Below are 72089 nucleotides of genomic sequence, written 5' to 3'. Positions count from 1 at the left end.
GGCAGGCAGAGCGGCACTCTCCGTCAAGTAGCAATCTCGGCAATGGAAGGAATTTCATGCCGCAAATCCCCTGCTTAAATTGGACTAGTGTGACAGCATCAAAATTTCTCCCAGGGTGATATCACAATGATTTCCATTTCTGCCAAGTGTTTGAAGCTCTCGCATTAATGCGTGCTCCAGTCTCGCTCTTTTCAAAGCCCCGTTCGGCGAGGTAAACACCGCCAGGGGCCCCGGGCCCGGAATTCCGGAGGACGAGATTAAGGGCGCGGCGGGGGAGAGGCGTTTCCGAACCAGAAGTTTGGCGCCATCTTATTATTATTAATGTTCGCGGCCCGACGCGAGGCGTTAAACAAAGCATTGTGGATGATTCATCAAAGGAGGAAATGTATGCGTCATTAAACAGAGGGGAATACGGCGCAACAATTTAGAATTCAATGGAAACCTCGGAGGTCGAGTAGGAGCGGATAAAAAGTTTGGGGAGCGACGGGGTGTTTTAGCATTCGATTTGCATAGTAAGTGACCTGACTGCTCTGATGAATAGGTAATACCACCCCTATGAGGCGAACAGGTTGCATTGTGGGACAGTAGCTGCGGGGCGTGTCATTCGGGAGAGCGAGTCCGCCTGACACTCCAATTTCATCCAAATCCTCCTACTTTTGGCCTGGGGATGTGGGTGACAACATTTTTACGCGCAGTGGATTTAATATTTTTTATGCATTTTTCTTTGTAAGAAACTCGCAAACATCTCTTACTTTGGCAGTTGCGTATACACTAGGGGCCGCATTTCCAGAATGCAATAAAGTGGCGAGTTGCAATAAAGTTGTGCCATGTTGACATTGTTCTTTGTACCTGCGCGCTGCCAGATTGGAAGCTGGACCTCTCCCAGCAATATCATCTCATTTCAGAGCCTGAAACAGAAAGAAGAACATGAGCGCAATGTTTAAAGTACCTGTATTTCAGTACAACGTTAGAACTATGCAACTATATATTTTTGAAGGGTTGGAAAAACTGAGTCAATTAGCTTTCCAAGTACTGTCGGACAAAAGACGTCTGATTCAAATGTTGCCAATTCAACAATATAATGAACTGTCAATCACACATCTTGGACAAAAAGCCTGGATTACTGTAGCCAGGTGTTACCATGAAAAAAATAACTGGTTAAAAAAATGAAAACGCATGAGAACATCAAATCATGTACATGAACTATCTATCGTGTTGTTATAATAACCAAACAGCAAGAATTAAACAGAGTGCCACTCAATGGTCTCTTCTGAATTAGTCTTTATAAGCCCAATTCAGTGAAACAAGAGCACAAAGTTAAGATGAAAGGAGTGAAACAAGCTGTACACATAATTTTCATCCCTGAATTTGTCTTCTCCATCAATATTCATGTATTACGTCTAGGGCAGTCAAGTGACTAATCTTGATGTCTGTGTCCAGTGCATATTCATTTTTATTGTATAAAAACATACACATGCATGCATATATTTTAGAGAAATATAAAATGTAAAAAACGTTTAAATATAATTTAAATTATGGGTAAATAAAGAATGCATCTTAATATTTCCTAAATACATTTATGTTATGTTTTTGTGTTTATAAATACAAAATTCCTATGCACAGTATAAAGGCAAGTATTATGTAAAATGTTATTCTGGATGTGATTAATCGTTTAAACAGCCCTAAAAACGTCTCATTGCCATGCAATGGAAACCATGTCAATAATTTAAGTTAAATTATTTGGTATTTGACTACATCTGTACGTCTTTCTGTCTCATTTACAAATCTTTAGTTGAAAACTTTATCACGCTGTGAAATATCTGCTTGATGCCACTAATCAACGGATTTATTTGTTTGTCCACAATCTGTTTCTTTGTTCTTAATTCTGCTAATTATTTACTTGTCTTGAAAAATAAATGGAGGCCATGTTTATTGACTTGAGAAATATTGCATTTAAAGACCACGTTCCTTCATTTTAATTATTCACATATATATATGTGAACATATCATTTATCAAACGGAATTGGTATTGAGAATCATGCAATAATACTGGTTTCAAATATATTTTTTATTGTGACTTTTTTTAACCCACACCTACATTTGTGCCTTTAAAGGATCTAACTGGGATTTTTTAACCCAGAAACGCAGATAGAAACTCTTCAATGGGTCAAGGACATAGAAGAAAACACCTTCAAGATGAAGGATAGAAAATCTAGACGAGATAATTAAAGCAGAAGCATTCAAATATTCGACACACATGATCGGCTGAGGTCGCAGAGGCCACAATTACACAAATCCTTGAAGACAAGAAAGGTGACATTGTTCTCTTTTGTTCTCTATACGTCGCTAAACCAATGAAAGAAACGCAGAGAACGCGGTCAAGAGATTTTTCGATCGGCAGGCGAATGATGTTAGTTGGAGCGAAGTTTGTAAAAATGGAGCTTGGTTTTCATGAGGCCATCTGTTAGAAAGTCTTGGAGATGTAATTATTCTGTCTTCGCTCAGACATCATGTGCAATCATGTACAATTAGATGGCCTTCTGCTCAAATTCCCTTGTGTGATAATGTGTGATGGTACCGAGCTTTCACACTTCAGTCCACTTCCCAAAAAAAACCCACAAACATTTAAATGGACCTTTAAGGGAAATAAGAGAAAATCTCATTGTGGTCCATTCTAGCTATGACCGCACTGTGCTTTTTGGGAATCCGGACCACCTCAATATAACGTTAATTATTCGTGACCTGCTCCATTTGGGTGGGTCATTTTGTCTTTGAATTCATTCTGAGTTTTATGGAACACAAAAGTCTCCATGTTCTTTATTGCATAAAACCTAATGGGATAAAAATAGAAAATTAATTCATTTATTCAGTCAAACACATTTCTTGGTTTTACCAAACACAAAATATATTTTGAAGACTGTGTGAAACCAAACAGTTCTGAGTCACCATTAGTCTACAGACCGTTGGCTGAACGTCTGATGCAGAAGGCACACTTTTCTGGAAAAGCTCCAGCACGTACGAAGTGGTCATCTGAATTTTTTTTTTCGGGAGACGCGCGTGTCCTGTTCTTTGAAAGGTTCTCCTGGAAACAACACAAAGCCGTCTAATTGAAGAAGTATGCTGTCGTGTTAACATCATTTGCAATAAGAAAATGCTTAAGTCTTCAAAGTGTGCAAAGATCACGTCCGGTTAACTTTTATAATGTTCCTGAATGTACACCGGTCTATTACTGCAGAGACATTTCCACGCCTCTAAACATGACACGGCGCAAAATGAAATTTGATTGGAAACGACCTAATGAACTTGACCTGTCAGTCTTATGGCCTCTTGGGCGGACCTTGGCCAAAGAAAGCGGCCAAAGTTCAGTATGAAGGTCACTATTAGGTCACCATTGACAACCATAGTAGTACTTTTTCCTACTATGAGCGTCTATTGTAAACCTGAACTCCAATCCAAATATATTTGTGTTTAGCGAAACAAGAAAATGAATAGTTTTGGAACAATGAGGGTGAATAAATGATGACAACCCTTTATTTTTAGGTGGACTGTCCCTTTAAATTGTGTTTTGCTAAAAAAGTAAATGAAAATGGACAAGTTACATACTGTTAATATAAAGTCATACATTTCCGTCACAATACCTTTATCTAAACAAAGCACAGAAAGGCGATCATTTGTGTGAAACTGATGGAAGACCTCATGGTTTCTTCACCTCTGTTCTTTACTTCATTCAGAACTCTAAGAAAAGTTTCGACACTAAAGTACATCGACGTACCATGTCTGGCCTGAGATGCTTTTACACTTTTCTAGGCAATAAACACACAAACAGCTGGCATACTTTCAGTCGTCTCTGCACATTAAGCTAGGACAGATGAAAGCATTTTAACTTCCTAAACAGCGCACACTTCAGTTTTGAGCTCAAGTAGAATTTCATCATCTTAGATTACAAATGAAACCACGACCGTGTTGAAGCAGACATTTGGGTTTGCATGAGCACAATATCAGCGTTTTCCCGGCAGTTTTGGAAAAATAGGCCAGCTTTATAAACACATGGCGGAGTCATCTATCCTGACACGAAAACCTCTCTTTCTGCTCCTTTGCTCCTAAAAGGTGCCCGAGGTCTCCGGAGAGACGGTCTTCGCAGACAACAGCTGCTTCTTCCCCATTCTTAATTTAGCTCGTTTATGCCCCGTCTGCATTAAACTGCGAAGGACCAACGAGGTTACCTCGCCGAAGATTTTCATTTCCAATTCAATAACGCTCTTCTGCTGCGTTAATTAAACAGTTAATATTGAATCCAGCAGAAATTAAACCAGAGTCCACAAGAACCCTTCGGCTCTAACGTGGGCGTCCCGAGAGAGATTATGGCAATATAATAAGGTGAAAAACAATTATTTCAGGTGCTTTTCATACGCGGGTTTGATACTCGTCAGGTGCGTTGTTGAGTTTTAGTGTCCCTGACTGCTGTAGTGATTGCGTGTGTCGTCTTGGTAATGCTATTAAGAGTATAACAACCTCATCTGATGTCAGGGATTGTTTGTTTAACTTAACTTAACGCATCTAACTTGTTTCTCATCTCATTCATTTCAATTAAAGAAGATGGAAGACTTAATTGTGCTAGTTAAAGGTGGTCCACGGGAATCAAGTTGATGAAGATATGAAGATGTTCGATGAAATACAGAAGCTGTTGAAAGGTCTTAAAGAGAAGAGAGATTGGCAGGTGCGGTCTCTAAACGCTTTTCTCCCAGCTGTAAATGCAAATACAACGTTCACATTTCAAAAAAGCTAATTACTTCATTAGGATGCTCAAATGACTCTGTTATTTAACACAGTGGTTCTCAACAGGGGGGGCCCAGCTGACTTCAAAGGGGAACTCAAGGTGATCAGTATATTTTAAAATTAGACACAATTACCATTGAAAAAAAGATATTAAACAAACATATTTCTAATTATTTTGCCATTTTTATAATAAATATACATTTATCCAGTTAAGTTTAAGCCCTAAAATATTTTATTGGGAAGAAATCCTGAGGTTTTGTGAGTAGAATGGGGGCCTTTGAATATTGTTAAATGCATTGGGGGGGGTGAGGAGTCAAAGAGGTTGAGAACCCCTGACTTAACATATACGGCTTGAAAAAACAACACTTTGAGATGTACTCTTAAAGGTAGGGCTGCAAGATTAATCATATTTTATCGTGATAACGATTAATACTTTCCACAATAAATTGAGCATCATCATTGTGATATTAAGATCCAAGATGGTGCCGAGTATGGCCGCTGTGTTGATAGCTCAGAGCAAAACTGGCAGCTTTTTGTTTGTTTTGTACGTAATTTTGATGTTTCTTTCTCTATTATTTATTATTTATTGTGTAAATGTATGTATATTCTGTAAAGTGTGTATATTGTTGTTTATGTATATTGTACATTTTCATATCTTGTTGCTTGTACTGCCATGGCCAAGAGTCTTGTACTTAAGAATTTCACCTGTTTCACTTCAGTACATGATGTGTGACAATAAAGAGATTTATTTCATCTGATCATGTTTTATCTCTTAAACTGCCACTTGTTGCTCTCACACTGTTCAAAAAACACTACATTTCTAATTTGTAATATATTACATATTTGTAATACAGATGTATTTTAATACCTTTTTTCAAAACCCACAGACAAACATAAAAGATTGGAATAAACAGTGTACCTTTGGGATATGTGGAGATGCTCGGGAGGGTGAATCTGACCTCTGGGCTTTCACGTCCCAGTCCTCCACAATCCATTCAACAATCAAAAAACCTAAATCAACTTTAGGCATAAAACAACATGGTCCGCTGTGAGATATTATGAGACAAACTGTGAAAGACTTATGGTTTCAGATATAAAAATACTATACAATTTTAATTTCACATAATTAATTCATTTTCACCTAGGTAAACAAACCATAACTGAAAAGAGAAAAAACACTTCCTCAAAGATAAATAATAATGCAAAATCTGAATTATTGATTTTCCATGAATGAGAGGTTTCATTTTGACGGTTTCATTCCGAATCAAATTCCAACTTCATTATTCTGACCATCACGACTCATAAGAGTTTAATAGAGAAATTAAACATTTACCAGCTATCACGGAGATGGACTCTTCAAACTCGCCTGCGCTCCGAATGACCGTCTGCAGGTTTTTGGAAAATGAGTTCTATATTAAACATATATTTACTTTCACATCCACAGCCTATTAAGTTGAATTAAATATAAACATGCCAAATGAATGATTGGAGCCACAGTGGCCGACACATCGGATCTACAGTGACGTCACCTAAGTGTTTTTAAGATTCGCATGGGTCGCCATAGGCTCGCCCAATCTAGATTGTTAACGGAGAGACGAAAAACAGTTGTCGGTAGTAAATCAAACATTCCCCTATCCAAACACCTCTCAAACGGGAGCCGGATGTGTGGTTTGGTGGACGGTCAGTGTGGAACAGAAAGGATAGAGGATATGCGAGACAGCAGCATTTTTAATTTCCTTTCTACATTACCCACTGACATATCTTGCGAATGAACTAATTTACTTTGTGCAAGTAACAGCACCGCAGACTAATCAAATTGGACAATGATATTGCATAATGTCGTAATCTTCCATCTCCCCCTCTGCTGTCGGAGGGCAGATAATGGCTTCCATCAGTCATGAATTCTGCTCATTTAATGAGAAAGGGAAAAGGGCCAATCGGACGGTTTGTTACCCTCTCCCACCAATCAAGACGAAGTGAAACGATGCCCATTATGATGTCATCGGGTCAGATCAAAGGCCTTTCAGGCTCAGACGGCAATCTGTTCAGGGAGAGGATGCTGCTGCAGTTGATTTTTCACAGGTTCACACAATATTTGTCTTTCTCTGGAACCTGAAAGGTTCTGAATGTTACGCTAATAGCACCCTGGGTCATTTCAACCCACGAGAATAAATGTTAAAAGCTCTCAGTCCTGAACAACATGACACAATCACATAACGAAAGAGACAAACTGGTTGACATTTAAAAAAACCGAGATCTCAGAAATGGCGAATGCTTCATCTGTCGAGCTTATATTTAAATAACTAAACGGTGTGCGACGGTAAAACCCAAAGTGTCCTGTGATTTATATTTCAGGGGGTATGGCAAACTTCTTCAAACTGTTCTTAAACTTTTACGATCGATCAATTAACTTGTACATTTTCTAAATAAAAGTGTGAAAATCACTCAGAATGTTATGGTTCAATGAGTGATTGCTAGGGTGTTGCTATACCGAGTCTGAGTTGTGATGGTGATTGCTTGGACATTGCAAGTTGTTGACCAGAATTTAAGATTTATCAGAACAGAAATTTATCGAATGATAAGAGAGGTGGACCTGCATGAGACTTTGAAGTAGATATGAAAATAAAATGTGAGAAACAGGTGAATATAACAGAAAAGATGAAACAACTTCATATTCATTTTTAAGCAATACAGCAGTCATATTTATACAAACATAATTGTTTATGCGATAACCTATCATTTTGATGACCGTTTTCATGCGTCTTGTCACTCATGCGTTCACACTGGACTGGAATAACCCCAATACATCCAGAAATACTGATTAAATGTAAATTCAGAAAGGTAAAATTAATTGTTGCATGTATTGATGTTGTTACATAAAACATACCATGAATTAACGAAATCTCCAATCACAGTTAGAGGCATTATGTGATCGGCTGACTTTTAATGAGCGTGTCCACTGTGTTTTAGATAAGAAAAACAAATGTTCCCTTTCTTCTTTTCTGCCACAGACACAACCTGAGGAAACAGAAAGAGGTCCACAGAGATGAGTGATTCAGTGCACCGCACAGAAATACTAAAGAAGGTGCAAAATTTATTCAAGACGCTCAGAATTCAACAACTTCTGAAAGTTTTGTATCAAGAACAGACACAAATGTGTCAGCTCATCTAAAACACTCCTTACACTTCTTTCTTAAAGACATTTGATTGGTTTCCATTTCATTAGCAGCTAAACCTGTTTTTACCGATTCCCAAAATATTACTTACATTCAACACTGTTGAGGATTTGTCATAAGCAAAAGGTCGGAATCATTGAAAGAAGAGCTATAAAACCCCTCCACTCCCTTTTGTCCTGGTTTCTTGATACCATCATCGAAAGACCATAGCAAAACCTGGCTCCAGGGGTGACTGGATTTAAGTTTGTGCTCTCACTAAGAGTTTTGATAACCCTTTTGTTTCTCCGTGGGATATTTACGACTCCTACGCTTCAAAGCAGAGGTGAGAAGTCTCTCTGTCTCACCTGGAACTTAACATCTGAGGCATACAAATATTGTAACACTTTATATTACTAATCATACACTGTAAAATATGTATAGTTAATAAGGACTATTATACGTATTTTCCTTTGAGCTAAACTAATTCCTTGACTGAAATTGATGTTTTAAATAACTCATTTCATGGATGTGATCTTTATAGATCGGGTGGAGAACATATTTGGTGAGCTAAACTCATCTTTATTATAACATGCAGCTAAAAACGCTACAACGGAACCATGAAGAAAACTTTCATTTGTGTAGAGCTCACTTCCCCGAAATGAGCTTTCTCCGCAGGGTGACTGGGCGAACCCTTAGAGATAAGGTGAGAAGCTCGGTCACTCGGGAGGAGCTCAGAGTAGAGCCGCTGCTCCTCCACATCGAGAGGGGTCAGCTGACGTGGATCGGACATCTTTTCCGGATGCCCCCTGGACGCCTTTCCGGGAAGGTGTTCCGGGCATGTCCCACCGGGAGGAGACCCCGGGGAAGACCTAGGACACGCTGGAGGGACTATGTCTCCCGGCTGGCCTGGGAACGCCTCTGTGTCCCCCCGGAAGAGCTGGAGGAAGTGTCTAGGGAGAGGGAAGTCTGGGCATCCCTGCTTAGACTGCTGCCCCCGCGACCCGGCCCAGGACGAAGCGAAAGAATATGGATGGATGGATGGATGGATGTTAGATTTAATCATTTCTGGTCACGTTTCTTGATAACTTGTACATTGGCTGTCATTATTCATGATATATTTCATGATCTATTTAAGCATTCATGCATTTGTCTGTTACTCTCCTCTACTGTATAAACAGACAGTGAACACAACTATGTGTCCTATTCTGAATCAAAGGTCAAACGATTGCTTGCATACAAACACGATCTGGTGGCGTCTACAGACAGTCTCTCCAGACCAACAGCCACAGGTTTCTTGTATTTGCTGGCTTTCCATTGATTTGTTTCAGTAATTGACTGTCTGAAGTCTTCTAACCTGAACACACACCATGATCAGTGTGTTAGGGGGTAATTACTAACACTCGCCCCCGAGCCCTTTGACTCGCCTACTTATGCAGCTTGTGTTTAGTCCACTCAGGTCTCCATGGATTTTTTTCTTATCCAGAAATGTTCCTTCTCCGCCTCGCTGGTGGCACGTTCGCTCCGACTTACATGACATAGGATGCGACGAGATTGGTCACAGCCAACCAGATGACTTCATACAGATGGACCACCTGTGTAAAATGCAGTAAAACTGAAAAGCTAACCTGAGGTTACACAGCTTTATGATTTCATCTGCATGTCATTTATGAGACGTGTTTGAAAAATCGAACATTTATGAGACGGTCTCTTGTTCAAAGCTTCATAAGCAAATACGCCGAAATCTTTCAGCTGTGTCAGACTTTGGATTACAAGAGCGATGAAGCTGCTTTGCTGAGTAAAGCATATTCCTCTATTTGCTATTCAGGTTGGCATCACAAATGCATTGTACTAGGACACGGCCCTGACCTTCTGCGCTCGAGTCGTGGAAATATATACAGCATCTAATCATGTTACGGCAAAAGCAGCACTGCTCTAGTATTCATGCTTCATCTTTATAGGAAAAAATCTCATAAAGGGTCCTTCACATGACTTGTGTTCTTCAATGCATTCAACTCTATAGAGAAAGCTAAAATGCCACGCCTGCTGCCGTGCTGGTAAAGTCTTGAGACATAAAGCTTAAAATAATCACAATTTTATACAAATTGCAGCTGATCTCTGATTAATGGATAGTTTGCATGATGGAGCACTGACATGTTGCACATGAATGGAACTTGAAGTGATAATTCACCCAAACATTTTAATTCTGTCATCATTTGCTCACCCTCATGTCATTTCTTGTAAATTAATTTGTTCTGGTGAACACAGAAAGATATTTGGAAGAATGTTAGCAATTTTCAATTCTGTGACATCATTGACTGCCATAGTAGAAAAACTTTAATGGTGATCAAGGTCGCCTGAGATCTGTTTGTGTTCCTAAATTCTTCAAAATATCTCCCTTTGTGTTCAACAAAACCACAAAATATATGTTTTTTCCTACTATGATCGTGGATGATGTCACAGAACTGAAAATTGCTCACATTCTTACAAATATCTTTCTTTGTGTTTAACAGAACAAAAACATTTATAAAGGCTTGAAACAACCTGAGGGCGAGTAAACGATTTTATTTTTGAGTGAACGATCCCTAAAGCTCCCTTTGAAGCTGCAATCCGTGTTTCAAATATAAAATTGCAGGTCCCTTTACATACTTTTCGGTCCAATGGCATCAAACTGACATTTTCAATAAAAGGGCAATGATTATAAATCATTATAACAAGCTTTCCGTTGAAAGAAAAGGAGACAGTATCGATAGTTTTGCTCGCTAACTTGTTTTGTTTTTATTTAACCAAAAATTATATGAAATTACCTAAAAAAATAAGTTTTTGCCCCGTGTTGGCTTAAGAACGAGAGCATTTTATTGGACAAAACTCATCCCCAAGATGACTCATCAATATATTTAGTCTACTTTATTTTACGACGAACAAATGCAAATGCATTCCAATCTACTAAAAATGAATTTCACTTCATAGACGTACATTTGCATATAGATGACCTCAAAGCCAACACACATGGACCGAAAGCAACAAAACTCTCATTGTGATGTCACGAGAGCACCTATGGCTGCATTTTTCAACTCATCATTCCATTTCCTGATGAAATGGCGGCCCTGGGAAGAACATAAATGATGATTTATACTTTAATCAAAGTAAAGCTTGGTAAATTTATGTGGAGAGTGCGTGACATATGGATAGCCACTGGCAGGAGTCCACGTTTCTGCAAATAACGGAATAAAATACAGCAAGTTATGAAAGTGTGTGCTCGCTCTCTGACCATCTGCTGTTCGTGTTGTAAGCTAGATACTAACAACATATACTACACTTGATTTTTACATCTGTGCAGTGCCCCATTAGGGTAGTGTTTTATATGTGGATGTTGGTAGATTCCAGTTGCCAAGGTGTACTGGTGGCTTGTTGATCCAAGACAAGAGGCCACCTTCAGGTCTTTTTCCCTATATTGCTGGTCTATATGATTCCTCCCCGTTTTATCTGCTAGCATGTATTGTAAAACAAAAGTTTTACAGAAAAATTACTTGACATAAAATCAGTGTACTACAGAATGAGTCAACGGTTTTGTTTTTCCCAGAACAGAAAGACAAAACTGCTAATGTGTACATAAGCCAAGTGAGTTTTTGTAATTTACGTGAGAAAAAAAGCATTATTTACTGAAAAACAGTTGTGTTTTCACCTATCAAACACTTTGATATATTGCTGGTAGTTATTGCATTCATATCTCAACAGGCTTGATTTCCTACTTTGGGGTCGAAATGGCAGTAATTCCTGGACTTCAGTTTAGCAATCGAGCGCATCGTTATCAAAATCCTGGCAGGGGAAATAGCAGGATTTCAGTCTTAGGTTTGCCTAAACGTGTCTTAATTATCTATTCAATTATTGATGAATAAAAGCAGTTGTGCTGCCAGAAGGATTCAGTTTAGTTGTGTTCAGTCCGTATGGAGACACTGCCACCTGGCGACAGGGTCTATCATGACTCCATTCTTTCCGTCTTCAATTAGAGATGTTTGTTGTTTTGGATTTTAAAGAAGACTAAGGGCCCTATCTTGCACCCAGCGCAATTGACTTTGTACACCGACGCATGTGTCATTCCTATTTTGCACCCGCGCAAAGCGCGCTTTTCCCTCCACAGAAGCACATCGCTAAACTAGTGAATGAACTTGCGCTCCCTTGGCGGTTCAGCGCAAAAAAGGAGGCGTGTTCCGGCGAAAACAATCCCTGGTGCTATTTTGCTGTTCCATTAAACAATAGCGCCACTGACCAGAAAAACCCTAGTCTAAAGTCAGTGGCGCGTTGCGCGTTGTTCATTATGCTATTTTAAGGGCGCATGCTTGACCATAATGTATAGCGTGCACAACGCGCATACACTTTGCTCATGTAATCTACACAGATGCAACAGTTATTTTTGCAAATCATAAATTGTTACACTAAAAAAATATTAACACATGAGATGACGGAAATCATTGTGGTGTGCCACGAAGATGTGAAAAAATATGCATAAATCTAGCTTACAAATTATTCAGGCTAATTGTAGTAATTAAGGATCAGACCTGTTTGCCCAATAGTGGCAATAAGACATATATGTATATAAGGACATCTGACAAATTGGTTTGTCCGTCAAGAACCAGGAAAAAAAAATCGACTGAAAAACTGAAAAAACTGAAAGACTGAAAAAAAAGACTGTGAAATCACCTTTACCATAATGTAAGTACATTAAAAACCTTAGTCTTCAATTTACCAGTTAAGTTGAGCGTGCTCATATTTTTGCGCCTGGTAAATACGCCATAATAATAGCAATCCATAATGGAACTTGCGCACCTGCTTTTAAAGGGAATGTTGGATGACGCTCTGATTGGTTTATTTCACGTTACGCCCAAACCACACCTATGAATAATGAAGCTACTTCAGACCAACCCATTTTAGATTTGCGCCGGGCGCAAGAGCCATTTATCCCGCCGGGAAAATAGCAACAGCGCCGAGACCCGCCCACAAAGTTACTTGCGCTTCGCGCTTTGACACTTGCGTTTCAGATCGTTAAAATAGGGCCCTAAATGTTGGATGATTCTCATAAACACACATGCATTAACATGCATCAGAGGAAACGTGGGGTATGCTGGTCCTGAGACCCCTGCATTCAATCAAGCACAAATTTCATAACATGATTACATAAGATTAAAATGCGTAATACCTGTGCAGTATAGCACGCACAGTGCATGTTTTCCGCTCTAAACAAATCATTTAATTTTGCATCATTTTTAAAATTGAGTACCTAGAGATGACGTATTTTAGTATGCACACTCCAAGAAGCGCGTTAGCAATTAAGTACTTCCGGTTCCATCGACCCAAAGTCTATGTGTTTTCTTTGTGTTTTTGGCAAATCACCTGAAGTAATCTGTGTTCAAAAAATACTCTTTAATAGTTTCACTTTTTATTCTTTGACGTAAAACACACCAATTATAACCCGCTTGTGATTTTTTAAAGCCTTATTCTCCCTTAAAAACGGCGGTTGCTATACCAAGTTGCTAAAAGTGACTTCTTCTTTTGGCGGGACGCTTGACGTCATTGCGCATGTACAGCTCAAATAATCCATCGTGGGCACAGATCTCTAACAACGTAAATGCGGATTCATTCACGGAGTAATTACTTACCAGGAAACACATTTTTGATCAAGTTTGAAAGAGTTGTCGGAGGCTCGGTAGCGGTGACGTTGATTATCGTATCGAGCGACCTTAAGTGTAGTCTGTTTAGCATCGTGTTAGCTTTTAACTTTTTGCCGAGTGAATTTCGGCTTCAAACGTAACAAATGTGGTGTTAATTAGTAAAGATTATCTTGATAGAAAAAACGTGTAAACATCATAAACCTTTGTCAATCACAGAGCTTATTTTTCAATCGATCAATGAGATGGATTAAAAGAGCTGTGGCTGCAAGGCTAGCGATCACGTTTTCTGTTGTATAGGAGAAATTTATCTTTGCGTGACTATATCACACAAATAATGGCTCTGAGCCGGACACTTCAAGTCACTTTAAATTCAATAAATTCTTTATGCTTTGATACAAATTAGTTTATAGCTACGATTTAAACAGCTTTGGTACAAATTACTAAATCATCAATAATTTATCAAGGTTCCATAACTATGACACACAATTTGAATCAGAGCTTACTTCTTGCGCCTCTTTCATTTCCCACAATCCACCGCGGGAGCTGCTGCAGTCAGACTTCGGATCCGTAGAGAAATGGCTTAAAACGGCTCATTTACGATTACAGCTGTGAAGTGTAAATGTAATATGGATATTTTTAAGAAAGCGTCTCTTTGATTGTTTACTTGCGTGCAGAGTATATTTGGCAAATAATGCTGTCTAATTCACAAAGTTATGTAAATCACTTGACTTGACTGATTACCCTTTATATAAAAATATGCATTATTTTGTAAATATGATCCTAGTAATATCATTCAGAGCATATTTAATTGTGATATTGCCTTGTTGTTGTCATTACAATATATTCAAGCATAATCGGAGCATAATGAAAGATCCCTGATCCCTGATAACTACGGTTATGGTTGTACTGAGCTGTGTCTCATTTGAAGCCTGCTACGTCATTGAGGATGTCTCGTTTCAATAAAGCAGGTAGAACCCGTGCAACTGTATTCAACAACTTTGGAAACATGTTGGTTTGTTTATTTCAAATACTATTTTGAATGGTTTTTTTATGAATCCAAAAACTGTTATTTTTGGATTTTTTGAAGATGACCAAAATGCTTCTTTTGTAATCAACCTGATTAGTTCTCCATCTAAATTTTATATACATAAATGTAAATTTTCTAATAGCAAACCTGTTTTTATAGTCTGTCTACAAGAGATAAAACTGTATTTAAAAAACAATTATGTTTTCTTCCAATATGAAAGCTGTGCTTATAAGCTTTTCAACTTATTTAATTTGTAATGTTTTTATTATTTGTGTAACTCCCTCTTCTTTTTTTTGTTTTGTTTTATTTTATTTTTTTTCTCTTGTCTTATGTTTCGAGCCATGGTAATGTTTTTATTTTCTCTCTTTTCATTAATCCAATGTTAAGTTTCGGTTGTAACATTGTTTTGTTATAACAAAATGTTCAATAAAGCATTAAAGAAAAAGGCGACATTAGGTGCTATAATCCCACAATTCTTTGCGTCGGCCAACGTCTGTTATTTGAATAAACGGTAGCGTACACATCCAATCAAAAATGTGGTGTTTAAAGTTAACAGTTAACAATTTGTGACACTTTTTTATCATCTTAGCAGTCATATGTATTAAATAGGTTTACACGTGTTTTTTACCTCTTAAAATCATGTAGAAATCATTTTAAAAAATATGACAGGTGTGCGAGTGCAACGCGTTGTCATAGCAACGCGGCACTTCCTGTTTCCTATCCTGCCTGTGTGTCCTACTAAAGACGTCTCGTTTAATTGTAAATTGAGGCTCCTCCGTACACCGCATCCTTCAGAGGACGCCGCCTTCCGAATCGAGACACAGCCCCGGTTTCGTGTTTGGGTGGCGACCGCACGTGGCCGCTGTCGAGCTTCGTGCGTGAGTCGTGACGTCACGGGGGCACGCACAGCCAGCGCGTGCGTATGCGTGGGAAATGTTTCCTGTGCGGGTCTGGTAGAGGAGCTAAACACGAAATCAAACCACCTTACCTCACGCTTTTAAAACAACCATCGGTTTTATTAAGTAACTGTGTTTCTGACCTAACCGCGTGAGAGAAAAAGACGCCTGGAATCAGCATCGAAAATAAAGAGGCCCAGGATTGATCAAATCCATCCATCCCAGCATGGACGGTACATGCAACTTTCATTTCAATTCCTTCGTTTAATGCACGCACGGGCGTAACGTCGATGTTATCGCGTGCATAGCGATGCATTGAAATCGGCCTGTTTTGAGTGGTGTTTGGACGATGTTGTGTAAAGGGAGTGATCTGATTTCATGTAGCTGTGAATTGCATTTGCTGCTAACGTTACTGATATGGAAATGATGTCCCACCTCTGTCCTCGTGTATGCATGTCATTACATCGGCTCACAGTGTTCGGGCTCAGTCCTAAACATCTGCTCTCCTTCTAATCTGTACCTGTTTTGTTTTATTCAAATATTTTACTATTGATTTTAGACTATTTAAACGCCATTGTTGGAGACGTGTTTGTTTTGGTGGATAAGTAAATGTGGTCTTCCTGTTGGACGTACAGTGTGAATCTGTCTTCGGTTTCAGGAGATGGAGAGGGTCAGAGCCGCTGGTGTCTGTCCCAGGTCAAAGGTGCCGTTGATGATGACGTAGCTGAAGGTAAGACATGTACCCTCTTTACCCCGGTGACACAAAGTATCCACGGTTCCAAACACAATTCTTGCTACAGTCAAATGTAAATTGTTCATTTCAGTTCATTTGGGACCATCCTCATAAGCTTTAAATCACTTAAGTTCTTTATATTTTGTTTATGGTGTTTTTCGCGGAAGGTATACCACCGTTGTACTTCAGTGTTGATCTTTTTGCCTAAAAACTTTGGTTTGTAATATATATAAGTATAAACTCGCAAAATGATGTCATCTTAAATGACTGGGGAAGTCAGATTTTTGAGAAAGCCTGTCAAAACTTGTTCTTTGTATCTGCTTGGACTTGATCGAACTTGAGTCTGTGAAGTTTCACAATTATGAGAGTAAATTCAAATCGTGTCTGCTGTTAACATAAAGGGTCTGTTCTTCAACCCCCGTATTAAGTCAGAACATGGCACTGCCCAGCACCACGCTGCTGCCCGCCACAATACCATGACAGAGAGAGACAGATAGACAGAGAGAGAGAGAGAGAGAGAGAGAGTCATGGAGAGAGAGACAGACAGAGAGAGACGGAGAGAGACAGACAGAGAGAGACAGACAGAGAGAGACAGACAGAGAGAGACAGACAGAGAGAGAGAGACACAGAGAGAGAGACAGAGAGAGAGACAGAGAGAGAGACAGAGAGAGAGAGACAGAGAGAGAGAGATTGTTGTTGTGAGCGAGCGTAAGGATGGGGGTTGTTGCATGGTACTGTGTGCGTGCAGATGCCCGAGATGCCTGTAATGCCAGGCTCTGCGTGTGCCCACCCACACACATGCACACAAGTCTCTTATTATCTCGAAAACATTCAGTGTAACAATATGGTCGCGTAGAAGATCTTTTTAATAATTCAGTCTGTCTCTGTGTGTGTGTGTGTCCAGCTGACATCATCTCTGCGGTGGAGTTCAATCATTCCGGCGAGCTGTTGGCCACTGGAGACCGGGGTGGGAGAATAGTCATCTTCCAGCAAGAACAAGAGGTTCGACAACAGCCTATAATCGGAACTTGTCAAGATTCCCTCCCCTCTGTCTTTTCAAACCCATATTTTTATTTCACGTAACGGTAACGGTAATGGACATTTTAGGACATTTGTTCCTGTAGCTCAGTGGTAAGAGTACGGCACCTAGGTCAGGGGTTCAATTCCAGGGTTACAAATATAGTCAGAAACAAATGTTTAGTACAATGCGATGTAAGTTACTTTGGATAAAAGCGTTAACTTTACATTTAAGGCCTGGGATGTCACATACTTTGATTCACACTGTTTATAACTAACACTAGAGTTTCTAGGTTTCCTTTAAATTTTATTATACAAACTGTGCGCGTCGATAATAAAATGTTTAACAGTTCACGTGACGTCGTGTGTCTTTCGGCAGAGCAAGAACCTTCCGCAGTGTCGCGCGGAGTATAACGTCTACAGCACATTCCAGAGTCACGAGCCGGAGTTTGACTATCTGAAGAGTTTGGAGATTGAAGAGAAGATCAATAAGATCCGCTGGCTTCCACAGAAGAATGCTGCGCACTTTTTGTTGTCGACGAATGGTAAGACGATGTACATGATGAGCATGTTTACATCAAAACTTACAAATATATTGTTTTGTTTCATACTATAAGTGTTTATATTAAAAATGTATCGGTGCGTTTCTTATGTTTGTTAATATGTTGACTCTTTAATAGTCAGGCCTACAACTTTTAAACATCCAATCGATACCTGAAGTCTGGACCTCCTCTAATGTATATAACTATAAGGAAGAAAACACCATTGCAACGTCCGTGTCATGACGACTTTAAAGCTCGGATTAGTGCGACTATGCCTGCATAATGTGATTGTAGTTTCACATAGAACAATACAGTTTTAAACAAAACATTTAGCGAAAAGAAAGTTGTTAGCCCTTAAAATTAACATATTTGCACCTATTATGGTTGTCGAACTTGAAATTCTCCTCTTTAATTTCTCACATGTAGATAAAACCATCAAGCTTTGGAAGATCAGCGAGAGAGACAAGAGACCTGAAGGTTATAACCTGAAAGAAGAAGATGGCCGTTACCGACATCCATCTTCCCTGACGACACTACGGGTGCGTGGAGTTTCATCCACATCGCTCTTTTAAATCGTTGGTTTCTCTGACGTGATTTGCTCCTCGTAGGTTCCGGTGTTTCAGCCTATGAATCTGATGGTGGAAGCGAGTCCGCGGCGGGTGTACGCCAACGCTCACACGTACCACATCAACTCCATCTCGGTCAACAGCGACAACGAGACGTATCTGTCTGCCGATGATCTCCGGATCAATCTGTGGCACCTGGACTTCACCGACCGAAGCTTCAGTATCCTATTCGTCCACCTGTTTGTGTGTTTATCAGAGTCAGCCCAATATCTGTTTTATCTCTTTTCATGCAGTATTGACACCAAAGTATATATGTACAACAAAAATGGCAAGAGCTTTTCAAGGTTTATAAGAGCATGTTATTTCGCTTGGATAAAATCATCTGCTTAATGAATCAATGTCAATGAATTTTTAAGTTTATCTCTTAACCACTGACCGCTCTCAGACATCGTGGATATCAAGCCATCTAACATGGAGGAGCTGACGGAAGTGATCACAGCTTCAGAGTTTCATCCGCTCCAGTGCAACACGTTTGTGTACGGCAGCAGTAAAGGCACAGTCCGGCTGTGCGACATGAGAGCGTCTGCCCTGTGCGACCAACACTCTAAATGTAAGTAGCATAGTGTCTCTTCTCATATCGCACATCTTCTTACACGTAAAAAATCCACAGTACACTAGAGCTGCACGATTGATCGTTAAAAGATTGTGATCTCGATTCGAACACCCACACGATCAGATTTATGAAAATCAACAGATTATTGTTTATCTGTTAACTTAGACCTCAGACTAAAATCATAACGCTTCAATATGTGCTGGTGCTGCCGCAGAAGCAGAGAAACCATTAGGCACGATTCACATTTCACGTCTTTTCCGCATGCATATTCGTTATTTTAAATGTAGACGCACTGCAGCTGCATCGAGATGAAATGGCTCAACTTTTAGAATGGCGCAAGCAGGTCATGTCACAAGAACCAACAGGCCAATATAGACAAACTCTATGAGAATGGAGACACAGATGAACACAGCATAACTAAAAAAAGCACCTTAAGTTTTTGGTTATTTCCCTTTGAAAAAGACAATAGGAGAATAACTTAAGTAAAACTTAAGGTATATTTAAGGACACACTTAAGGGAAAATTACACTTAAGATGCTTAATGCATCCGGGCCCAGGCGCTTTGGGAAAAAAGTGGAACGAAGTGGGGCTCTTGTTTTCTGCGTTGTTTTAGACGTGAAATGTCAGGCCTTATTATTATTAGGTAGTGATATCACAAACAGTCTTTTCAAGCACACACTTTCATTATTTCTGTGTCAAAGGATCAGAGAAGTACTGGGATTAAAGCGAAGAGGTGCCAACTCACATGCATGAGACGCGTTTACAAGCTCCTACTCTCCCAAATTAATCTCACACCAAATAACAGACCAACATATAAAGTAAATACAGCCTGACAACAAAACTGCCCTTATGAGTGTCTTTCAGGATTGTGTATAATTGTCCAGATTATGCTTCACATTTTAACTAGACAGGTTTGAAACGAAACTAAGGATCGCAGTTTGTAGGGCGGACAAATCCGAGTGCGCGCTTATGGCCGTCATTTGCGTAAAAACACGGCATCAGAGTGTGTTCCGCTTTTTACTGTATTAACGCTAATAGAGAAGCTGCGCTATTAGAGCTTTTCATCAAGTTGCCCAACATTTCGTCTTTTCAGGTTATTTTAAACTGTTTACAGGTGACAATACTGCGTTGTTATGTTTATCAGTAGTGTCTTTCTTTAAAGACCCCTTCAAGCGGTCTGTAGATATAAGGTGAATTTATAAATCTTTCTAAAGATTTATATATCATTTAATTGCAAGTGTCACCTTATTAATTTGTTTCACTGAAAAATATTTCATATACAAGTTTCTACAATGCATTAATACTTTTAAGGAAGTTAAACTTTTGCATTTACAGTAAAACTTGAGTTTACTTATGGAATTTGTGATTAAAATTTTCTTATTATAGTTACTGTAGGTTAACCGTGAAATATGTAATAATTTTGAAGCAAAATCCTACAGATTACATACTTAAATAATTTATTATAGGTTCTGACAAAAAATAGTTTATGTATTACTTTCAGTCATCATTCAGATTCGTAAAAGAATCTCAATCTCAGAATCGTGCAGCTCTACAGTACACGTGGAAAATTCAAACTGTGCTTTTTGGGTCAGTACGTCTTGTAAGACACATTTTTTGCTGTTAAACTTTTTTCACTTGTTGGTGTGTTTGTTATTGCAGTGTTTGAAGAACCTGAGGACCCCAGCACACGGTCCTTCTTCTCCGAAATCATCTCGTCCATCTCTGATGTCAAGTTTAGTCACAGCGGGCGTTACATGATGACCAGAGACTATCTGACCTTGAAGATCTGGGACCTTCACATGGAGAGCCAACCGGTGGAGACCTATCAGGTATAAAGCTACCTTCCGCTCTTTCACTGTGAGATGTGTGTTATTTAAGTTTAAAAGTAATATTACATAATACATTTACACTGGAAAAAAACAGAGAAAGCTGTTTTTGTCAGACTTGACCACTAGGGGGAGACTGTAATCTCTTTATTGACTTTCTATTGCATGATGTAATGATGGTTTTTCAGTGTAGCATAATGATGTTTCGGACATCATGGATTTAGAAAGAAGGAGATTCAGCTCTACATGTTAAAGAAACCCTGAAATGATCATTATAACACATTTATATTTCGGTAATGGGATGTTTTATCGTGAAGCACATCAGTCTAATCAATAAGCATTGCATTTTATTAATAGTTGTAAACCAATCTGCGTGAAATAAGTATACTGTATATTTATCAAATAAAGCTGAGGAGTTTTCCCTGCATGTCCTCTGTGTGTTATCCTGATGTGCTCGTGTCTCTCCACAGGTACACGGTTTTCTCAGGAGTAAATTGTGCTCGCTGTATGAGAACGACTGTATCTTTGATAAGTTTGAATGCTGCTGGAAGGGAGATGACAGGTGAGATTATGTCTGTGGATGTGCCTTATGCTCAGTGAGGGTGTAAAGATGTGAGCTTGGCATGTTTCTGTCTGTGTTCGGCTAATAAGCTTCCAAGCGTTTTGATGATGATCCGCTTGGCTGAAAACATCTTTAGTGTCATCACAGTCGATGAAAAAAAGCATGTATATAGTGCAATTTTTAGTGCTGTCCAAATTCATAATGGATATTATTGAGTGTCATCATTCAATCCCATGATGCATCATAATAACGAGTGTACATCAGATAAACACTCACTGCTAGCTGCTCGGCATCTATCGTGATGCTCACACTGAATAAATTCCCACACCTCGGCAGCAGATGGCGCCCGCAGTATTTCCAGTGCACCGAGTGTCAGAATTTACTCGCTCGTTTTCACCCGCTCCCTGAAGTGAACTATATTAGTGAAGTAATGTAGGGAATAGTGAATGAGGGTATAGTGTGTGATTTCGGACACAGCCTGCTGGATGACAGAGATGCTCTATACTATTTTGGCACTGTGACAACACGGATCTGATTAAGTTTAATAGACTAATATATACCCTCTAGACGATCATTCTTTTTCTTTCTAGTATATAACATTCTGTTCATTTATTGTTCCTTTTCATGTTCTTATTGTAATGGTAAGAGCGTTATTTCAGTTCTCATTATCTCATTATCCATCATTTGCTGCTGCTAGAGATTCGAGGTCACCCAAAAATAAAACCTCAATCATTTATTCACCCTCAAGTGACTCCAACATGTACTGTATGTCTTTTTCTTCTGTGAAACACAAAAGAAGATATTTTGAGAAATGTGTGTCGACACATTTGAACTCAATTAAATGTTAAATGCTAAATGTTGTTTGGTTGCCAACTTTCTTCAAAACATCTTTCGTGTTCTGCAGAAGAAAGAAAGTCATAAAAGCTTGAAATGACACGAAAACGAATAAATGAAATGAATCATGTGCATTTGGCAGACGCTTTTATCCAAAGTGACAGGCATTGCATTGTCCTACACATTTGTTTCGAACACATGACCTTGGCATTGCTAGTACCCCGCTCTAACCACTAAGCAAGAGGGAAGCTATTTTATCTCTTTAATGTTAGTTGCTCAAATGATTGTAGTTTTGCACATCATTTTACGCATTTTCCTCTTTGTTACAGTGAGGTCATGACAGGCTCCTACAACAACTTCTTCCGGATGTTTAATCGCGACGCCCAGCAGGACTTGACACTGGAGGCCTCCTGGGAAAACTGCTCCCCTGGCTACCCCCTCAAGACCTGGCGGGTGTGCGCAGGAAGCAGGCGTAAGAGGAACGAGATTGGGGTGGACTGCCTGGACTTCAGCCGAAAGATCCTCTACACCTCCTGGCATCCTCAGGATAATGTTGTTGCCCTGGCAACAGTCAATAACCTTTATATATTCCAGGAGAAACTTAATCCGGAATTTTAAACTGGTTAGTCTCCAGCTTCAGGAGACAAACGGGATTCGTTTCAATCTTGTATCCATGCACAAACTCTCCTGAAACCCATACATAGTCTTACTGTTATTAACCACGGTAGTCAGAGGGAAAAAAACGTTGGATTGTGTTAATCGATACACTGTAGACTGGAAGAAGGTGTTTTTTAGTTGCATTACTGTTTTCTTTTTTGCTTATCTTGTTTGTCTTTTGGCACATCGTTGAGCTGTCATATAGCTTTAAACATAAAGTCATCATCAAATTCATCGCTCATTTAATCTGAAACACGCAAACTGACCAGCACGCGACCTGCAGAATCCAACTTAATAAGTTTGCGTAATCATAACACTGAATCACTCCCTGTAGCAAGGTTTGTAAATTCCTCATGCACTAATCGCCCCTTTCTGAACTCAGGCCCGGTGTACCCACAACTCTGTCTAATGCCTGAACTCGTCCACAAGTGCAATTGACTTGAAGCAGGGTTCCTAAACAGCTACATCCTTTCTGGTGAAGTCCCTAATGGGCAATCTAATCGTGGCATTATTTTATGCAATATCGTAGTGTTTGTGAAATAGGGACTTGTAAATTGGTCTCTTTCATCATTTTATAGGGAGACACAAATGTTTTGAGACTTAAGTAAATGTTTGTGCAGATTTGCATGTTTTATAACGTCTTATGATTTTGGCATCTTGTGTGTCATTTTCTTTGCAGCCTTTTAATACGGAGTGGTTCCTATGGGGTGAAGAGAATGCTCTAGATATTTTTATATGAATTTTCAAAATCTAAATATTCTCCTTAACAGTATTTAGTGTATTTTATGCAGTCGTGTTACTGTCTACGAGCTGTTGATAGGTGCAGAATGATTCTGTATAAATGAGTGTTTACATGGATATCAGACCTGCTGTATATGAACAAACCCTGAAGTATGTCCCATTTTATCCTCGTAGTTGTAAAACCCAAAAAGTAAAAATAAAACTGAATTTTAAGACTGAAAAATTCAATCTTGTTGGGATCATTTTTCCACGTAGAGGTCAGATAAAATGCATATTATTATTGCCATAATGCTCACATAATTACGTCAAATGCATTTAAACTGAATTTTGTGAATACGGTGACGTCACAAGGACGCTCAGGTGGGGCCATTAAGGGGCTGTGCGTGCGTGTGCGCGGTCACGGGGAGCGTGCGTGTGCGCGCCGTGTTGACGCGAGTGACTGAAGAGGCAACATGTCCACCGCAGCCGCCGCGCAACTGAACAACAATGAAGAACCGGGACTCAACGGTAAAACTCCGTTCATTTTCCCTCAGGAAAACTAGCTGTGGCTTTGCAGTCGCTGTTTGTGCGGCTTTTTGTTTTCTCTGCGGCTTTAAAACGCTGTTATGCAACATCTATTGTTTCATTTTGCTCAATGGCTGGAATTTCCTCCTCGCACAGTCGGGGCGGGGCTGAGGGGCGAGAACGTGTTATTGCTAACGCGTGCGCCAATGGGAACGTCGTAAAGCCGCACGCGTTGTGACGTTGCTTAGCAACTCTGAATGATTGACGGAGCGCGAGCCAACCGGTAGTTTTGCAGAGCGTTAGTGCGAAGTGGAGGCGGGTCTTAGTGGATATCAAAACAAGGAGAAGATGCTGCTCAGAAAAATGGAGACTGGTGGGCGGGGCGTGAGGATAAATAAATAAAACACTTAAGTGTATTAATCGACATCGTTGCGCTTTATTTTAATAGACTAGTTTGTTTTTATTGTGCTTGATTGTGAGCTTTGTTACTTAACCAGAGATTTCCAAACTTCAGAGGGATGAAAACATAACAAAAGCTTCAGGGCCCACAGTAAACGATTAAATATGTATATGAATAGAATGCTAATTATTTTGTTCTTTGGTCATTGTCTGTTTATTATTTTATGTTCATTTTCATTATGTGACCTCTCTCTAAATTTGTTGAGCTCTGATGGAATTATTTCTTATTTGAAATCCTTGCAAAACAAACAGGGCTAAAATGTGTTACTATTATTATTATATTATTGTTTGTTTGTTACTTTGTTTTTGTCTGTAAGGTTGGCTTTAATAGTTGAAAGCACATCAGAAAAACAGACAGTTTTACTTCCTCAGATGCTTTTTCTCACATGCATAGGAAATAAGGAAATGTAGGAGATAAGATTGACAGACGTTTTTGTGTAAAGAAAAAAATCTAATGTTTAGTTCAAGTTCATTTATTTGTATAGCACATTTACAACAGCGACCAGGCTAAGCAAAGTGCTTTACAGAAGATTTATACAACATATACGGAAACGGGCCATACACAAATTTAATACAACCCCGTTAAGATTGGCTATATCATTGTAGTCAACAATTTAATTCAACCCGATTAAAAATTTAAAATGGCCAAATCACAGTAGTCAATACACAAAGGAAATTAAATACATTTAAAATTACATTTGACGATATGAATAAGATATGTATTCATCTACAGCAAAGAATAAACTGCATTAACACTATTCTTATCAATTATTGTATCATAGTACAATATATAATATATTATTGTAATAATACTAAAACAGCGTAACCCATCAGACAAATTACCATTCAACATTCTGATGTCCAGACTGGCACTTTACAGCGTTGTAAGACTTGGCCTTTGTCTTCACTGCATTGGCCGCCGGAGAGAAGGTGTAAACTCATGGCAGTGCTAGACATTCAGTGCTGTAGGTTTATGAGCGTCTGTGGCACACAGACAGATCTGGGTTACGGTCACAGCGGGTGGATGAGAGAGTGAAAAGCAAAGTGCGGTTTGATGTGCCACACATTACATAATTCCCCCTCCACCTCCCAATCCCTCGCTCCTGCGGTGCAGTCCATTAAAGCTGCTCTAGGATCAGTGCCTTCACGCAGCTGCAGATTGTGTCACTATTGGTGATCGACAGTGACCTGGTTTGATATCCGTGGATTTGATTGTGTTTTACCTTTTATTCACACGGATGTTTTAGAGATATTTAATGACCAGTGGCCAAGATTCCTCTGTCAGTGTCTTCTGGCATGTTTTGTGTTGACGTCAAGCAGGCAAACACAACATGATTTGCAATGAAATGTTTTCTTGCGATAACATGAAAGGCACATTGAACTTGCAATTCTTATTTTTGTGGAATACTGCAGTTTTATTTATTGATTTATTGATTGAAGGTCATTATTTCTTTGAAATCATGTGGCCTTAAAATCATCAACAAAAAAAATTAATCTCCCCCTCCAAATGTCTCCAAATGTGTGAAGAGTTTGGTTGGAAAATGCGATAAAATTCAAAAATCATTTTTCATGTTTTTTTTGTGTTAGTTGGCCGTATTTTTAAGTTATTATGGCTTTAATCAAAACAAACCAACTGCCGTTTGATTGATATTAATCTTGGAATGCTCAATCAAAAAACATGATTTTTGAAAACATTTACAGTGGAGTTATCTAATTTTGGAACCGAACATCTCTTCTCTGCATGTCCAGTGGCCAGACGTCCAATGATCCAATGAACTCCTGAAGAGTGAAATTAAGCTGATCTTATTCTCAAAGCCGCTTCATTCAAACACATGTCACACCATGGAAGGAAACACCATCACGACTTCAATATCATGTGGGCGGTCGGTATAAATAACACTTTACAGGTTAATATTTAGGATTAGGGTCGGTTACAATCCTTACAAGCGCTTAAGATTGTTGCACTTGTTGTAGCTCAGCTCTTCGGCGAGTCCCGGCAGTCAGTTTTAACGCTGAGATTTGTATAGTTTTGATGCATCAGATGCCTCTCCTGGAGTAAAGCATTGCCATGGCAACAGTCCTGTGAGACAAATACATAAGTTTAGTGTTGTGTGCTCGGAGGTGGAAGACTTAAGTTTCATAAAAACAATAAAATGTACTTGTTTAAGGGTGTTGGTGACTAATTTTACATTCTTGTGCTCATTGCATAGGCTTGTTTGACTAGACCATCCCAGCATCATCTTCTCATCCACAGCATGGCACATTTTGGATGTCGCCTTTATTTAATACATCTTACAATTCTTGGTCAGGTGTACTTTTTAGTTAACCAAACTAAAGAAGCATCCATCACACCAGATCATGCCATTAAAGCATCGTGGGACCTGTCTGTGAATCTGTGTTTCCTAGCAACAGACAGCATGCACATGTGTGTTATGTTTGCACCAGGTCAACAAAGAAACGTGCGCTCTTAGGGCTCATTTCTACTCGCAGGGGTGAAAAGTCTTTTAGTTTTCTCGACTTTGACCCTTTTCTTTATCTCTCAATCTGTTTGTGTTTCAGGGTCCTGGGTGGCGCTGGAAATGAATGGAAACACTCAACAGCAAAACCTCAGTTTGCCGTCGCTGCTGGGGAATGGGAATGAAGGCGAGTCCCCGGCTTCGCAGGCCGTTCAGGAGGAAGCAGAGGTGTTAACCGGAGGACTTGAGCACGTCCCATCATCCTCCTCTATTCATAATGGAGACATGGAGAAAATATTACTGGACGCCCAGCATGAGTCCAGCCCCAGCATCTCCTCCTGCAACAGGTGTGAACCAAGAGGAAGATGTTGTTGCTCAGAGTTTACTTGTTTTCAGCTCAGGAGCTTCGCTGGAGGTCACAGTTGTGTTTCGTTTAAGTATAAACTCTGTCTCAGATGTTTCTTGTAAGTTTTTACTCGAAAAATAAAAAGAGATCTAATGAGAGTGTAATCATCGAAAGACAATATGGAGGTGTAGATTGTAGAGGTGAAGTCATCTGGATTTGAGCACATCTGATGAGAAATGTTTGAGTTCATATTGAGTTCTTGGCGGCTTTTGAGACATGGTTGACATTGCCTAGTTTTATACATTGTTGACATCTCTTCTGAATCTCTAATGAAAGACACATTTCTGACATTTCTTACTCTTTTTCTCAGGAGAAATATCAAGGACACAGATGAGACTAAACTGAAAGTTTTCATTCACTTTACATTGATTCTCAATGATTTGCCATATAAAACAAACAATTCCACACGCACAGATTGCAGTTCAGTCAATGAACTCCACACATCATTCCCAGCGGCTGTTGGTGTTGTCTTCTTGTTTTCCGTGATGCGTTTAATGTAACAATGCATTTGAAATGTGTTTTCACAGCCCACCGCGACCAGACAGTCCAGAGAACGATGAGGGACAGATCATGTTTGATGTGGAGATGCCCAGCGAGAGAGACTGTCAGGTGAATATATGAATCCACTGCAGCAAACACTGAATGCTCATATGAATGTGATGTTTGGTGTGTTTGAGGTTAGCTTTAGCTGTGATCCTAAACCTACCGAGCTGCCTAACTAAACAAGAGTTAAAGGTATCAAACGGTGAGAGATCACAAGGTTTCAGGAACGCAGTCTGTGTCTTGTGTCCTCTTCATCTTGTTGTATCCCATCTCTCCTTATTCCTGACAGTCAGAGGATGATGGTTTGGAGAAGGACAGAGATGAAGACATTCTCATGAATAAAGGGGAGAGTTGGGTGGCAGATTGGTCCAGTCGACCAGAAAACATTCCCCCAAAGTGAGTAATTGTATAGCATGTGTGACACTCTACATGTACCTTTACACAATGTTCTTAAAAAAAAGTTAGTACATTACATTTATACATGATTTTAAGTGTTCGTGAGTGTGTCGTCACTCTTAACCATTCTCTTACAGGGAGTTCCACTTCCGCCACCCGAAGCGCTCTGGATCCGTGTCTCTCAGCATGAGGAAGACGGGTGCTATGAAGAAAGGTGGCATGTTTTCTGCAGAGTTCATCAAAGTCTTCATGCCGTCATTGCTGCTTACTCACATCCTCGCCCTGGGACTGGGGTGAGTAAATCAGAATCTAGAGTCCTAATCTAAACTGGTTCATTGCATTCACACTTCAATCAATCGAAATGCAGACACGCTGATGTCGAGTTACATGTCTGTGATGTTTTATTTAGGATCTACATTGGAAAAAGGTTGAGCGCACCTTCCACCAGCTCGTTCTAAACCCCATCAGACCCCAGTGCCTGGACGTCCCGTCTCGAGTGGAGAAAAAGCAGTGGCCAAACATGTGTTCATCAATCTCTCTCTCATCCACCCCACTGGCATCTAGTGTTTGTTTCCGTGGTCCTGGTTCCACTGGTTCACCTGCCGTTTCTTGTTCTCTAATGCCGTGGCTTATTGACTTGTAGATGTTTTTCTTTTTTTAATTTGCAAAGGTACTACATTTTCCGTCGACCCTCTGTACGCTGTTTTTACACGTTTGAGATAGCTATATCTAGTCCAGCAATCTATCCGTCACTACATCCAGGCGTTTATTTCGGCGTGCTGCACTTCATAGGCGACCGAACAGGGAGTCTGCAGTGGGTTTGTGATGTACAGCGAGAACGTTCAACATCTCATTTACTCCGTTAGGTACCACATGACAGAATCACAGTATTGTGCAGTATTAAAGTAAATTGGCTCTTATCAAGAAATCTGATTCTGGGAGGGTTCTGATGTTTTGAATTCGAAATCCATCCATTTATTATAAGCTTGATTTTGATTTAATGTTTTATGGGAATGAAAGCTTTGTTTAAAGATAGCCATGTGATGCTTTATATGCGTGGTGTTCTCGTGCCAATATGCCACGTATTGTTCCAACAAATATTTAGAGACTTACTTTGCATAGAAGTGTTCTCAAGCCATCCGTTTCCTGTTCAAAATACATACATTTAAAAACCTGCGGTTTATGAACGACATACTAAAGAACTGATGAATAATATTGAATAACCTGTTCAGATATCTTCAGTACCTATCCAGCCTTCCTGTCAATGTGGTTAAGTTAGTTGGCGCTAAGGTTAATATAACAGCATCACACACTTATTAGCCTCGATGCATCATATCCTGCTGCTTCACACCGGGCTCACGGCGGTCTCTGACTGTGTATCTCAGTGCCAAAGTGTTTCCAGTGTGATAGTACATCTGCCAAAAGTATCGATGCACCTTGTGCGAACATGCTTTAAAGACGATCGCTGCAGACTCTGTTTAGCTGTTTATTTATTCCGCGTTTTAACAACACCGTGAACTGTTGATATTCCTTTATGAAAGTACAGTAGATGTGTATTATAAGCTATTCTGTACATTTGTCAGGACAGTAGAGACAACGTATTCCATACCCCGTCTACAAATGTTTATGCAATGTAGTGTAGCTTTACAGATAAATTTCTCATCATGTCCGAGTCAAATTTCCCACCGAGATCAAAAATAAGATGGGGATTTAAAATCATAGTGTTTAAATATAGAGACGTTTTCGTTTGAGGAGAATTGTGGCCTCAATGTTCTTGCCACGCTTTGTAAGCTTCACTCTTATGTATTTTAGTAACACTTTAGCGGAGTTCTACGTTTTATGAAGCAGTTTTTTTGCACCCAGATCTTTGTGGCACCTTTCTCACCTTATGCTTTTACTATCTCGGAGGGGGAGTGATTTTGCGTTACTTTAACTGCCCCATTGCATGCCGTGTTATGTAGGAAGTGAAACTGACCCCTGCGTGGGGCAGAAGACGAACTGTGAATGGAGAAGTTGTAGCTCAAGTCCGTAATGATAAACTAGCCCATCCCTGTATGTGTGGGGTGGGATCACGATCGTATATGTTTTACGCACATTGTTATGTTTTCTCTCTCTCTAATATATGTTGTTGTTGCTTTTATTTTTTGCTTGAATCATGATTGTGGATTCTGGAGGGCGGGGCCCTCGTGACTGACAGCTCCTGGATGTGTTTCCTTTTGATAGTGACTGGAGCGATGAAGCAAAGATCGTGTAGTTTCTTTTCATTTGTCAGATGGAGGAAAGCTGAATAATATTAAAATGACAAATATAACCTCAAAGTAACCTTTTTCTTTTGTTCTCATTTCATTATTGGTTTGCGTGCCCATTTTGAATGTTAAGAAAGATATATTAAAATCGTTTAGAAAAGCATGCTCTTGTTGATTTACATTCATACCATATTGAAGCCGTAGGGTTTGAGAGGCTGTGCTATACCGGTTTATAGTTTATTAAAACACTATCTATTCATTGAAATCAAATATATGACTTAATATACTCAAAGGATCAGTTCAGCTCTAAAATGAAAAAGCTGTCATCATTTGTAATTATAAACTTGTGATTTTCTTTCTTTTGCAACAAACAAAAGAAGAAAAATGTTGGTCACCACAAGCCGTCGGGCCCCGTTGACTTCTACTATATGGACACAAAACCAGTCCAAGTCAATGGGGTTCACCTGTTTTCTTTTACTTACATTTTGCTAAATATCTTCTTTTGTATTCTGCAGAAGGAAGAAAGTCATACAGGTTTGAAATAACAAGAGGGCGTGTAAATAATGACAGAATTTTCATTTTGAAGGTGAACTATCACTTTAAACTTTTCAGTTTCCTGCTAAGGCAAAGTTTCAGTCATGCTGAGGCACTGAAATGATGTATCGGAAGAAAACAAAAAGGAAACTAGAACTGAAATGGAAATAAATTAAAACTAAATAACAACATTAAAAATAAATAAATAATAAGCACAACAAAATTCCTAAAAAGTGTGGTAATAAAACTAAGGACAGAATAACTGTAGCCTATTTCAAGTAGCTTCAATTAAAATGCAAAATTTAATACAATTATATGACTGTACTATTATCTTTTTTTTTTTTACATTACATGGTATAGAAACAGTGGTTCTCCTGCACATTTCGGGTTTGTTCTTTATTTAACACATCTGACTCTAACCATAATAAGAAGAGAGAATAATTTCTCATGTTATCTTATATAGAGATATAAATGTGCTGTGTTGAAACATTATTGACCTCAGGACCAGAATATAATAATTAATAACAATGAATCGTATATTATTGGATACATATGGACACAGAACAGGACAAAATTGGGAAATGTGTACCTGCTATAGTCAACTTGTTTGTTTTTCATGCTTTTTTGCCCAAAAGTGGATGCAGCCAGAATAGTTTTTGTATCATGTGAATCTTACCAGTGGGGAAAACCTCACAACAGTTATCATTCTTCATTGACATACTTCATATTCATCCATTTTTTTTGACAAAGGCTGCTCATGTAAGGTGAAAGTGGGTCGTGGCTAATCTGCAGTCTGCATGAGTGTGTGTGGTGTTTGATATACTGTCGAGTAAAGGGAGTGTCCTCTGACTGAATGCATGACTCTTTTGAGCACTGTGAATGTGGGGTTTTGTATTTTTATGGTCTGTCATTTCCGCAGACAGGCAAGCATGTGACCTGGGGTCTGAAGGTGGTCTCTCCTGCCCTCATGCATGTTACAAGTAAAGAAAAAGCATACAGGAGACGCTTTTATTCTGCTACGTGCAAACTTTAAACGTGGAAAGCTTTTACACATGTACTTTAGTAATGACCGGGTGTGCTCAGGAACAGATAAAAGCATGAACGTAAAATACAATTTATTCACCCTGATTTCAAAACAGAATGAAAATGTTTTATCCTTGGAAGATCAAAAGGATGAATGAATCTTCACACTCATTTAATACAACAACAGTTTCAGATGACTAAAGTTATAGGAATGATATGAGGGTGAATAAATGATGACAGAGTTGTCATTTAAAGTGAACTATTCTTTTTGTCTAACTTGATCAGTGTTAGATCTGGGATGCTCATATCTCACTCCATGAAGGATTCTGGAGAGAAACATCAGTCTGTTCAAAGAATCTGAAACATTTTTGGTTTAGTTTTTCTCTTGTACATTTACCCGTACAGCTCTCTTTTATGCACTACCAAAAATATAAATTTTCCTTCACTTGCCTTAAATATTGCATGCAAAACTATCGTCGTTTGACCGACTGTGAATCATTTTATTCTGACACGCACATAGTAAACATCAGCACACACATACGGCCATGTACATCATATCTGTTAATGATGTTTAGTCTGTGATCCTTCACAAAAAACATCTTTTTGGGTTCGAAGTTGTCATTTTCCGTCCTGAATGTATTGACTGTTTCACAACCCTTGTGTAAATGATGTCTTGTGTTTTGTTTTCACTTAAGATAAATGATTAAGAAATCTTTATGTTGTCTAAGAATGTTTACTGGAATCACAACGGGCAGCACACAGTGAACTTACACCAATTGTTTGTGTGTTTCATAGTTTATACAGTTTGTATAGTGCAGGAATGTTAAGAGTATGCAAGTACGCCAGTGGTTCCCAAATGGGGGTACGCGTACGTGAGAGAAACTGAAATTTAGGGATAAATAATGAAGTCAATAAACTATGACAATAGTATTGTTGTATGAAATTAGGACTACTCAAATATGCATAAAAATTTAATTCATACATTCAAAACGCATTTTAGTTTATAAAAGTTTTTTGAGGCCCAGACCCGGAATCAGGAGCAGTGTCTGGATGCGAAATAATGCAAGTTATGAGAGGTTGTGGTTAAATGTTAACTGAACTGAAAAACATTGATTTACCTTTAACTGTTATGCCTAATACTTAAGAGATTTACATAGTTGCGTAAAGCTACATACAGAAATATTTATAAGCAATAAACCTGCTTGAGGGGATCAGATACAATAACTGTCTGACTCTCATTTCACTTTATTTTAATGCAAAATGTTGCGGTCTGGTCAAGGGATACTTGGTTTGAGAAAATCACAAAAAGGGGTACTTAAGCCAAAAAAAGTGTGAGAACCACTGAAGTAAACAATTACAACATAGTGGAAATAAGCACATTACTGCCTCCTAGTGGCTACATGGTGATAAAACGTAAGGCCTACGCCATCGCATCACACAATGTTGACGATACACAACTTCACATCATATTTTGTGATTTTACAATCGCATCTCCACTGTGGCTAAATGTAACTCCATCAGTTATGACTGTTGTAATGTGTTGCTGCGTTTTTAGTGGTTCTTTTAGGTCATTAGAAAACAAACTCGCATATTGTTTGTTAATCATTTTTTATGACTCCAAATATATTCTGTGCTCTCATTATTCCTTCTTGGCACAAATTGGTCCCATTAATAAAGAACGATAAGTCATGCCAAGAGAGTCTGGACACGAAATATCAAATTATCCCACACGAGAGGGAACTCATTGTGTCGGTTCATTGATGGAAGGCATGGAGGATCATCCTACCCTGGAGCCATGGCAACCGGTGGGAGGAGCTTGTGCGCTTCCATTCACGTGATTGGCTGCTGGCAGGTGTTCTGAGGTTGCATGTGCAGAAGTGCTTGGTGTTGTGTGTGGATAAATGTACTTCATGTGTGTGTTTGTGCAAAAACGACAGAAACATCTAATGCTTGAATCGGTTATCACAGACATCTTCTGTTAACATTTTATCCAGTGCAATTTAGTTATGGAAATCACATTTAAGAGATCAATTTGGTTTCGTGTTCGTTCACCATTTTATAGTTATTAAACATAGAATATTTATCACATGAATAATATATAATCATATATTTATTCATTAAAAAATAATCTTAACAATCTTGCCCCGCAAAAAGGAAAAACAGCTGACTAAGTACATAGTTTAAATCATTTTTATTAAGTCATTCTCACCGTACTTATTTCTAGTGTTCATATTTTATAGACAACATAATTGTGCAGATCTTGAATACATAATACAGAATGATATCTATATACGTGTAAAGTCAGAAATGAATTGGGTTTGTTTTGATCATATGTGTTTTCAATGCATCCGCGCGCGTGCATGCGTGCTTTGCTGTGCGTGCGTCAGGGCGGGGCGTTGCGCATGCACTGTGGCGCCGGACGCGTAAATCTCTGTCCATCGGCTTTCTGGTGGCGTGTTGCGCGGCGAGGCTGTTATTTTACACGCTGTGGATCTTCTGTATCCTCTTCTGTCTTCGGGTTCGTCGCAAACACCTTCATCGGTTGCATTCGGGTGGTTTCGTTCGCACGCGACGGGTGTCATTGAGTTGAGGGGCGTCGGTTCTCCAAAAGCGCATCCAGAACAATTACGCACGGATCTCCACCCATCAGCGACGAGATGTCCGGATACCAGGGCAAGAAAAACATCCCTCGCATCACTGTGAGTACGAAAATATATATGAATGACGGTCTGAAAATACTCGTACTGTGGATTAAACACTCGAGGAATCGGTCCTGAAATGACAGCGCCTTCCAGCGCAAAACATTATTGTTTCCGTTTTATAAGGTGCTTGATACAGAACCGATCAAACGACCTGCATTCAGACTCTCTGTTTTCAGTGTTGTCCTGTTATGTCAATAGTTTTGCTATTATCTCTATGAAAATGTGAGCATGATGCGCTCAGGCCCACTTTCTGGTGTGTTTCTTTGTGGGTCATCGCCTGTGCTCATTGAAGAAACGCCAGGTCACAGTGGATGTGTACCAGAACACACAGTTTGCAAACTGGTGTCAATTAAATTATGAAGAAACACGTGACATTATTATTCCAGGAAACAATATCATGCTTTTATGCCTGCAATATTAACGTGATGTTACACTGTCAAGAATGCACATGTCATTTTTCCTTTGAAAACTAGCTGTAAAGCTTGCAAACATCATTTTAACACACGTCAAGCACAATGGGTGATCTCAAATGTCTCCCGTGGAACCTTCTGCATATTTATTTCTGAAATAGAGGTTCTCGTAAAATATGCATTTTGCACAAATATATGCAAAAACACATGCAACACAACCGCGAATGATGCTGTTAAAATGAATGAAAAATAATTGAGTTAGAACCGGCTTGATGTGAGCTGCTGGTACAATGGCCTCAGTACCCACCCCCGCTGAGCTGGTTTATAGTCAAGCTAAATGCAGAGACCCGTCTCCAGAGGAAATGAATGAAAATCCTCTTTCGAAAAGTAGGTCAGCTGGATGCAAAGTTTATGTCAGTGTATAGGGTGGGACTGTACATTCAGGGCTGTAGAAACAGTACATGCGAAACCCTCCAGTGAGCGAACTCATTCCAAAAGCAGTGTGCATGGACACTCACACTCACAGTGTTTTTGGAGAGGCGCCACAGAAGTGTGATGTGTGCAGGCCTGCAGGAATGAACAGAACTGGGACAGGAAGGAGAGACCTGGAAATGGTCTGGAAGACTCTCTCTGCCGTTGCTGGAAGATGTTTAGCTCTCAGTCGTCAGCTTAGCTTCAGCCATCTTAAGGCACTGTGCTAAGACTGCCAGTGGGTGGCAAACGCTGACTGACTGCACACCCCAAGACTTTAATGTGTGTTGAATGTATAAGTGTGGATTCAGATTGGAAACGTGACCACAGGAAAGATCAGATCATGAACTGTTTTACGTGTTAGTGAAGTTCTCAATATGAACTCAAACATTTCTCATCAAATCCTGACATTGGGATTTTTGTATGATAAAGTACTGTGCATCTCTCTAATCTCAGCATTGTCTGACATTGTCACGTCACCACAACTCTCCTTCAATCGCAAACACACACACACACGTGCACGCACACAGTCATGCCCCAGTTCTAGGCGTGTTTTCTGCATCAGTCATGACAATGAACTGCTTCCTGTAGAGAGGTCTGCTGCAGCTGTCGTTTAATAGATTTAAACCCATTGATTAGATAAAAGTGCAGTGCTGTACTGTGTTTGACCTCGCTCTAAATTACCCACAGCAGTGAAGTTTACTTAGAAAGAACACATGTACTGCTCATTTCAACAATACATCAACAATAGATATCTTTTGTAAAACGTCTAGGAGAAATGAAAATAGACCTGAAAGATTTATTTGTTGACATATGGTCATAAAGATATAAAAATTAATGTGGACCGCTGATAACTGTCATGGGAGATGTGAAATGTTTTACGGTCGAGTGTATGAAAATTAGCGGGATATAGACATCTGCCCGGTTAACCGAAAATATGTATCACGTGATTTATGGACACCTTGTGAGTTAAGTACGGTTAAATGCCGCTGCATCCGAAAGCTAGAGGGCGCTCTCGTGCAGAAACTCCAAATACGCACTGCAGAAGAAGACTATAACACATGTAGTTCTAGGAAACGCCTAAGGACATTTATCACTGTTCCTCAAGTCTCCTCAGGTATTTCATGATAATCAAGTATATTTATAATGATCATGTTTGACGGGTGTTGCTTTTTTAAATGCACATTGTAAGTTATTCAAACTCGCACTGCTTTTAGACCGTGCTTCACGGACAAGCTACGCATCAATCAAATAATCGATACCTTGCATTATCGCAGCCAGCTCAGTTTCAGTAGGATTTATCAGTAACCGCGGTTAAATTTGCACATGTCTAGCGGCATCTAGTGGTGAGATTGCGAATTGCAACCAAAGGCTCACTCCACACCTCTCTTTCGAAGCACTATTGATGGCTGACACAGAACTAAGATGTCGTCATGTTTTCAATTCTTTGAAGAAGGAGATAATGTATTTATTTAAATGTTCACTGTAGAGCAGTTTGTCCGTTAAGGGCTACTGTAGAAACAACATGCAGAATTCCATGCAAGGGGATAGCTCATTCTAAGATCATTAAATCATAACACTTCATTATTTAAGGTCTTTATACACCTCTAAACACATAGTTATGTATATTATATTGCATTTCTGTCAATAGATCCTCTGAAAAATTACACACTGGATCTTAAATTTTTTATGGAAATCTCTCTAAAACATTTGCAAACTAAAAAATAGTTTTCTCTCCAATCATATCGCTCTCAGTGAGAAACAATAAACATCTCAATAGTGTTTTCATTGGAGTCGGTCAAGAACTACTATCCCCAAAATGTGGTACTTATTCACAGATTGATTTACCGCGGTTAAAAATATAGAAGTGTAGTGATGCTGTGTCATGTGTGTTTCCAAACTGTGCTAAAGTATGACTCAAGGAAACTGCAAAATAATGACTTCCAGAATGCCAATAAACGTCACTTCAACACCTCATTTGCTTTTGATTGTTGGCAGGTATCAACAAACCAAGTTTTTATATCACAATACGATAACAATAATATGGTCTGATTTGGATGGTTTTCGTTGACAGCACATCGTTTCATTTGTTACACGGATGTTTGTTCAGAACCAAAGAGAAGTGGTCTGATTTGAAGCAGAACTCACGATTAACCCACCGGCTCAAGCACAGACTCAGAGTTTCCAGTTAAAACAGAGTCATCGACCTCATATGTATGAAAACAGCAAACACAGACTGAAGGTTTCCATTAAAACTGACCTCCATTAGCCTCTCATGCTGTTTCTGTTTCTGTTCCTGGCAGACTGGCTGAGGGCTTCATAGATCATGTTATGTTGGAGATCAATTGAAATTCTTTCAGTTCATTGCATGGAAAAAGCCCACAGAATGTTTATTTTTGGGATGATCTGAAACAGAGCAGAAACTCTTCTGTTATAGCGAGACATGACTGAACCTTCAAAAAATCTGATACCACTTGACCCACTTACAGAACCTGTGGTTTCATTCTTAGAAGAACATTATTGACTGCCAATTTTTACTTGTGCATTAAAGATATTAACTCACTCTGTCCGGTGGCCATTACAGCTTAATATGGATTGATTCCAGGGCCGACAAGTAAGAACAGAATTACATGATTTTATTCATTAAATTAAAAGCAATTCTCCATTTAATCTCATTTACGTTTTGGAGAAAAATAGATCTCATCTGCCTTTTTTCTTAAAACACTTAAAAAAATTTAAGAAAATAAATTTGATTTATTTATTTAAACATAAAATGCGATTAAATAAACTTTCTAAATGTATAAATAAATACACATGTAAAAGATATATAGGTTATTCTCAAATATCTTAAATTAGCTACCAAAGATTATCTAAATCGATGCTCACCACATAAACCGTTTTATATAAAATGCTTTTGAAAATTTATATTCTCACAGACATTTGAATATTAAAATAGCACAAAACACCTCAAAAATGGAAACAGCGAGCTAGAAAAATTAAAATGATCTCTCCATTTAATCTCATTTATGTTTTAGAGAAACAATAGATCTCATAATATATGAAAAATTTAAAATATTCTGATCTCTTTTGCATATTTATGATAATAAAAAAGGAGAAACAGTATAATAATAATAAAAAATAACATTAAATTAAAATTATCTTTCCATTTAATCTTATTTATGTTTTGGAGAAACAACAGATCTCATCTGTGTTTTTTATTAAGACACTTAAAAATTGAAGAAAATAAATTCAGTTTGTTCATTTAAACAATAAATTGTGTAAATGTACACATAAAAACACATGTAAAAATCATGTTTAAGTAATTCTTGTTAAAATTTAGTCTAAAAAGTATGACAATTGTCGACTGATTTCCTTTAAATTAGCTACCAAAGATTATCAAAACTGATGCCCATCACATAAACCGATTGATATATAAAGCTTCTTTTAATTTCTATTCTCACAGACAGAAAATTGAAAGGTGTTAAAATAAAAAAAATGGGGTGTGTCTTACAAGGGAGCGTGTTCTGTTTCATTAAAGTGAATGTAAACAGATTCATCCCTCTGAGCTTAATGAAGATTTCATCACAAATGTTAATTAACAAACAATCATTACACAAACAGAAGTATAGCAGGAAAGTCAAATGATCGTCTGCGCTCGCTGATCTCAGAACGGGACTAACAAGGTTAAGATGGTTTGAATGTTTGTGAGATGGTTTTGGGCCAGCAGCATCAGTGAACGCTGTGTCACGGCCTGATGTGATGCTAAATAAGGTCTGGAGCTGCTCTCTCTCTCTCTCTCTCTCTCTCTCTCTCGCTCTCTCTCTCTCTCTCTCTCTCCCCTCTCTCTGTCTCTCTCTCTCTCCCCTCTCTCTCTCTCTCTCTCTCTCGCTCTCTCCCCTCTCTCTGTCTCTCTCTCTCTCTCTCTCTCTCTCTCTCTCTCTGTGTGTGTGTTGTAAAGCAATGAACAGAGAGGTTTTGTCTCTGTAAGGATGTGGTTTCTTCATTAATGTCTTTTTTCCATTATGAAGTTTCCATTTGGACGACTTATGCTTCTAGGATTTGATGTCCTAACTTTGATCAATTATTCACGTGTTCGGAGTGGAATTCTGGTATGTTAAAATGGGAATGGAAATAGGCCAGAGGAAGATTGAGAACATGATGGGGTGATGTACAATAGCACGATTTCACTTCAGTTTCTGTACTGGTGGACTCTGAAGAATAAACCAGGAACCAGCGATTATTACTTATCAATTTATCTGTAGTCAGCTTCAGAACAACTGATTCATGCTTTTTTTCCATCAGGTCTTTAATTACAATGATCCCACCTCCATCCATTCCCATCATGCTCTTGGTGGTAGTTCACCCAAACATATAAATTCTGTCATCATCTATTTATCGTCGTGTCATTTCAAAACCCGTAAATGACTTTTTATGAGAAATGTAAGATATAAACTCATACAGGTTTGCAAAGACATGAGATTGAGTGAATGCTAAAGTTAGCTTGAAGAGTTGAAAATGACATCACAGCTCAAGCATTCTTCTTTATTTAAAATAGTATATGTCTCTCACACAGAGCGACCGTCTTCTCATCAAAGGAGCGAAGATAGTGAATGATGATCAGTCGTTCAACGCGGACATCTACATGGAGGATGGCGTCATCAAGCAAGTTTTTCTTTATTTCTCTCATTATTTTTCCTGACAGACTCTATAATGACCTCGCGGTTGCTTACGTCTCTATTTCTAACTCCAGGCAAATCGGTGAGAACCTCATCGTTCCTGGTGGCGTGAAGACCGTCGATGCCTACGGCAGGATGCTGATACCAGGTGGCATTGACGTTCACACCCGCTTCCAGATGCCCGACCGGGGCATGACAGCGGCGGATGATTTCTACCAGGGCACTCGTGCCGCTCTCGCAGGAGGCACCACCATGATCAGTACGTCATAAAGTATCATACGGGCCCGGTTTCATCCAGCACCTCCCCAAGCAGCCCGAACAACATCATTGTTTATAATAATTAACTTTTCAGCGTCTCTCATCGTCTGCAGTGAGTGCGTGGTGTGTGTGGGGGTCCAGCAGATGTCACGTCTGGGTTGTGATGTTGAGAGATGAGATGTGTGGGTCCGTCACTTCAGGCATGTGCAGAATGTGACACAGAACCACACATGATCATTACTGGACTGCTGTCAGTAGCTGTTCCCAGATCAGTTCTCATGTGTGTTCATTGGATGTTTCACTGGAAGAGAGTCAAGAGAGTTTCTGTAAACAACATTATTATGTGCTCAGTAAAAGAGGTGCTAAGAAACCAGTTTGGGGATTCCAGGTCGCTTTTTCAATATATATTCAAAGTTTTCAATATAATTAAAAAAATAAATAAAACAAACTGTATTTTATTTTATTATAATTGTTTTAATCAAATCACTTTTACTGTCACATTACCAAAAAAAGTGATTTGATTAAAATATAATTTTGATTATAAAATACAAACCAATATTTAAATGATAAAAAATATAATTATTTCTTTTAAATATAAAATAAATACATTTCAAATTAAATTTTTTACGTTTTAAAAATTGTTGTTTACCGAAACCCTTTTTATGATTTGGCTTTTGATTTTGCAATTAGGAAATGAAGAAATCTGAATATAAATCTAACTAAATTATGTATTTTTGAAATGTTAAAATCGATAATATACAGTTTTTTGATCCAGGGGATTAGAATATAAAGTTTGTACAGTATAAAAGGGAAAGAACCCATATAACATGGAAACACAATGTGTGTGTGTGTGTGTGTGTGCGTGTGTGTGTGTGTGTGTGTGTGTGTGTGTGTGTGTGTGTGTGTGTGTGTGCGTGGCCTTGGCTTGTAAGCACACCAACTCATGGGGACTCGTGTCACCGTGGGGTTCAAATTGAGGTCTCCATGGCCATAAAAGTTTATTAATCATTTACGTCATGGGGTAAAATCTACAGTTTGTACAGTTTAAAAATCATTACGCCTTTGGACTGTCCCCACGGAGATAACACCAAACTGTGTGTGTGTGTTTTAGTTGACCATGTGGTCCCTGAGCCCGGCGTCAGTCTGATCGCTGCTTTTAAGCAGTGGAAGGAGTGGGCCGATCATAAATCCTGCTGTGATTATTCTCTTCATGTGGACATCACAGAGTGGCACGGAGGGATGCGGGAGGAGATTGAAGCGCTGGTGAAAGATCACGGTATGATGTCACAGCATCAGACCTTCAATTCAACCGCTCTACTATAACAACGATGAGCTGAACAATTCTACTGCAAAAGCATGAAAAAATTATGAACATGACAGTTTAAACACCAACGTCAAGTAAAATATAGTTCCAGGATTAATACATGTGATGCTCAGTCGACTGTATTGGTTTTGTACTGTCAATGACCACAGAAAAAACACATTTATTAACTTGAACTATTGACACCCCTGTACTCTGAAAAGCTGCGGACTCAAATTTTGCACATCATCATCACAGTTTGATCTGATTTAAGCTGAAGAGCAACATTATTCTCTGTTGCAATGGACTCCAAGGAGGCATTTTTTTTTCAAGATGACTTCAACATATTCAAAATACATAACAATTATAACCAAAGCGAAACCCGACGTGGTTCCCTGAAAGGCACATTTAATAAAGAATGAACTAGAGTAACGTTGCTTTGAAACAATCTTTATTGTAAAAAGTGTTATAAACAAACTGACAATACTGTTCATTTTAAATGTAATGTACGGATTATCTTAAATAACTTTCAGCGCTAATCAACATTATTCCAGAGATGTTTCATTAACAATAGAATAACTTTAATAAAAGAAAAACGTTTTGTTTCATGCACGTCTGCCACTGGTTCTTGAAGCCGGAGAATTATCTGTGTGTGTCATGTGTCTGATCTCTTTTATCTTGCTTCTGTGTCTCTGCAGGTGTCAATTCTTTCTTGGTTTACATGGCTTACAAGGATGTTTTCCAGCTAAATGACTCTCAGGTGAGATTATAAAGCAAAATCATGCAGTATATCTTCAATAGTAATTAATAGGGATGGACTGATAGGATTTTTTAGGCAGATAGCGATTTTAACAAACAACTAACGGCTGATTCAGATGCTGATATTGGTCAATTGCAGACAGAATTACACAATACTAGCTAGTTTTATTGCATTCAATTGATTTTACTGAACATGAATCATTTATTCATTTAACATTTTAAGAGAGGCACAAGTGTAAATGTGCCTAAATGTAAATTAAGATTAAAATACAAGACGACAACATGACAATCTTCAATGGTGATTTTTGCTATCCAATGTTTCTTTTATTAAAAACATTAACGCAAATTTGACTTCTTTAATAAATTTAAATAAAGTCTGTGCTGTTGCTATTTACAGTAATTATTTAGCTCAGAGAAAAACAAAGGATTTCCAGACATCCAACTCATTGCCTTCATGCAGATAATTAATAAACTAGGAACCAATGAAATCCGTTTTATTTTTCCCAAATTCTGTTTTATTTTTCTGGATTCTGTGTTTTCTTGTTAATATGAACCAGTATCTTACATCTTATGATTTTCTCTTTTGCTGTTTTAAGTCTACTTACATAATTACAAGTTTTGTAAATTTTTGGTAGCATTTTTGTCATGTGATTAACTGGACTATAACATTGACGGCTTGCTGCAAAGTTTGACAGCAGCTTCTCTCAAATGAAACAGTAAAATGCGCCTGAGGTAAACTCTGTTAGAGCAGCGCTGATTCACTTTGTTTTCGCATCCACCAGATGCTAAAAAGTCCACTACAGCATACAAAACCGATTAATATCGGCGGCCGATACAGTATTTAAAAAAATTGAGTGATTAATTCAGGGTTTTTACTTGCATACATTACTATCTATGACTGTCTACACCACATATGCCTATTAATATAGTTTAATAAAGAAATACATATAATCTCCACACCTGGCTTAATGAGACACCTGGCTTAATGTTTTTCTCTCTGTTCCAGATGTATGAGGTGTTCAGTGCCATCAAGGATTTGGGAGCCATCGCCCAGGTGCACGCAGAGAATGGTGACATCATCGCTGAAGTAAGCCTACTTTTCCTCTCACGTTAGCAGCGTGTCCAAACCAAGTCTGACGTGATAAAGCATCAAGTGATAAATTGTCATTTATACAAAACATAGCTGTGCAGTATATGAAACAACAAAGACTGTGAAGAAAATAAATGATATATGATTGTATTAATATGGTGGCGTTCTGTTTTCAGGAGCAGAAGAGGATTCTGGGATTGGGTATCACTGGTCCAGAGGGACATGTTCTGAGTCGCCCAGAGGAGGTAGAATACTTCACAGTACACCTGGACTATATTGTAGTGTAATGTTGGGCACTCGCAGACAGAAATGACAATACTACACCAAATACTGTACATGTATCATAACTAAGCTGGCCCACTTTTTAGTTTAAGCGCACTTTTAAATACAAAAGTGTTAAACTTTGAGTACACCACTAGTTTACTGGAACATTTTTGTTTGCACTGCAACTATACTACAAGTGAACTTATATGTATCCTGATAGTTTACTATATTATAAAACGTAAATAATAATTGTATTGTTTATGAAAGTACACTTTTAACTATACCCTCAGTAATATCCTAGTTTAGTAGTTTTTATTCTTCAAGTATACTTGTAAGTTTTGTAAACTTAAGATCACATAATTTTTCTACTCTTTAAATATATAACTATGTTCCTATTTAGATATTATTTTGTTCATGAAATATGACTTATTAACTGGTGTTTAAGTAGATTTGAAGTAATTTCATATTATCACTGTGTACAAAGAATATCAGTTTCCACAGTTCGGCGCTTTTTATTTGTTCTTAAGCTGACAAACATAAAGAACATTTTTGAAAATACATAAAAATAGACTAAAAGTGTCCTTTCAAATTTAAAAGAAGTATATTAATAGCACACTTGAATAGGGTCTGAGATCAGGGAATTTTCTACTGAAAAATTGTATTGCGAATGTGTAAGTAAAACAAATAAATAATTATTGACACATCTTTGAAAGTCTCTGGAAAAAGTTCTGAGAAGCAGAAGACCTCAGCAACATGATCAGTTTGATCGCAATTTATTCTCATTGAGAGAATCAGCTGAGATTATAAAGAGATCTCATTTACGATGTTTCTTTCCCTCGGGGAAAACACACATCAACCTTTCAGAAAGTTCTAGTGGAGTCCGTTGGCGCATATAAAGTGCAGTCAGCTTAAAAAAGATGCTGAATAACCCGTTACAGTGAATGCGTCTGTAATTTCATCTGAAGGTCAGTGTGTATCTGCTCTCGTGATGTAGGTGGAGGCTGAGGCGGTCAACCGGGCTGTAACTGTGGCCAATCAGACCAACTGCCCTCTTTACGTCACCAAGGTGATGAGCAAGAGTGCTGCTGATGTCATTGCCCAGACCAGGAAAAAAGGTACAAATTTTGATCTCCCACAAATCACCCAGAAGTGCAAACATGACCGTTTCTTTTCTTTCGGTACAAAAGTGTGCACTTAGTAATGAACAGGGTTTGTTGCACGCACGCTTGACCCTGCTCTCCGTCTGCCCTGCAGGTACTGTGGTGTATGGGGAGCCCATCTCAGCCAGTTTGGGTACGGATGGCTCTCACTATTGGAGCAAGAACTGGGCCAAGGCTGCGGCTTACGTCACCTCTCCTCCCCTCAGCCCTGACCCCACAACTCCAGACTATCTCAACTCCCTTCTGGCCTGGTGTGTGTCCACCGCTGTGTTCAAATATATTTTATATATAGATTACACAGCGAGTGTGTGAGCAGTGTGACAATCATTAGGGAACACACATCTGTGTCTGCTATGGGAAGAACATGTGTGAACACTAGAGGGCGCCATTGCACACAGAATGTTTAACTTTTAATAATCAAATCTGTGATAATATACTAAAGTTACATGGTTGTCAAAGAGAATATATAAATAAAAAGATTCAAATAAAAAGTAAACAATAAACTGCTTAACTAAAATAAGTATTTTAACAAACCTGTCCACATATGTAGATTTCCACAATAAATCTACAAATTATTTGTAAATGTATAATTATATTAGATTTTATACACGAATATGATTATTATTATTAATATAATCACATAATATGTATAGGTATAAGTCTCTCATGTTCTGTAACCTAATAATAATGAAAAGGGAAATCTGCTACAAATAAATTTCTATATTTCAAAATAAAGAATTAGCTACCAAAAGCTTAATAAATATGTCTTATTACATGGCATTTTCTTTTACTGTTTCGTGTGCTACAACGGAGGCAAGAAAATCTGACCTTTTGCAAAAATGTCACAAATTTTCCTACACTGACATGACGTAGAATTGAACATGAATATTAATACTTCGATTTCGATAACTTCATAACACCATTTTTCCTTCCTGAAAATCTTAGTGGTGACCTGCAGGTGACCGGTAGCGGCCACTGCACCTTCAACACCTCGCAGAGAGCCGTCGGCAAAGATAATTTTACCCTCATTCCAGAAGGAACTAACGGCACTGAGGAGAGGATGTCAATCATCTGGGACAAATGTGTGGTAAGAGACAGCAGTTAACACCGTTTACGATCTTATATTGATGGGTTTATACGTTACTCAAGCATCACTAGTACTGCTGATTCATATTTTATGAAATAAAATTGAATATAAATAATGACTTTTAGGTAATTTTTTGGAGTAATCACTTTCACAGCACTACTTATATTGGCGAGCCTAATTGTATCCAAAACAGGTTTTTATGAGATGGATATTTCCATTTGGTTTGCATTTATAAACTAACTACTGTTAAGACTAATAAATTTGACTGAAAAATAAATGTATTTGTAAAAGTAATGCCCTTAACCTCGGTAAGATTACTTGTGTTTGTTGCTAACTGCCTAACTTGTGAGAGGTTTTGTTTCTCAAAGATGAATGTTCTGCCTCGCAGGTGACAGGCAAGATGGATGAAAATCAGTTTGTGGCTGTGACAAGCACCAACGCTGCCAAGATCTTTAACCTGTACCCGCGCAAGGGCCGCATCGCCGTGGGCTCTGACGCTGACCTGGTGCTGTGGGACCCAGACGCGTCCAAGATCATCTCTGCTAAGAACCACCACTCGGTAACACACAACCCTCCAAACATGTCCAAATTTAACTCGCTCGTTTGTTCAGCCGTTTTTAATTGTTCACATGAATTTCTAAGAGTCTAAAAACTCTCATCGCATGTCACGGTTTCCCCATTGTTCCGCACCATGTGCTTTGCATCTAAAAATGCATCTTTCGACCCCTGCGTACTGTTCGATTCTGTTGCGCTTCATTTAGCCTTCTCTAAACGCAAGAATGAGTCTGATATAAATTAAAGGGATAATTTTTACTCACTCCCTTGTGATTCCAAACATGTATGAGTTTCTTTCTTCTGCAGAATACAAGAGAAGATATTTTGAAGAATGTCGATTGGCTAACAACACCTGAATTCCCTTGTTTGAACACAAAACCACTGAGGCGTTTCTCAAAATATCTTCTTTTGTGTTCCACTGAAGAATGAGTCATGCAAACACCCAAAGTGTGAATAAATGATGACAGAATTTCTCGTTGAACTGTCCCTTTAAATACAGGTCTGGCTCAAAATCTACTGATCCTCCGGCAATTGTGTCGTTTTATTGATACGACCCCTGTAAAGGACGAGCAGTGAGTCACGGGCTGTTAGTGTATCCGAGGTTTTTATAACAAGCCATTATACGAGTGACATGATTAACTTTGGACCGTCTCTGACTCCCATGATCCTTTGCTTTGCTCGGAGTTGTTCCAACGTTCTGCTGACTCGCTCTCTGTCCGTTCCTGTTTATCAATGAAGCCGATGCTGCTCACCACGCTGATTTCATTCAGATATAATCACTGTAGACGCGATGCGGTCAAATGTGGACGGAGTATATTATGTTGAGGCCATGCATGAGAATAAAACCTGAGGTAAACACATTTAAGCACATACAAACTCAATGTTTCAGTCCGGTCACGTTTGAGGTCCATCACTGATTTCCCACAAACCTGTGCATGTGGTTCAGAGGTTGATGGATTGAGTAATAATGGCGTTTGAAGGAGCAGGTGAAATTTCCAATATTGCTCCAGCTTTCCAATATAAACTCGGGTGTTTCTACAAAAAAAATGAAATAAATTTCTTCAATATTATTGACTTTTGACTGCAGACTTGAGAAATCTGAGCTCAGTTTTGTGACATTCTGCAAATCTCTTCTGAAACTGATCACAGAGACAAATGTAAGAATTCTGACTCTTTGTCTCAAGTCTCATATGCGTATCAGATGTTTCTATTAAGTTTCTCCCTTTATTCTTATTTCTTACATTTGTTAATTTAAGCACTTGGAACTCTGGGTTATTAAAGCACGCTATGGGAGATATTTATTCAGAGCGTTCAATATTCATAACTGAGGGGCAGGCGGTAGGTAAATATTGGCGTAATGAATTAAGTTGAATAACTATTATATTTAATTACTTAAGGGACGTAATAAACTACTTCATTTGCAAAATCAGTAGTCAGTCTTTAAGGAACAGTTCAACAAAATATGTCATTTATTCACACATTCCAGATGTGCATGACTGGCCTTCTTCAGTTTAACACGGACGAATAGTTTCATATTAAAAATGCCCTCACGTTATTCTGTAGTTGGGACTTAACATAGCGAAGCTTCAAAACGCAGATATATCCATTAGCGTATTGCCTTTTTTCATTCTCGCTCTCAGGCGGTGGAGTATAACATCTTTGAGGGAATGGAAGTACGTGGAGCTCCTCTGGTCGTCATCAGCCAAGGGAAGATCACACTGGAGGAAGGGACCCTTCACACCATTGAGGGATCTGGACGATACATCACCCGTAAACCCTTCCCCGATTACGTCTATAAGAGGATAAAGGCCCGTAGCTGGGTACGTTCATCAATATATGAACACTAGAGTCATATATTAGATTTATACACACTAAAGGTATTAGATTAAAGACGTAAGATCAGAAATGATCTGAAGTATATGAAGCTATAAAACTTGAGTATCTTTAATGTGTCGCATTCATAGATATTTACATTTGAAGAGTTTATTTCCAAAAAAGACATTAAATATCATGTTTGTTTATTTTGCATTCCAATTAATATCAATATCAATTTTTTGCTTAAGCCGCAATAAGTAAAAAAATACAGCTTACTAACACAATAAAAACACGGTAACATAATAAAAAACAAAGTTATCTCTTTTTGGACATAAACTCGTCACCTATTATTGTAGATTGTTAAATAAAAATGCAAGTAATGGTTCATTTGATCATATTACAGTATATTGTGTATCAGATCAAATGTGAGTTGATCCATGCTGGAGAAGAAAATATATATGTTGGTACATTGCGTTTTGGAAAATGTTGGATTGTTCAACCGATGGTTGGGTAAAATATGGACAAAGTTTTTTTTTTGAGCGAGGGATGAAAGGATGACTTTGAATGTGACTCATCCCACCAAACTTGAAAGTAAGAACTATATGTGTGATCATTGTTTATTCTGTGATTATACACATTAGAGTCTAAGTGCAGTCAGAGTGAGTCAGTAGTACTTGAAGGTCACAAGGTCGCAATTTGATGGCTGTTATGATTCTCTGATTCATTGTACTTAAAGTACGACGGTGATCTTTAAATATCCTATGGTGTACAGAACGTCAATGTTCTCGAGTCGTTCATATTTACCGCCTTCTGTGTCGTAGATGGCTGAGCTGCGTGGAGTTCCACGTGGTCTGTATGACGGCCCGGTCTGCGAGGTCACTGTAACACCCAAGGTCACGACCGCTGTCACTTCTGGTAAGACTTCTCCGGTCAAATCTGCTCCTCAGCCGGTTCGCAACCTGCACCAGTCTGGTTTCAGTCTGTCTGGTGAGTGCAGTCTGTACCTGGAGCACACTTTCTTTTGGAATAAAGAGAGGAACTCGTAACATAGCACGATGTTATAGCGCAAAATTGATGTGTACTTTCAGAAACCCAGTTGACCTGTTACATTACCTAAAAAACTGAAGTACGCGTGCAAGCACCTTTAACCAATATTTTTCTTTCACCCCTTCACAGGGGCTCAAGTTGACGACAACGTTCCTCGTCGTAACACTCAACGCATTGTGGCGCCCCCTGGTGGCAGGGCAAACATTACCACCCTGGGATAAAGGCAGGCAAAAAACATGGGGTTAAAAAAACATGGGCTTTTTTCTCGGACCAATCCAACCATCTGGTGTTTGAACAAGCACACCTTCCCTTTCACCCCTTACATTTCATGTTTCTCGAATTCCTGGTTCCTGTTATTTAAATGTGGCTAACTTGGTGTTTCAGGATGGCATCCCGAGCTTCTGCACTTTCGAGCACGCTCTCAAAAATGTCACTCGCCAAGGCACTTGTGCTGTGGTGATGTGACAATTAAAGGGATTTGATTTGAAAATCAGCTGGAATAGTTGGTATGACAGCAAACTTCAGTGGGATAGCATGCTAGTCTTGCACTTGGTGCATAGTATGCGAAAAGTGTGTTGCGTCTTTGCAAATGACATTTGAACCCAGAGTTAATTTACTAGTTGCTTCATTTATGGATCTTATTTGTGCATTTTGCAGAGATTATATTCAAAGCGACATTTGGTAATGCAAAGCTGTACTTGTTTAACAGCACTCGTGAAAAGCATGCTGATATATTTTCCTTAATTGGTGTTAAATTCTTTTACTTAAATTTGGACAAAAACGAACAAATTCATACTGTTTTACATGCTTACGACACAATTTGTACGGTAGTGTATCATTCCAAACAGCCCTTGTTTTTTAAATCTTGCATATCGTAAAATGTTTGTCATCCTGAAATGTATACTAATAACCAAGGGCGCTGCATTTAAAGAACTGGAACCAGCATGGTCCATCATCTGCCGCTATAAGTTTATAGATTATTTCTCCTTTTTTTATTTGTTAACTTTTTATACAGCACAAAACTATCGCCCGAGTGGTTAAGCATTACAACGTGCTGTTGCAATATCGCTTTGTTATTTTTCCTCGTAGGAAGAGTCAACGAGTTATGTATTGTTTCAAAATTACGTTTCGCAAAAGTGTCAACTCTTCCACAAAAGCCTGATTTATTAAAGGTCTGTAGAGTGTTGTTTTATAATCAACTTTTTTTGATTACCGTTATGATTGAGGTTTCAGGTCAGTGCTTTTACTGTAAACACTTCTTGAAAAATCCCTCACGGTCGTCTTCCTCTCATTTTGCACTTCTTTAGTTTCTCTTGTTTATCTCGGTTTTATTTACTTGTTGTTTTCAAAGTTTACTTGTTGTTTCAAAGCAAAAAAAAAAGAAAAGAAGTGAAGTGAATTGAAGTGAAGAGACTAACCGTGGTGTTTTGGCCGTAGTGCGCAGTCCTGTGGGGTTTTGCTGTGATTTGAATTCACTCACTTTTATGCTGTAAATGTCAAGCTGTCCGTTCCTACTCGTCCTGCAGTTCACATGAAGGGGGATCATACCAGGAAGATCCTGGCCCTTCTTTTTCATTTTTGGCCCTTCATTACCCCCTCTGTTGTGTTACCCCCTCCGTTTCTAACGGCCTTGTTACCATAGTAACAGGTCTCCATCACTTGACATGGCTGTTGATTAGAAACGACAGCCGTGCAGGGTTGGAGCGCCCGGCTCTGACCTCACACCAGGTGCTTTTTTCATGCTGTGGATCTGGGCATGGGTTCATTTATTTACCTGTGACATCCCAAGAGTTTGTCTTCACCGCCGCACCATGGGGCAGCTACTCACCCCCTCGCAACCCCTAAATAAACGACTCTCACCTTTATCCCAAGGACATTCTGCAGGTTGCAGTGACAGTGTTTATCTGAAACGGATTGTGTCCGGCATGTGTAGGGTTAATCTTGTGGATATTCAGTGTTACTTTTGCTATCATTTTTTATTTTACTTGACTTGCCTGCCTATTCACCAAGTGATACAGTTCTCAATGTCTGTTAGTATTGTTATGACAAGTTGAACATTTCCCATGAAAGATATGTACAGAATTCATTCTTCATGTCTTTGATTGTTACAATAAAACGCAGTTGTGTGTCATGGTACTAAGGTTCATTTTAATGAGTAATAAATGATGTACGATCTTGTTCTCTGAGTTATGAAATGTTCCCGTTGATTGACAGCAAGGCTCCAAACCGATAATTAGGCGAAAGCACGTGCACGTCTCTTTTAAATTATTTTTAAACAAATTAAATTACATTAAAAAGTTGTGTGTGTTCGTGTAAAGTACTGATTTCATGGCGTGGTGAGGTTGTGACTGATAAATTAATGTTTTTAGCAAACGCTCACGTTTTCTGAAAGACAAACATCGCGAGATCCGTGTGATTCACGAACAAGTGACTCTTCTGAATGAACAAAAGATTCACTCGCTGACTCGCATTTACGCTTCTGACGAATTAGAAGACATTTAAATCGAATTAAAAGCTAAAATGTGCGCTGCTAAAATTTAAATTAAAATACTCCGTGGTTCTATGTACTTGGTTATAATATTGCGTTGTACGAAAGTTCTCGCGTTACTTTGATGTCTGGGAAATCACGCTGACTGGTCGTCGAAAATTGACTAGTTCGTCTTTTTGACGTCGTTCTGACGGGATCTTTTTTTTAAATGGACAAAAATGACACAGACAAGGTTAGTGCGTCATTTTCACATCACTGTGGTATCATATCAATACCTAAAAAGTTTAATTTATGCCTTGTGGCTAACGTTATACTTTCGGCTAACGTGGCTAACGTAATACTATTATCAACGCGATTTTGCGATTTCGGATTATACTGATGCAGCTAATCCAAATTTGTTGTAGATTCGTTTTTGTTGAAAAATTTGCAAACATGATTTCAAATAAATCCCTATTAGACGCATTGAATTGATTAAAATCCTCATTATTTAAGAGAAATGTTTCATTTAATCTGATAACCCTGTTTAAAACTATTGACAACATTACAGACATTTCATCGAATTTAACGGTTATAATGGGAATTGTTTCGGGTGTAATGGAAATTATAATGGTCTCTGTGGGACTATACTGGTAATGTGTTGAGTTCTGTTGGTGAGAAGTTATCTGGCCGATGAGAACCAATAAACTGTTAAATCCAACGGAAATAGTCCCCAACGACAAAACATCAAGGCATTTTGTAATTGTTTTAATGGCAAACAGCTGATGTTTGTAATGTAAACCATTAAAGTTTCTGTTGTTCTTTTCAGCAGGGCAACACACACCCTGACCAGCACACAAAGTCCTCTTGCAAACCAGTTGGGATTAAAAACCAGTCCAAGTGCCGATATTCCCATTAAAACATTCAAACAGAAGGGGGCGCTACAGCGCTGCGCCTCCCACGAGTTTGAGAAACACCCTTAATGAGGGCCAATTAGTACTGCTCTGTTTTGTTAAATGTTTCAGAAAAGATCAACAAAATACCACCCAAATTAAGAAATGTATATCCATTACCGTGATACAGAAGGATAAACCCATCGTGTAGTTTTTTTAGTGGATTTTAGAGTGAGTTTATTTATAAATCAGTCACTTCATATTTAGTCTTTACTTTTTTAATGGTACGGTCTTGCTTGAAGGTGTGAGATGGGCAAAAGGTGATTAAAAACTCCCACACATGGGAGACCGTCTGAAAACTGGTACCAGAAGCGCACATCAATATGTGAGGTTTCTATCAGATCAGGTCGAGCGGGCAGCGTCTTCCCCCGCAGTGCCCAGAACTACAGCACCAAAGACACTGACAGGTTTATAAAATCTCCTCCGCTGACTTGCGGCGAGTGCTGTTATACATCATTACATGAGCGTCTTGCGTCTGATCTTCCGCATGCATAACCAATTCTGTGTTTTTAGCAGTGGGTGTACATACGAGTCAGAGTAAACTTTTTTTTAATGCCCGAGATTTTCCCCTTGGAAATGATTTTCAGGGCCATTTCTCTGACCCTATTGAAACACAGCATGTTGTTTATTAATGTCAAATGCTTCAATATTTCAGCACACGTGCATTTGGTTTCTCAACATCTTCTGACCGTGGTGTATTTTAAACACGTGTTTAATTGGATGATGCCATAGCGTCAATCTTTAATTCCATCAAATATCTGTGTGTAGCATGCATGTGCGACCCATCGCCTGCATGTTGATGTTTTTGGATTGATATACACAAACGTTTATTTTGCATAATGAATCACATCACTTGACACGGCCTTGATCGTCAACACAGAGGTAATTCTGCTCTGGGGTAAACACCGTCCCCCTTGAGTCAGAGCTGGAATTTGGGGTTAGGGACACGTTGCCATGATTCTGTGGGCCGATGGCTTTCTCATGTGCTCTATGTTTGGAGCGACTCTCTCGACGGCCTGAATCAAGCGTATCTCAATCCCGTGAGAACGCTTGGTTGCCCAGACCCGCAACCTTGGTGTGTCAGTCCAATGACAAATTCAAGACAGACTTGTAGTATACGGGAAAACTAACTCTAGCATTTTTTCCTTGAGATAGGAAGAGAGCGTGGATGCTTTCTGGCCCCCAGAGACCTTGAGACGTAAACCCTTCATTTGAGAAAATCAGTCTGTTCGATCTGCTTAAATTACATTTAATGAAACCGTACACGTCAAAAAAATCCTTATTTACACGCCCACACCATTCCAAAGAAAATCTCCTCATCCTCGACATTTGAATGAAGTCTCCGAAAACCAAACACTATTTGATGAACATGTTGCACTCGGTTGCCTGTCCCTAGATAAACCTGCACTTAAATTGATGCAGAGTTACAAAGCAATTTATTGCTATCGTATTATTAGAAGCGTCCCGCTGCGATTGACCTTCTGTGCCCCTCCGATGTATTAGCTAGTGCTCGACCGCATTTACATTGGTAAGTAAAATTTTGTCCGGGCGCCAAAGAGACGCCGAGACAGACAGCGAGACGCATTCTCTTGTGTGCGAAATGTCTCCCTGAGAATAAGTGGTCGAATTTGACGTCAAAGCACCATCAACGAAAAAGAGACACCGCTTAACATCCCAAGAGCCGCTCTGAAGTATTCTCCTGGCAATTTCACATGCTCTCCGTGTCTCTGTCGTCTGAACGCTGCGAGCGAAGCTGATGGGATGGAGAGGATGTAGGGGAGGGTGTTCAGACTAGTCGTAACTGGAGTGCACTAGCACTCGTAAAAATAACCTTCCCTAAATGACTCTTGTAGAGTCTCTATGAACCAGAAATGGTCAATGTCGAGGTGTCTATTGTGAGGTCTGACGGATGAGATCTCTTTATATTTTTACTGTATTTTATTTATCTGTTATTTTTCCTAGAAATCTGTGAGATTGAATGGAGAGCAAATGGAAACTTTTGCTTCGTTCTGCAGTCGAAGGCCAATACTCTTGAAGTTTTCAATGGGATTGACCCTTAATCCAGATTATGTGATCTCTTCAATAAGCGTTGATTTTACACCTCCATATGTGTTTCAACAATCATCTTGTTTCTGGTTTTAACAGATGCTTATGTGAAAGACAATTGAGGACTCCATCAAATCTCCAGATCTATGAAAGAGCAACACCTGAGCAATAACATCTTCTCTGGGTAGGCATCAGTATTGTTGCAGAAAGAAAGCTCTGTTTAACTCGTTCTGCGGGAATGTCAATGATGACTCAAATTGTGTGGCTTGTTAAGGAGGGATGTGCGTTCCTTTTCTAAACATTACAGTTTACTATTCTTAACCCGTTGGATTATAAAATAAAAGCCCAATTGGGATGTGCCTTAAACTAGGACCAGTAAGTATCTTCATCAGTTTTTTAAACTGAACTACAGGAGCTCAGATCTTTCGAGCCCACGGGATACAGGGTAGAGGCAGGGTTTCACAAACATCCAGTAACACGGATGTAAAAGCAGTATACGCATACTTATGATATCATTTCTCATATTTGATAACGCATGATGAAACATTTCTCCAAAATTAGGAATAGCCGGTCACTTGGGGAATAAGATGCCATCAAAGCAAACATGACGGATTCTCACAGATTTATTGGATAATAATCATATTTGAACCACATACATTTCTTTTATATGACAAACAATAAACACAGTAACATAAGTGACGTTTGTTATAATAAGGCATTTAGGCAAAGTAATAAAAGAAACTTGGTCACTTTGAGGTCACTTTCATCTCGTGATAATAATGTCATTCATCCACAGACGGTGAATATTTGTGCATCTCGCAGGAGACGGTTCTTTTGATGTAGAATTGTAAAAGTTGGTCCCACTTTGACATCCATAAATCGGATTTTCCGGTCATGCTATACTTAAGTTCACATGGCAATATTTTTGACATTCTGACAACGTGACCATGACATGCATCTGAAAGACACGATAAAGATCCATTCCCAGTTCAAGCAGGAGCGAACAAATTACTTTTCTATTACAGAAAGCCTTTCCAAATCACAGTCAATGCAAACAACCCACAGCAATAGCTACAGTGCAATTTCAGAAATTGAACAATTAAGTGAACATATCATACGAGCCCAGAAAGGAGCGTCAAAAATATAATTTCTTTTTTCGGTGGGAACGCTGATCAGACGAGTCTGGGTTTTAATTTCCCCAAATTGGAAGGCTGAAATAAAACATCTGACAATAAAAAATAATTGCTGGTATTTATACTCACAATGCAAACCACAACAAAAGACCTTCATGTTTCAGCCTGGGCTCCTTTTTACTCTCAAACTCGTGTTCCATATGCAGTTGTTTTTTCAGTGATATACATTTTTTTTAATCTGGCTTTAAGACACATTTTGCATAACAGGTGCTCCAGTTCTGATTATAACATATGCAAGCTCCTATAAAATTAACCGTGGTTTAACGACAAATAATACCAGAATACCATGGTTACTATAGTAAAATCATGGTAAGCAGAAATGTACCACGGCTTTGCTACAGTAACCATTATTGAATGATATTTGTAGTAAAACTGTGGTTATACAAATGGTAATCAATTTGCCAAGAAACATGGTTAATACGAATTTACCGTGGTAAATTATTTGACTACGGTAAAAACCATGGTCAATTTTGTTAGGGAGAACCACCGTGGTTGTGAATTACTTATTTGGTGCTTTATTTATCATCGAGTAGTCTTTTTTTGGAGCTTGACATCCACCGTCGTTTTGAACCATCGATGTATAAAAGAGAAAAGCATACAGAACGTGAGAAAGAACAAATAACGTCTGCGTTTATTTTCAGAGTGACCTACTGTTTTCTTTTAATGGCCATCATCACAATAGCAGACGCTCAGATTGTCAGCTTGTGTTCTCCAATCCGAGACACCATCATGTGACAAACGGCGTCGCACGCAGCGGCAGTCTCTTAAGAGCGATTTCCCCGGCGACTTTATTCACACCGCATCCCCGTCTTCACACAGCGAGAGCTGATGGATTTTGATGACGGGAAGAGAGTTCTGTGTGGGCTCCTCCGGCTGAGGGGAATCTGTTCTCACGGCACAGCAAGTCCTCAGCAGGTTCTTACTGCACATTCCCGCCACTTTAGCTCCCACGCTCACTCCGGCACCGACTCCCGGGGTCCCCACGGACGAGGTCCGGGAAGGGGCCTGCCACTCCCGGCCGTCCCGGGAGGAAGGGCTGCGGGACAGAGCGATGGAGGAGGAGGGGCTCAGACGGGAAGTGTTGCCTGTGAGGCCGAGGGCGAGGAGCTGTGACTGGGCATGCCGTGGACTGTGACCCTGGTAGAGAGGGTGGGTTGGTGTGGATCTATTCCGGAGACAATGAGCGCCCAGCACGCTTAGGAAGGCTTTCTTGAACTCCTGACTGGAGCACGGGTAGATGATGGGGTTGATACAGCTGTTGAAATAGCCGAGCCAAAAGGTTATCTTGAACACCGTGTCCGAAGGCTTGTATGTGGGGAAGATGGAACCTAGATGAAGATGCACAGAAAACACTCACATTACTTTATAAAGCAATAAGCTACAGTGCATTTTATGCTGTGAAGAATGAAAATAATTACTAATGAGAGACCAATACATATAGATATCCCCAAAGCCATGCTTTATAAAGCTTTGAATAGGATTGTATGCAAAGCTTGTCAACTTTCAGGTTCAACTCCATACGAATCATCTCGGGTTATAAATAGAATTCAATCGACTAAAAGAAGTGCTTTTGATTGAACTTCACCAGACAGTGCGACTCAGGTTCTCTCTTTGACAAAGATTGAATACAAATCTCTCAAAAAGAAGCCAGGCAATGGGAAAGATTAATGACACTTGACATTAATAAAAGCCAGAAAACGAGAAATGTTACGGCCAGATCAGTCTGGAAAAGAAAGATATGTACTGTATGCCTCGCGACACCGCGGCCTCGGCGTGACAGGACAGATAACCACGTCATGCGTCACGATACCGGCCAAGTCTTTTTATAGCATCCCATTCGATCTCTACGCTGGAACGTTGCTCTGTTAATCAAGGTTAATAGTTTTTATTCAAATCCCTGACATAAATTCACTTCAATATGATCAGCGAAGAGCTCTTCGGAGAAAAGGATTGTTCTGCGGTTTAAAGAGCACTGGCATAGAAATAAGAAGAGTCGCATATTGATCAAACAAACAATTAATTGATTTAATTGCACATTGGCAATACCATTAAAAGAATTAAAGTGTAACATTGAGATGGAGGATCTGTATTCGGCCGTTTCATAACACACTAGAGAGTCTAGAGGGGCTTTTGGAAACGCAGGATAAAAGCTGAAGAAAACTCTCAGAGAGAGAGAAACACTTGTGCCTTCAAGCACCACAATTTAATCTTTTATTTCCACAGACTGGACTGGAGTAGGATATTAAACTGAGGGTTTCACGAATTCAGTAACAGCCAGATGAATCTCAGAAACCCACTAATTATTAAAAAAACAACCGTTATGTATCAATAATGAAAAATATAATATCATTTTTTCTTCTTATTTTAGATACTTGTTATCAGAGGTGACCTTTCTAAACTTTATAGGGTGTCGTGAAGACTGCTTGTGGAGATATAGCTGTAGGTGAGCACAAACTAATATAGAGAGCATACAGTGCCCTTCACTGTTATTGGCAACCTTGGTAAATATGAGCGAAGAAGGATGTAAAAATAAATCTGAATTGTTTCTCGTTTTGATCTTTTCTTTAGAAAATCTACAAAATTCCAACACTTCATTGCAGGAAAACAATTTGAAGTAGGGGGAATATCAGATAGTTAATAAATGTTTTTCTTCCATACATGTTGGCCACAATTATTGGCACCCGGCCCTGTATTTAATACACTCCGCAACCTCAATTTATAAGAAAAACAGCACTGAGTGTATTCAGTCTGATGGGGTTTGAGAATACCCTGAGAGTCATCCGAGTACATTCCTCCATAAAGAATTTCTCCAGATCCTTCAAATGTTGGTGTGGTCCCAGTCCTTCAACTGGGATGGCTATGACAGGATCTTGATTTTGTGTTCAGTGACCCATGTTTTGTTGATTTGGATGTTTGTTTTGGACCAGTGTGCTGATGGAAGATCTAACCATGAGCCTTTATAATATTTCTATATATCAAAAAGATGTCCAGGACCTCTGGCATAAAAGAAGGTCCATAACAATGAAGATCTGGTGGTATATTTAACCATATATATATATATATATATATATATTTAAATGTATTATTTTTTTATCCCTTTGTGCAACAAACCTATCTTGTGCCAAAACAACTATTTTTCATTTCATATGGCCTCACACCCAAGTCCTGTTTGAAGTGCAATTATGGCATATTATTATGGTGAAGTTTGTTTTTGCATGAGAGCAGAAGATTTGTTTCTTGAATAGTGTCTCAAACAACTTGTGATGATTGAGGTGCAGTTTTCCTTTATTTTTATTTGACTCAATTTCAACTAATTTCTCCATCTGTGATCTTTGAAAAGTCTTTGGCCTCTAAAATAATTCTCTTTGCTGTGCATTTAGACAATATAAACACTCTTTCAGGCAGATTTGCAACATCTCCAGTGCATTAAAATGTCTTGATCATTCCCCTGATGTTGGAAATGTGCATTTTGATTGTTTCAACCAATTAATTTTCAATCCAATTTTGTGTAGTTCAACAATCATTTCCTGCACATAAGAACAATATTCTTTGGTTTTAGCCATTGTGGTGAATGATTAAGTGGGTTTGGGCTTTCTGTTACATAATATTATTCTGGACAAAATCCTGTTTCTAGTCACCTCAAATTGTAAAGTAAATATTAATATGAATATACTTGGTAGATTTTACTCATAAGTATTTCATGGGGTGCCAATAATTGTGGGCAGGGAGTATTAGAGGAAAAACAATTAACAATGTGATGTTCCCCCCCACTTAAAGTTGTTTTACCTAAATGAAATGTTAGAATTTTCTAGATTTTTTAAATAAAAGTTAAAAAACAGAAAAAAATGCAGATTTATTTTTACAGTCTTCTTTGCTCATATTTACCAAGAATGCCGATAATACTGTATATACACACACACACACACACACATGTACAGTATATAAACCATTCCATATTTTCAACTCAAATCAACATCTCTAGATGTATTAACATTCCCTAAATACGTGTAGAAATATTACTGTTGTATTACTTGAAAGTAAATCATTTGTTTCTTTGCAGTATTTGAGGTCTGAAAAAAGGGGGTCTTTTATTTTATTTTTACATTTTAAAATCAATAAAAACGGTCTCTGAATTGGTCTCTTTTTTTCTGCGGCTGTATATACAGCAAAATTCAGGTCCCCATGGGCAAAAAAGCTTAAAAATCATACAAAACAATATTTTTTAGATGCATTTTGTAAGTCCCCATGGAGATAATAAACCAGAATGTGTGTGAGTGTACATGCATACTATACATACATACATACATGAGAGCGAGAGAGAGACAGTGGCCAAAGGGGATGTTTGGAGTGCCTATTTGTAGAATAATTGCTTTTAAGGCCCCTTAGGATAAAATAAACAATCAAATTATAAGGTATTTAAGGAATATATAAGTAAAGGAAAACTACGGTGTACCAGGAATATGGATTTCATTTCCATATATAAAAAATGCATAGAAAAAGCTGACAATTCTCGATTTGCTTTGCTCACGTATTATCATTGTTGGCCAATTTTCACATACACTTCTCCAAGATGTGCATTAGTTTACACTCCAACCACAACTACACATCACACAGAAAATGACTGTATTTTTTTTCTGTCTGTGTGTGTGTGGATATACATGTACTGCCTGTAGAGAGAAAGAGAGAGCGAGAGAGAGAGAGAAAGATAGAGAGCGAGAGAGAGAGAGAGAGAGAGAGAGAGAGAAAGAGAGAGAGTGAGATCAATATTAATTTGCGTATCAGTCTCTCTGGAAAAGCCCCGCGCGGACGTCCACTGTCACAACACACCGTTATGTGTAAAGAGAAACATTAAATGACTGATTGTCCAACATCTATTCTGAATTCGGTGCCAAAATATAAATAGTGGATCCAAGTAAATGATGCATTAAATTGAAACCAAAATGAGAAACCAAAAAAACAATTTCGCGCTAACCCATAATGATAATGACAAAAGTGACGAGTCCTTCGTCCCCAAGAGAGAAAAAAGCGGCTCATTTTCCTGTGATGCTACAGCAAACGGCGCTCATGGAAAGCTCAAGCTCAACAATAGAAGTGTATTTTCTGTTTATCAGATTTGATTGAAGGCTGTGTCCAGTCTCATTGATGTGTGCTATAAACCCATTTACAGGCCACGCCATACACCCAACACTAAATCAAGCCACCAGGTCCTTGTTGACGCATCACATTGAATATGCACGACAATAAAAACAACAATGTCCTTGACGGAGAGATTTGCTGGAATGCTTCGGTTAGTCATCATTAAAGGGTGACTGAGCGTATCTGATGTCAGCACAAATTCCAGTGCACACGAGAACCTATGACAGTCAGACAGGAAGTGAACGGGTCATTCTTGGCAAACCATGCCAATGACAAGAAAAGATAGACAGACCGATAGATGACGAGAATGGGATAGATGGATAGATAGATAAATACATGACAGACAAAATTATTGCTGCCTTAACATTTTGCTATACTAAAAGTTATGGGAACATACTATTAAAAACTATTCATTTTTTTCTCCGGCGCAGATACTGTAGTAAAACTGTCAAGAGATCATAGAAAGATTTACACGAGAGAATGTCTGTCCGAGGGCTAAATACTTCATCTTAATACCCATGTTTGCAGGATAAATCCCCTCAATATTACACCACACAGTGTTTGTATAAAGCCCCGAGTGCTTTTGTTTCTGCCGTCCATCAGTTTCTAGGTTTCAAAAAGGCATGTCATTGCTTTCCTAGCAAAACAATTACTTTGATGCTTTTAATTATTATAGATTGAACACAGACTTCATTGCGAATTCAAGATATTGAACGCCCTGGCACCACAGTAAGATTGAAATCACATTGACCAGCGTAACATTCAACTTTCTTTGGCTTGTGTGTAGCGTTGTTGGTTTCACACCGAGGCATACTGATAAGGTCAATGATTCTCTTGAGATTTATTAAACAGTCGTGTGACGTGCCATTTCATTCTAGTTCATTAGCAAGGGTTTCTTAAAAAATGTACGCGTGCGTACTCAAAAGAATTCTACCGGTTGCCATCGAAAATGATATCCAGCTTTGTAAAATAATTTCGTTCTTTATTCTGACATATGTAGGATGTTTTGAAAATGTTGTATGCTTCATGTAGAGAGGCTTGGCAAAACATGACACACGACAGGAAATGAATACTGTAGTCAAACACAGTAACTAAAACTAAATTTTAATAACGGTATTTCACTTTCCATTGAGCTTTTCTTCTATGTATATTTTCTGTATATATACACAATTGATACTGTATATACATCTGTATATTTAAGTATTATACATGTTTTGGTGTTCTGTTCATTTTGTATCAAACACATCATATTTGGGTTTGATTTAAATTGAGGAGGAATTAAAAGCAAATACTGCATAAATCTGCCCTCCGCACATTATAAAAGGTGCTTCAAAAGGTTCCTCGATGCCGCAGAAAAACCTTTTGGTTCTATTAAGAACCTTTAACATATGAAGAACCTTTTGGTTTCACAAGAGGTTCTTTGTGGAGAAATATGGTTCTTCAGATTATAAATAAGTAAGAAAGCAATGGTTGATTCTTCGTGGGACCAAAAATGGTTCTTCTATGGCATCGCTTGTTTGCATTGGGTTTTCAGTAATACCGTTTACTAAGTTCTTTTTTTACGACCAAATATACCCAGATTTTTTCTGTTTAACTCCGACTAACCTTCAGGTCAGCACACAAGAGCCTTGTCAAACCTGTGGGAAATTCAATAACATCTACATTTCATATCTGGGGTACCGAAGAGCTTTGCTTTGAGTTTTGAGACATAACAGACTGTTCTGACTCTTTGTAAAACTCCTCTCTGTAGCCAAACATATTTTGTAAACACTGTTGTCCTGTTGTCTTAAAACTCTCTAAACGACGGTTTAAACAAACATCTTTCCAATCATCGGCACACCAAACCTGCTGGAATATGGCAGCACTCAAAGGAGGCTAAACTATTCCACAAAGATATAGATTTATGTCTTCAGTGGAACACAAGAGAAGATATTTTGAGAAATGTCTCATTAGTTTTGTGTTCATACAATGGAAGTCAATGGGGTTCAATGTAGTTCTTCAAAATATCTCCTTTACTGTTCCGCAGAAGGAAGAAACTCATACAGGTTTGAAATGACATGAGGGGGTACAAGATGAAAACAATTATTTTTGATTGAACTATACCTTTTTATCGGTCAGTTATTGCAAACCATTGCAGACTTGTGAAATTTCAATTATTTTGATATATGTGCAGACACTAAAGGATTCATGGCCACAAGCAAGAGAAATCTGTTGACCTATACACACTAAATTCAGAGCACGCATGCTATGCTACAAATCCTGTTTGGGTCTAAATATTTTACTGATCTTTAACATTCACCACATGGCAGAATACGAGTACATTATTTTTCAATCTCCCCTGTCATTTAAAAGCAATTCTCATGCAACATTAAGTCAACCTAAGATGTCTCTGTTCTTGTCTACGTCAAAAGAAAATGGCAAGCTGGGAAGACTCAAATCATTAAAAGAAGGATTTTTTGTGATTCACGTTTAAAGCAAAAGACAGCAGGTGACTCGTTTTACCTTTACACCAATACCACCTCTTGTCATATTGCACGTTAGAAGTTTGATATATTTTCCTGCAAGATCTCTTTTATCCCAGCTCACTAAAAAGAACTCTTGAAAAACACATCACAAGATATTTGCATCACAAGATTTCTATGACTCACCGATAGGAAGAACCAGGAAAAATGGAAGCCAGCACAGAACGAAGCATCCCACCACGATGCCCAGTGTCTTGGCCGCCTTTTTTTCACGTGAGAACTTGAGCAGTCGCAGAGCGAAGTGAGTCCTGTTTCTCAACGCCTCGTCCTCAGACACCGTCGTGTTACCACGGTGTATCCTCAAAGTCACAGCCTCAGAGGCGTGATCCGATTTCTCCGTTTTACGTCCACTAATCCGTCCACGCGTCTCCCTCCTGGCCACCACGTAGACACGGCAGTACATGGACAAGATGACCCCCAGGGGGAGGTAGAAAGACCCCAAGGCTGAGAAGATGGCATATGCCGGGACCTCTGTTATCTTGCATACGGACTCGTCCTCTGGCGCCGGCTCCTTCCAGCCGAACAGAGGCCCGATAGAAATGGTGATGGATAGAGCCCACAACACAACCAGCGCTAGCAACGCCCGTCGCTCCGTCATGATGGAAGGGTACTGCAGCGGATAGCTAACACCAATACATCTGTCCACGGAAATGACACATAAGCTCATGATGGACGCCGTGCAGCACAGAACATCCATGGCCGCCCAAACGTCACAAAAGGGCCGACCAAAGACCCAACGGCCTAGCATCTCGAAGACGGCAGAGAAGGGAAGCACCGTGGAACTTAGCAGAAGGTCCGCCACCGCCAAATTCACGATGAAGTAATGAGTAACCGTGCGTAGGTTACGATGGCAAACCACAGACAGGATGACCAGGATGTTGCCCAGAACTCCAAAAATGATGAAAAGGGCCAACACCATGCCCAACACGACAGCCTTCATAACGTTCAGCTCCGGGACCAGAACCTGGCTGCAGTTTGTGCAGTTTTCAGCGAAGGATTCAGGGGTCATGTTGTCTTTGACGGGAAGCATTTGTTCAAAGGCATTTAATGATGGTTAGATGATTTGATTCGTGACATCCGGCGATGCCCTCAGTTCAGCTCGTACCTCTATACTGGATTTTCTCCTATGGTCTGAGAAACCGTCTTTGTGCTGGATGCGATACAAGAACATTGAGGTAATTCCATTGAAGCGTCCATTTTGGAGAGCACAACGAAATTTGACGGACTTTTAATGATGGACTATTATGGAAAATAGTTGTGGGAGCAAAAATAAACAGCGTGAAGTAAACATTTTGTCCTGCAGAACAAGTCTAGTTTTTCTGTCATGAAGAATCATGTATTCAAAAAGATTGTTTAGACACGCTCGTAACCACGTCCAGCTGATCAAAAGGAACAGAAACGGATCAGATTGAGGAAAAATAAAAAAATTGAGTGCTTTATTTTGGCACAAGGAAGTCCTTGTGTACTTTCGTATATAACAGATGATGTCGACATCGATGGATGTGAAAACCGCTCTACATTTTTTTTACAATTTCTTCCGTAGAACACCTCTGATGGTTGGAAACATTTCGCTTGTTGCTGATGTAGATATTCTTCATTAGTTGAGTCTTTGCTGCGCACCTCAGCGGTGATTCACCTTAAAAGTCACGGCACAGCAACATGTGATGTCATCAATGTGGAGGTTGATATGCAAAGAATAAGGACAAAGTTAAAAGCACTTTGGCATCCGGTGAGCAGGTATTTCTGGCTGAAGAGCTACGTGTGCCGTTTTCGTTTGAAGACTCTTGGCTCCTGAAAAACACAAAGAAAGTGAATGAAACCCGGGACAACCATCCGACAACTTCTCAGTTTTCCACTATTTATTCATGCATGCAAATTAAGTGTGAAATGATTCCTCTTGGGATGGGCGGATGAGTGCATGACATGATATTATGAGGCGGTGGATATTGTTTTACACGTTAGTTCATTTATAAATCTCGTGCTAATGGATTGCTCTCCATGGACCACATTCACAGCCTGTACTTCACATACGTTCTATATTTATGCATTCCCCTGGAATTATTCATTTATCACGTCAAACACAAGATCAATGCAGATGAAATAAAATAAACGCTCGAACGGTTCTTATGCATCTATAATGGAGTGCTCAATACCTAGTACGCGCAAATCACACCAAACATCGATAAGGAAGGATGGACGCATGCGTTAAGGAAATCAAGGAAGAATACTTAGTCATAGGTTTAAGCTAGGAAAACAAAATTGTTCAAAATAGTTTTACTCTAGTATTCAGAAATGCTCTAGTTATGACATCACAACCATGATGTCATTAAAATATGAAATGGCCACATTTACAACTCTCTGTCATTTACAATTTCTTACATTTTACCAAACATTACCGTTTTCAATCATAACAGATTGGCAATAGCATGGGAACAACAAAAACAAATAGTTTAGTCAGAGGAGGAGTAAGAATATTCAACAAACAAAATTTTGATTTTGGTACGCCAGCCGTGGCATCTCTGACCCTTCACAACCAATCAATTGCCTTACTCTGTACAAAATGCAGGAACGTTCCCAATGATTCATCCCAAAACAGGACACCAAAAAACATCGTCATACAAATCCACTTATAGTAAACATGAATCAAGTGGACATTTTTTGGAAACACTCACGAACAACTATAAGACATTGAAAGATACTGAAAAGTTGGCCATCATTGTATGTTAATGGTTAGCATATAAATCCATCCACAAAACTTTCTTGACTTTATAGAATAAAATCTGCTGTACAGAAATAAAGTTAACTGGTGTAGCACGTTTGGAAAAAAGTCAGATCATCTTTCAGTCGTGTGAATGTGTGGGCAGGTTCTCTATCAAAGTCTGTCAGACCATCAATAAATTCTCATTTTGTCTTCTGTCTCTGATCTTTCACTGCACAGTCATTTATTTAACTAACAAACAGACAACATCAAAAAGAGCAATAATATACGAAAACAAATTAGAAAATGAATTTTATATATATATATATATATATATATATATATATATATATACTTTATAAAGCATTTATAAATATGTTTATTAACGATAAATATGTCATTTACAAATGCACGAATAAAAAGAGGGAAATAGTGACCCATTTTTTAGAAATGCTATATAAATGTATACATTATATATTTGACTCGAAAGTATATTAATTACTATATCGATGTTGTTTGAAATATAGGCTGTCAGACAGGACACAGTAGGGCGTTGTGTTGTTTTTCTTATAAATGCTCACTGTTTGGCAGGTATTTGGTTAGAATCTCACTTTTTATTCATGCGGTTATAACTGCTTTATAATGAATTTGTAAATTTCTTATTAATCATTAATGAACACATTTATAAATGCTTCGTAAAGGGAACCTTAATGTTGAGTGTAAACGAACAATAAAAATCTTGTAGACTTGATGGAAACGTCATGATCATAGAGATTTGAACCCATAAGCAACAACCCAAGACTCGAGTGTTTCACGGTGACATTTTCCAGAGAACAGAAAACAACATCTCACAAGCGTTTTAACAAGGTTGTGTCCTGTAAAGCTCTGCCCGCTTTAGAATGAAGCAACAACACATTTTTCCTTCACATTGGTGAAAAATGCACCCACCGGGCAAAACTACAAAAGCTGCCTCGAAATCAAAGAATATGTTTTTCATTGTTTTTTTAGCTCTCTAATTCCCTTCAGTCAAGCCTATTCTTGCCGTAAGCTCAACAAACATGCTCAAACATCCCATGCTTTCAGGCAAATCTGCGGTTGCCAAACAAAAAACATTAATTTCCCTGACAAAGACGTATTGTTGAGATTGACGACTACCTGACCTTCATAAAATTTAAATCTTTTCTTTCGTTTTGTCAGCTTTTTTGCACTTTAACAAATGTTTTGCCAAACGACACAACGCCTGACAGAACGAGACAGATGGGAATGACTTTTGTGTTGTCTGCTATATTCATAATGCTGTCAAATCATTTTCAATCGTGCAAACAAAAGACAGCGACACTGGAGCGCTGTGTGCACGCTTCATTAAATTCAGAAAAGCAAGATGATCTTTTCCTTGACTATGGCATTACTTCTCCAGATCGACACTAATCATAGCTAATGAGATCGCCCACCGTTCGCTTCTCCGTCTATCAATTAACATCGAAGGCAGAAATGCGTGCAAGATTAATCCTCCTACTCGAGCGCTCCGGCGTTTCCGACATCCGTGGAAATATTGATCTGATTTCATGCTTGATGAGTCGCAGAGGTGACTCCTGCACCGGCTGGACAGAACAGAGGTGTTAGGACACAAAATGACTCCATACTCAACTGGGAATAGTGCTTCAGAGAGAAGGAGCTTTTAGGCTGCGGTGACGCACATGAAGACACATACACAAAAAAACACTATAAATGTTTTCATTTAAGTACTGAATTAGCTTGAGATGTTTCTCCTAAAATGGCTTAGAGGAGAAATAAAACCTAATTATGCCGAGAGTGAAACGTTGAAACACGTGACGGGTACGGAGGTGTAAATGCATGTCGATTGTAGATGTAAAATAATCTGGATTTGAGTAAATTAGATGAGACATGTTTGAATTCATATTGAGATCTTTAATAATGACTTTTGATTGCAGACTTGCAAATCCAAGCTCAGTTCGACACATTCTTGACATCTCTTCTGAAACTAATGACAGAGATTTTTGACTCTTTTTCTAGTATAAATCTGAGATTTAAGCAAACATTTCCATTTGCTCTCCGTTTAATCTCACTGATGTCTAAGAGAAACAATTGAGATCTCACACGTGATTTCTTTCTTGTGGTATTCTAAATGTGAAATCCATGTGTATACTACAGAAATCCTAATGAAGGTGTTGAAAATATTGAAGGGTAATCCTAAAAATGTGAGCAAATATATTGTTTAATATTGTTTTTCTTACAAATAAACAGGGTATTTTTCATTTTAGCGCAAATTCCCGGTCACTCGGTTTCGACATTAATTTCCTCTCAGCCTGATCTTTAAACTCTTCTTTCTTTGAAAGCACAGGCGAGAGAAACAGAATCCCGTCTACGGTTCACTGGTCGTGCCGTGTTAATAATAGTCCGAGGACAGAGAACTCGGAATTCAGCGGTCTGATCTCCGCATCACGACATCAACCGGCTCTGACCTTTTGGCCTCTCTGGCGCGCGAGTGGAACTCCATGCTGACACGCCAGCTGCTCTGATCCTCAGCTGGCTGAACCCGCCGCGCTGCACATCAGCTCTCCCGCCTCTATAACACCCTCCACCCGCGTGCCGCTAGCAACAATCTTCAACAGATTGGTTAAGTTTGATTATACATAATAAAGAGATCTGATCGGTCTCCAAACGCTCAAGACTCTTCAAATTGGCCACTGGTGAGCGAGCATTCGTGGTGTCAGTCCTCCAGCAAATTGTAAATAAAAGTGACAGCCGGATGATCTTCACAAACATTAGTGAGAGACCTTGAGGTTTGCCAGACCGGCATCCATATGGCTGCTCGCATAAAAATGACACGCGGGATATCTCATCAATTCAGTGAGGGGAAGAAAGCAAAGTCCGATGAGAGATATACAGTTTAAACTAGCTCATGAATGAGACCCTTAAAGAGACAGCGCATCATCATTTACTGACCTGTGGGACTTTATTTCTTCCGCAGAACACAAAAGAAGATATTTTGAAGAATGTGGGTAATGTATGGACACAAAATGAAAGTGAATGGGGTGGCCCAAAAGAAAATATCTTCTTTTGTGTTCTTCGGATGAGAGAAAGTCCCACAGGTGAATAAATGATGACAGAATTACCATTTTTAGGTGAACTGTCCCTTTAATTCACTCATAAATGAAAATTCTGCTATCATCTGCTCACTCTCATGTCATCCTAAATTTTGTGAGGATAGAAAGACATTTAACCTCTTTTCTATCTGCTTTTGAAAATAAACAATGGTTTTGTTAGTCTATTTATCAGTCTAGCGCATGAGTCATTAATTAAAATGAAAAATCAATGATTTAATCATTTGTCTTTCGTCTTATTTAGAGACTCACAGATGTGGACACTAAATGCATTGCTGTGTTGACCTCTCTACACATTTTTCACATTAAAAAACTACACGTGGGGTTGGTAAATCACTCTTCTCTTAAGTCCCTATGGTTCATTAACAAACTGTCAGGACGGCAAAGAATACCTGCGGGCATTTTGAAAGTCCCTCATCACAGAGACACTCCATCAGTTGCATTTCGGCTTGACGGCCCCTCTGTGGCCCGTGGGCCACGCTCTCTCTGACCGAGATTAAATCACAATAATTGGTCTTCTTTGCCTAGTACTTATCACAGCCCGCAGCGGCACGCAATAACCAGAGCCGCAGAGCTCCGTCTGTAATCGCCAGCACCGGCTGTGAAATTCATGTAAACGCTTGACTTCTTTTACACAAAGAGAGGTAAATATTTAGGCCTCAGCAGTGAAAGGTAATGACTGTTGATGCGTGCGGGCTTCGGAAAGGCATGAATTCCAACACTTGGACTAGCGTGTTTATGCATCATCAAAGGGGACCACGGCACATGATGGAGAGGTCATTCGAACAGAGCAGCATCTCTCCTGATTAAGAGCTCAGGTCTACGGCTTTCAAGAAGATTCTCTCTTCAGAGGAGCGGAGACGCTGAATGACTTTGATGAGCATGTATTATTCTGCTCTCTCCATCATGTCAATGAGTAGAATCATGAGAGATTACAGAACGACTGAAACAGAGAAAATGTCTTGACGCCTTTCAATAAAATAACCAATCATATAACTTAATATAAATTACATTCGAAACTAATAAACGGTTAGATAAAATATTATGTTTCTTCTATGATATAAAATCTAAGCTATACACTTTTTCAGATTCTTAGAGTCTAAAAATACAGTTGTTTTTACCACTGGTAAGGAAAAAATTGACCATTTCAAGATACATTTAAACCTGGTTCAATTATTGCGTTTGTCTATATTTTGTCCAATTATGGACACAAGTCACAACCCAACAATTCTAAATCAAATTGTGCCCTAAAATAAAATGATTTTCAATCAAAGCTTGGACATTCATCAGCTACCAATTAAAATAATACAATTACTTCCTTTAATTATGTATTGACCAATTGCAAACATACAATTATTAAAACAGTGACTGGTTCAAAACTTGTTATATCTATGAATGCAAAACACCAGCATATTTTGTATGTCTGTATGATTATTTTCAGAAATTGCACACCACCAAAGAGAGTTGAGATTCGTTCCGATTCAACAGTTTGGAAACAGGGGTGGTGTGTAAATTCTGCCTTAATCAAACTATTTCAGGCAAATTCAATAGAAAGCAAGAGTAACCTTTTCAGGCAGCCCGTCACGCATAAATCATCCTGACAGCAGAGAGAGAGGACGCAGAAATCTCCAACACACACAGCTGATCAATGCACTACATCAGTATGCGCCCAACAAATGAACTCATTCATCCCAAACACCCCAAACTCATTTCTACATCAGATCTGCAGTTTCTCATCGCATCAACTGAAGCAACACGTTAACTGCCACGTAATCCTGCCAATGCCACTACGATTCCACGCCAATTCATCTTTTTGGGTACGTTAATGAAATGCAACCATGCATAACTATTGTGTATGTTTAATGCATATCAGTTGTATCCGCACTCACCTCAGTTTCACGTTTGTGCACGCAGAGACTCAGATCCTCGGCTGTTTGTTTGGAGCAGAAAGATCCACGCGTCCGAGCGTTTCTCCGCCTCCTGCGATTGCTGTGGAAGCGACTGCGCTCAAGTTCAGCGAGTCAGGTGCACTTGGGTGTTTCCACACACACATATAAACGATGCGATGCTCGGGACGTCAGTATTTCTCAGTGGACGGTGACTGTGAAATGAGTCATGGCTCCCCACGCCGTCGCGGCGCGCCGCCTCCTTTACGCACAAACTTTGGCGCTGCGCTCTGC

General features: G+C 38.9%; 4 protein-coding genes across 5 annotated transcripts; 3 read left to right on the top strand and 1 right to left on the bottom strand.

Moving 5' to 3' along the window:
* Positions 1 to 15499: 15499 nt before the first annotated feature.
* On the top strand, positions 15500 to 23839 carry ppp2r2aa (protein phosphatase 2, regulatory subunit B, alpha a). The gene is made up of 10 exons (XM_056729731.1): positions 15500 to 15753; positions 16179 to 16250; positions 17158 to 17255; positions 17650 to 17815; positions 18239 to 18351; positions 18421 to 18598; positions 18824 to 18988; positions 20651 to 20820; positions 21288 to 21379; positions 22543 to 23839. The coding sequence occupies exons 1-10, from the start codon at positions 15747 to 15749 to the stop codon at positions 22829 to 22831; spliced, it is 1350 nt and encodes a 449-aa protein (XP_056585709.1). The 5' UTR covers positions 15500 to 15746; the 3' UTR covers positions 22832 to 23839.
* A 154-nt stretch (positions 23840 to 23993) lies between these two features.
* bnip3la (BCL2 interacting protein 3 like a) lies at positions 23994 to 32893 on the top strand. The gene is made up of 6 exons (XM_056729730.1): positions 23994 to 24118; positions 27134 to 27377; positions 27964 to 28045; positions 28269 to 28375; positions 28513 to 28668; positions 28785 to 32893. Exons 1-6 carry the CDS (start codon positions 24064 to 24066, stop codon positions 28831 to 28833), a joined length of 693 nt encoding a protein of 230 aa, XP_056585708.1. The 5' UTR covers positions 23994 to 24063; the 3' UTR covers positions 28834 to 32893.
* A 1681-nt stretch (positions 32894 to 34574) lies between these two features.
* Positions 34575 to 51908, top strand: dpysl2a (dihydropyrimidinase like 2a). 2 transcript variants are annotated; one of them, XM_056729715.1, is made up of 14 exons: positions 34575 to 34877; positions 40335 to 40423; positions 40512 to 40696; positions 41807 to 41971; positions 42694 to 42755; positions 43761 to 43841; positions 44021 to 44089; positions 45103 to 45223; positions 45363 to 45519; positions 46214 to 46355; positions 46744 to 46914; positions 48551 to 48730; positions 49547 to 49640; positions 49902 to 51908. In XM_056729715.1, exons 1-14 carry the CDS (start codon positions 34836 to 34838, stop codon positions 49991 to 49993), a joined length of 1650 nt encoding a protein of 549 aa, XP_056585693.1. In that variant the 5' UTR covers positions 34575 to 34835; the 3' UTR covers positions 49994 to 51908. The 2 variants fall into 2 exon arrangements, with proteins under 2 accessions (XP_056585693.1, XP_056585692.1); XM_056729714.1 differs by having other exon boundaries at positions 49547 to 49712.
* A 4069-nt stretch (positions 51909 to 55977) lies between these two features.
* On the bottom strand, positions 55978 to 65592 carry adra1aa (adrenoceptor alpha 1Aa). The gene is made up of 2 exons (XM_056729567.1): positions 64213 to 65592; positions 55978 to 57756 (listed from the first exon to the last, which is right to left on the bottom strand). The coding sequence occupies exons 1-2, from the start codon at positions 65114 to 65116 to the stop codon at positions 57221 to 57223; spliced, it is 1440 nt and encodes a 479-aa protein (XP_056585545.1). The 5' UTR covers positions 65117 to 65592; the 3' UTR covers positions 55978 to 57220.
* Positions 65593 to 72089: the final 6497 nt, after the last annotated feature.

Source organism: Triplophysa dalaica, chromosome 18, assembly GCF_015846415.1.
Source record: "Triplophysa dalaica isolate WHDGS20190420 chromosome 18, ASM1584641v1, whole genome shotgun sequence".
Classification (NCBI taxonomy): domain Eukaryota; kingdom Metazoa; phylum Chordata; class Actinopteri; order Cypriniformes; family Nemacheilidae; genus Triplophysa; species Triplophysa dalaica.
The sequence above is the reverse complement of the archived record's forward strand: the minus strand, read 5'-3'. Positions and strand labels throughout refer to the sequence as shown.

Excerpts from the sequence above, each read along its gene's own strand:
- ppp2r2aa (XM_056729731.1), top strand. Across the intron at positions 20,821-21,287 it reads AACCGGTGGAGACCTATCAG|GTACACGGTTTTCTCAGGAG; the intron begins GTATAAAGCTAC and ends GTCTCTCCACAG. Across the intron at positions 21,380-22,542 it reads TGCTGGAAGGGAGATGACAG|TGAGGTCATGACAGGCTCCT; the intron begins GTGAGATTATGT and ends TCTTTGTTACAG.
- bnip3la (XM_056729730.1), top strand. The coding sequence starts at position 24,064 with ATGTCCACCGCAGCCGCCGCGCAACTGAACAACAATGAAGAACCGGGA. Across the intron at positions 24,119-27,133 it reads TGAAGAACCGGGACTCAACG|GGTCCTGGGTGGCGCTGGAA; the intron begins GTAAAACTCCGT and ends TTTGTGTTTCAG. Across the intron at positions 28,669-28,784 it reads ATCCTCGCCCTGGGACTGGG|GATCTACATTGGAAAAAGGT; the intron begins GTGAGTAAATCA and ends TGTTTTATTTAG.
- dpysl2a (XM_056729714.1), top strand. The coding sequence starts at position 34,836 with ATGTCCGGATACCAGGGCAAGAAAAACATCCCTCGCATCACT. Across the intron at positions 40,424-40,511 it reads ATGGAGGATGGCGTCATCAA|GCAAATCGGTGAGAACCTCA; the intron begins GCAAGTTTTTCT and ends TTCTAACTCCAG. Across the intron at positions 46,915-48,550 it reads CTGCTAAGAACCACCACTCG|GCGGTGGAGTATAACATCTT; the intron begins GTAACACACAAC and ends TCTCGCTCTCAG.
- adra1aa (XM_056729567.1), bottom strand. The coding sequence starts at position 65,116 with ATGCTTCCCGTCAAAGACAACATGACCCCTGAATCCTTCGCTGAAAAC. Across the intron at positions 57,757-64,212 it reads TTTCCTGGTTCTTCCTATCG|GTTCCATCTTCCCCACATAC; the intron begins GTGAGTCATAGA and ends ATCTTCATCTAG.